Source organism: Tamandua tetradactyla, chromosome 3, assembly GCF_023851605.1.
Source record: "Tamandua tetradactyla isolate mTamTet1 chromosome 3, mTamTet1.pri, whole genome shotgun sequence".
Classification (NCBI taxonomy): Eukaryota; Metazoa; Chordata; class Mammalia; order Pilosa; family Myrmecophagidae; genus Tamandua; species Tamandua tetradactyla.
The window spans coordinates 77,105,426-77,177,514 of record NC_135329.1 but is presented as its reverse complement, the minus strand read 5'-3'; the positions used below and the strand labels follow the sequence as shown (position 1 = coordinate 77,177,514).

Sequence of the window (72,089 nt, the reverse complement as noted above, 5' to 3'; positions counted from 1 at the left end):
TTTTATGGACCTTAAACCTAAAGCAAGAGCACTGAAGAAAGAAATAAATAAATGGGAGCTCCTCAAAATTAAACACTTTTGTGCATCAAAGAACTTCATCAAGAAAGTAGAAAGACAGCCTACACAATGGGAGACAATATTTGGAAATGACATATCAGATAAAGGTCTAGTATCCAGAATTTATAAAGAGATTGTTCAACTCAACAACAAAAAGACAGCCAACCCAATTACAAAATGGGAAAAAGACTTGAACAGACACCTACCAGAAGAAGAAATACGGATGGCCAAGAGGCACATGAAGAGATGCTCAATGTCCCTGGGCATTAGAGAAATGCAAATCAAAACCACAATGAGATATCATCTCACACCCACCAGAATGGCCATTATCAACAAAACAGAAAATGACAAGTGCTGGAGAGGATGCGGAGAAAGAGGCACAGTTATCCACTGTTGGTGGGAATGTCAAAGGGTGCAACCACTGTGGAAGGCAGTTTGGCGGTTCCTCAAAAAGCTGAATATAGAATTGCCATACGACCCAGCAATACCATTGCTAGGTATCTACTCAAAGGACTTAAGGGCAAAGACACACACGGACATTTGCACACCAATGTTTATAGCAGCGTTATTTACAATTGCAAAGAGATGGAAACAGCCAAAATGTCCATCAACAGAAGAGTGGCTAAACAAACTGTGGTATATACATACGATGGAATATTATGCAGCTTTAAGACAAGATAAACTTATGAAGCATGTAATAACATGGATGGACCTAGAGAATATTATGCTGAGTGAGTCCAGCCAAAAACTAAAGGACAAATACTGCATGGTCCCACTGATGTGAACGGACATTCGAGAATAAACTTGAAATATGTCATTGGTAACAGAGTCCAGCAGGAGTTAGAAACAGGGTAAGATAATGGGTAATTGAAACTGAAGGGATACAGACTGTGCAACAGGACTAGATACAAAAACTCAAAAATGGACAGCACAATAATACCTAATTGTAAAGTAATCATGTTAAAACACTGAATGAAGCTGCATCTGAGCTATAGGGTTTTTTTTGTTTTTGTTTGCTTGTTTGTTTGTTTGTTGTTGTTGTTGTTTACTATTATTACTACTTTTATTTGTTTTCTTTATATTAACATTTTATATCTTTTTCTGTTGTGTTGCTAGTTCCTCTAAACCGATGCAAATGTACTAAGAAACGATGATCATGCATCTATGTGATGATGTTAAGAATTACTGAGTGCATATGTAGAACGGTATGATTTCTAAATGTTGTGTTAATTTCTTTTTTTTCTTTCCGTTAATAAAAAAATTAAAAAAATTAAAAAAAAAAGAAGCTAAGAAAAAGCATATATTTTTATATTTCTATGAATATAATAGAAAATTGTGGTGAGGACAAATTTTTACTTGTTTTATTTTTTTTAAGTTCAAATGGATTTTTATACAGCCTTATTGAACATAGAGCAGCGTTTTAGAACCCAGGCCTTAATTACAACTAGTAGTCAGTCAGTATCGATTTTAAAATTCATTTTGGATTCTTACTGGCATTCGGTAAGTTTTAAAATAGTTCATTATAATCGATATTAACCAGAAAAAAAAAAATCAACCTTCTAAGAAAGTCCAAGAGGGTATACAATAGGTGATCTTTGACTCTAGTTGGGAGTGAGTGAAGGGTGGGGAACAATATTTTTTTTTAACTTAGAACCTGCTGATTCAAGGACAGATCCAGCTCACTTGTGTATACTACAAATCATAACATCCCTGACACTGCACTCCCTAGGAATACCAGCTCACAGAACAGGTTTCTGCCTCAACTTCTCAAGTGTTTCTATTACCTGTTCAGACTATCGTCTTTATCTTAAAGTGACTCAGCTAGGATTCTGAGAACCTACTAAGTTCTCTCAATACTTTTGCAACAGATAGACTTGATCTCTTGATATCTTGTTATGAATAGACTGATAAACTAGACTTGTAATGATAGCTTTTATTTATTTAGAGGTTATATGTGCCAGAGACTATGTTAAATTCATTTTGTAAATTATCTTGTTTGAGTATCAGGGGAATCATAAGATAAAGGTATTATTATAAATGAACTGTTCAGGAAATAGAGGAATTTAAGGATTAACAACTGCCCCCAGGGCACACAGCTATAAATTACCAGAGTCTCTCTGGGATTAAGGTGCTGCTGCCTATCTAACTTTGAATCTCTCTACTTGAATGTTTACCCTAGCCTTTCCTAGTTCAACCCAACATCCTTGGACACTTTCTCCCAGAACATACCTGAGATTATACCATCCTTTATAAATGGTCATGGCCCCATCCAGGTAAATTCAAAAGGCCCAGCCTCGGCCACCAGATAAGGGTCCCTGTACCAGCCTCACCTTTTCTTCCCTTCAAACTGTATGCTGGGAATAATCTCTTAGGACTCCAGTGCCACATCTCCTAAGTAGTAAAAGCTTCAATTTTATCTGGATCTAGTTGGCATTTCTCTTCCAGAAATATTCTGGGCTTGGAGACCAGAGACCAGGTCCCTGCCACTAATTTACTGCCTGGCCTAGGGCAAATAATTTAAAACTTGTCAGGTCACAGTTTCCTCCTCTATAAATTTACGAAGTTAGACTGGTACCTTCCACCTATGAAATTCTGTGATTTTTAAGATCAAACATGAAATCCTGATAGGAGGATTATAGTAAAGCAGGGAAAAAAGAAAGAAATTGGTCTGTTCTGGAAGATCTTGCTTATTTTATTATAAGCGTTCGGAGCTATTTTAAACATGTTTATATACTCTTAGAGACATTTAAAATGAGGAAATTTTATAAGGTAAGAAACAAGAAAGCCCTCACACACACGATATTTAAAATGTGGCTCCACAGTTCACAGCACCCTCATCATGTATAAATAGAACATAGCATTTACAACCACTTAGTCTGTAATATATTTCTTTTGGCTGAGAGGTAATGTTCAACTACATGAGTTTCTAAGAACACTGATCTTTGTTCTGTATGTTGTTGAGTCAAGTAATGCTATTTTGTAAAGACATTGGGTCCTTAGGCACTCAATCTAACTATTACTGTGTTTTTTGGTAAATAATTATAACAGCTGCCATTCATCGAACACTACCAGGAGTCGGAGTCTGTGCTTAGCAATTTACATACATAATCTCCTATTTCCAACAAGCCTGCAAAGCATGTATTATTATCCCACTTCACTCATAAGAAAAATCAGGTCAAGAGAAAACAGTGCCTTGGCCAAACAACTGTCACGTGAGAAACCATGATGAGAACCCAAGTCTGTGCAACTCTGCTATGCCATTCTGCCTCGAGGCACCTTAAAATCAGTCTGCTAACCTTTGAAATAATAATAATAGTAAGATGTATTAAATGCCTTTTAGGTGCTAACACCTTTAAGCCTCCCAGGAACCTTATCAGATAAGCACTGTTGTTATCTACAGGTATGGAAACTGAGACATAGAAAAGTTCAGTAACTTGTCCAGGGTCAAACAGTTAAGAAAGATCAATGCTTTCAAACTGCTTCCTGCAAATCACCTAAAATCTGACCCAGGGTTTAGAGGAAAAATATTCACTTCTACTCAAGTTTCAAAAATTGATATCTGGGATGATTTGATTGACAAGGCAGTGATTATCGAATTTCAAATACATCATTAAATTCTTCTATCTCTACTGCTTTCTACCCATGTACACATGTATCAGGTATGTATGAAAAAATTCACTCCAGGCTTACACATATTCCAACATTCTTGTTATCACCCCAAATTGGTCTACTGTCCCACCCTTTGATTCTTTCATGAAAAACCAACAGCAATTTCTCTCCCCAAATCAGTGAGGCCAAGAATAATAATGAAAGACAGTCTTTAAAGTTATTGTCTCACTCTCCCGATTCTCATGATCCAACATGGCAGAGATGCTTTCACAATTAAAAGTCAAAAATAAAAATATGAGGGAAAATGTGATAGACTGACCACTTTGAGATGCTCACATTTACTGTGGATCTACAAAAAATTGAGGATAAGTCGTCTGTTACCAGTCCAAAGAGAGAAACACAACAAATATTTTGTCAAAGAAATGAAAAAAAAAAACAACCTTGAAAATGAGTAGTAGAAATAAAATATGGCCAGTTGTAAAATGTTTTAAATATCATAAAGTTTATGATAAACCTTAATTCCAAATAAACCCCTTGATGTTGTAAACATTAAAAAAAAAAAAAGTCTTCTGAGAAAGTATGTTATTCACAGTGGGAGATCCATCAGCATATGCTAGCAAATGCAGAAGAACTGGTAACGCCTGCTGCAAGAGCGCCTGTCTACTCCTTGTCACAGAGGCATCTCTGTTGGACAAATAGGATGTGCTGGTCATTCTCAGTTGGCCCCTCCTCTGGCCCTGGCCTTGGAGGCTGAGTATAATGCTTCTGTGGATTCCCTTGCCTGCCAGCTTCACACTGGATCTAGTTAATGGAGAAGACAGGCAGGAGATCAAAGGAAGGGAGGAGAGAGTTCGGGTTGTTGACTCTGCAGGCTTGGTCCTGTGCTGGCCGTCCTGACTGCAGGCCACAGCTCAGCTGTGGGGCCTGTCCTACAGCTCTCTCCTTCTGACTTCCAATTCCTCCAGCCTACAGGTAGTAACAGTGGAACTGCGCTGTCCCCCATGATGCCCAATTTGAGTGTGCCATATGCTGCCTGCTGGGAACCTCATCGGGGCCTGATATCATGAAGCATTCAAATCCCAACTTCTTGCTCCAATCTCATCTTCACAAGATATTATTCTGTTCATAAATTAGCTTTTCATAAATCCGTCTACAGGGAGAGAATGTACTGGTCATATTGGCACACACATTCTGTGCTGCCTGGCAATTATACTTTGCATCGTTAATTAAGCAATTGGCATTTTGATTTTATATTCTTTATTTAATTTGCTTTAACAGTGTAAATCAGCCTGCCTGGATGGATTAATGAATGAGGTACTGCCAAAACTGAGGGTATGGACTGAATTTACCCAGAGAGCATTTTCCTCATTTCCCCTTGGTGACCAGCAACCCCCTCCCCCCCCACGCAGGCCCCTTGGGGCTTCAGGATCCAGCAAAGTTCTTGGCTCCCCAAGTAGGTATGATTTCTCCACCATGTCATGCTTTCAATGCTCCAGGCTTTTCTCCAGTCTGTGCATCTGTCTGGAACCCGTCCTTCCATCTCTCCAGTCACCCCTGTTCATCCTTCGAAGCACTATTCAAGCATCACGGCCTCTGTGGAGTTTTCTTTATCTTTTCCATAAATAATCCTGCTTGTCAGCTATTTATTGGGCACCCTTTATTATAATTTTTTTTTTAACTAGGAACTCTGATGTGTCCTGGGGACTCAAACAGTTCCAACTTTTCTGTCTCATAAGCTGAAATGGTGCAAAAAAAAAAAAACAAACAAAAAAGACCTGTCTAAATGACATGGGAAGACGCCTAACAGCACATACATAGGGGAGAAGGCTGCCTGCAGGAGTTGGTTTCAGACTTGAGTTCTGAGCGAATGGAATAGACAAGGATAAAAGGTAAAAAGGGCCTGTGGGCTTTCATGGCAGGTAGTCTATCTGGGTGTGTGTCAAGCTCATACCCTCCCTCTGAGGGGCTGTTTACACCCATGTGGCTGCACCCAGCCCTTCCCTCGGGTCCCAGTTGTTTAGAGTAGGACTGGGCACCAGATCAGGGGGCAGACAATCTGCAGATTGCCCAGTGACCTGGGAGGGCAGCTGCCATGGCATGGGAATGCCTCCACCCATCAATGCCCCTCTTTGGGGGAGTTTTAACCTGAGGGGCACTGATAGGGAACAGTTGGCAGCAGGGAGCGGGAAGGCACACAGTAGAAAGGGGGCAGCAGAAGTCCAAAGCAGAGAGAAGGGGGCAGAAAACACATCATGGCAGCACAGACAAATCGAGCTGGAGTCACCAGAGTGGTGAAAGACTGGTATAGGCGCCTGGGTCATGAAAGGAGCAAAGTAGCAAAGGGAGAACCTGGTCAGAATTTCAGCACCTGAACCATGGCCCAGCCACCACAAGACCAGTTGATGTCCCCTTTCCTGCCCTGTCATCAGGCCCAGCAGCTTGCTGTAAATTCCATTCTGCTTTACAGTAGCCCCTTTCTCAAGGTATCTCTCATATATCTCTCCTTTTTGCATGTCAAGAAGGTCAGCTCCCACCTAGGTCAGAAGGAAGAACACAGGCAAGGGCTGGCATGGGGAACTGGGTGGTGTTTGGGGGAATCACAAGCAGTTTGGTATTTCTGGGTAAGAAAACGCAAGTTGGAGAGCTGGTGGAAACGAGGCTGGAAAAGTGGATGGGGCTGTCGCCAGCTCTGCTGGGATGCCAGGGCTTCTCCCTGCAGGAGCTGGTGGGGTTCTAAAGGAACATTGATGGGTCAGACTCATTAGTTCACTTCGGCCACAGTATAGGAGGAGCTCAAGATACGGCCAGAAGTGGCTGTAACAAACTGGATGGGAAGAAAGAGAATTTGTGGCAGGAATGGAGAGGAAGGGAAATATTCTGTAAACATATAAGAAACAAAAGTAATGATGAATGTTGATGTTTATTGCCTGTGTGGGGAGAGGGAGATAGATAAACCTACAATGAATGATTCCTATTTTTCAGGCTTTGGACCTGGGTGGACAGGAGTACCATTGACTGAGATGGAAGAGCAAATTGGGGTTGGGAAGGGGAGAGAAGCATTTGAGGAACACACAAGGACATTCAGGTGGAGAAAGCCAGCAGGAAGTTGGCTCCATGCATCTGAGCTTCAGGGGACGTCCTGCCTCACATCTCTGCAGCATCAATCATCTCTTAAACTCATCCTTATACTGTTTGAGTCCACTCCCTCATCTGGACTAATTTTCCAATTTCCTCTCCATCCTCAAGCCTCCCTCCATTTGCTCTGGAACACCAGAAAAGTTTCCTGTGTCATCCAAACCTTCTCTAAACACAACTTCTTCCTTCTGGACTTAAATGGGCTCTCCTTAAGGACTCCCTTTCCCTCGCAGCTCTCTAAAGTGGAACCTTGTTTTTATTTATTTTTCCCTAACACTGTGCAAATTCCTTGGGGCCAGGAAGTCGAGCTGGGGTTCTTCTTGATTCCCATTTCCACGTTCTAACCATTTCTTCTTGGAAGCCGTTGTTCCTTTGAGGATCACTCCACTTGCCTTCTTTTCCCTTTCCTCCTCCTCATTATTGAAATTCATCAATATCCTGATAGATTCTCTCATTCACCAAAAACGTTGGCTCCTGTTTCACAGTGCTCCTCTCCCCCTCAACTTCTGCTTCATTCTGGCTGATTTTAGCTTCCATGTGGAGGCTAACACTTCGGATCCCAGATCCTCATTTCCACTCTGGGTCCTTGTTTCCTTGACTTAACCATCTCCAAAGACTTCTCTATTCCAACTTAGACATCCATTCCTAGGGTTAGACCCTACCTCATGACTTCTGAAATGGCAACTTCAAACACTCTACTCTCAACCACCGCTTCTATCAACTACTCTAGCTGTAATTATCTTTGACCTTATTGAAATGAAAAGATCTTTTGGTTTCAACCTTTATCAACATCATGGGTATTGCATAGATCATGGACTCTAGAACTAGAATGCCAAGCTCATTTGTGAGGAAGGCTAGCAAGAAAAGGATACATAATTTAAAAACCATCTTGGTGGCTGAGAGGGAAGTGTGGCTCTGACGGGAAATGGACATCACTGCTGGGTGGTTTCCATCCTCACCATAGACAGAAGGCAGAAGAAATGCTGGAACCATCCTTTACGTAACTTCCTTACCACTTATTGTCTATCTGCAATGCTTTGAGTTTTTTTTTTTGGTTGGTTTGTTTGTTTTTTGGCTCAATCACTTGGTACTTAATTACACAGTCTTTAATTTTTCACATCTGTCTGTCTGGAGGCTGGAATGTGGTCATGGAAAGCCCCCTAGGCCTGTATTCACACCGGCAGATTCTAGACAATTTACTTACAGTAAGGTCTTGAGCATGACATTTACTCACACCTGAAAATATAACAATGACTCCCAACCTCCTTGAGTAGTTTTAAGAATTAATGAGATAATAGACATCAAACATTAAACATAAGACCATGAGGTTTATTGTTTCCCAGTTAGATTTAAGAATAGGAATTGTGTGTGCCTGGTGTGATTCATCAAGTATGGGGCTCAAATAATATTTATTGAATGAATAAATGATTGAATTAGTGAATGAGTGAGTGAATGGATTCATGAGTGAATCAATAAATGCCCAAATGTAAGCTGAGCCTGAAGAGCTTTGATCCCATTCTTACAAGGGGGAATTGGCTGTCAGATCACATTGACTCTTGTAATATATTCACTTATTCACTTGTTCCATAAACACATTCTCTGTCAACCAGATGCTATTTGTTCATAGTACAAAACTCAGTGTCATCCTACAGATGAGGATTCTGAAGCCCAGGGAAATTTACTTGCCCAGTGTCATACGTGTAGGAAGTTACAGAGCTTGCAGTACAGACAGGACTCTTAGATTATTCCCAGGAGCTGACATGAAGGAGTGTTTGCCCAGGTGTATGAAAGGAGCAAAAGATACTTTCCAATGTATAATTTAATTGTGAAATGCACACATGCTGGCCAAGAACAGACATAGAAAAAACAGCTTCTGGTCCATTGAGCTTGATATTGTAGTGGCAATTTTCTTAGGTGAAGTTTTCCAGGGAACAGACTCTGAGATGGGGATTTGTGCGATGGAGGATCCACACCTGTGAAGGCAAAGGTGGCCGGATGGAGAAGTTGGGCTACCAACTAGTCACAACAGCCTCGGCCAACCTCACAGGGAGCTCTGGAGTTGGCATGACCCTTCAATGTGGGTCAGGATGAGGATGCAAGGCTTTATACCTCCACATTGACCAGCCATGGAATGCTGGATGTTCCTGGGGAGGGGAGGTAACCTTGGGCAAAGCAGCTGCCCAGGAGGGACCTAGCTGTGAGTCCTCAGCAGGCAGCCCTTCAGCAGCTGGAGGATTGAGTGGTATCTTTGGGCAGCACCCACCAACATGTTATTAATACTTCTAAAGAAGTGTGTTAACCTGTCTGGGGTCAAGGGACTTGCATAGAGATGGAGGCATGGAGGAAGTAGGGCTCCCAAGACAAGGGCTGGCAGCATCCATGGAAGTTCTGGGCAGTTCATCACCAGGATCCTGCTCCAGGGACAGCTGCAGGAGCCACCACACCTGGGACTGGGCAGCATTGTCATTGTCCAGAGCTAGCTCCTTGCTTGACCCAGGTTCCCCAGGGGCATTTGGGTTTTTTGTGCAGCTTGGCTATGCCCAGAATGGCACAACCTCCTAGTCACAAGAAGTTGAGGCAGTGGACCTGATTAACTTAGAGGTCAGCCCTTCTGGGCTTTGTAGACATGAGTCCCATCACCTCTGGGACAGTGAGAGGACGAAACTCCTGAGCTGGCAACCTGAGGGCCTCACCAAGGAAATGGCCACTCTGTGGGGAATGGAGGGGCCCAAAGGCTTTTCCCAGTTCTATACCACAAACCTGATCATGCTTATTGAATATGGACCCCACAGAGCCCAGCAGAGCCAGCCAGGCAGGTAACAGGGATTATCTGGAATTCATGGGAAAGAAGAGTCTACTGAAATCTGCAGACCAGCAATGGCCATGGGCACCCACAGTGTCAGGATATCCCTGAGTGAGCAAATGGTCCAGGGGTCAAAGTCTGCATGGAAGCTACTGAGGGTGGCAGTGTGGCAGTGAACACTAAAATTAAAAAAGAAGGTGTTTGATCCTTTATTGGGGCAGGACTAGTTCAAGGAAGAGTAAGCACATTTATTTCAGAGGGTTGACTAAGCTCACTCAGGGTCTTAGGGATGGCTTGGTGCAAGAACCCAAGACCCAACAAGTAAAGGGATGTCAGTGTACGCGACTGGAGCATCTCACAAAGCCCAGCAGCATGACGTGCAGCCTGTAAGTACAAAGAACACAGGGATATGGAAGGCCCCTGAAATGGCTCTGGGGAAGGAAGCCGCCTCCATGAACACAAGTGAAGCTGTTGCTTTATAAGGGACTTGAGCACCTGCTCTTTACTAACACTTGTATTGAGCATGATGAAGTAAAAGCAGGACTAACTCGCTGACACACAATGACTCAACTGTACACACATTCATGAAAGAGTCATAAACTCTTTTTATTTTTTTTGCAGACCTCTAGAGAGAGCAGATTTGGATATCAAAATGTAATAGAAAGCAGACAAAAGTTTAAATGAAAAACTTTAGATGCATTAGTGCAGTGGCAACCATCCATATCACTCCAATTATGTCCCTAATCAGATCCATAAATAATTTATAACCCACCATTTGTGTCTGGAGCAAAGAATTTCTATGCAAATACTTAAGTAGCTGTTAGAGGCACCTAATGATTTCCAATTCCAAGTTCATTAGAACTCCCATAGCCTGTGATTTACAGGCCTTCTTGAAGTAGTTTGGAGGGGATTGATCACATTGAGAGAAGTCATCTCCAGTGTCCCTTTGGAACAGACTGTCAGAGAAGCCATGAACTTATCTCTCTTTGCTGTTACCTTTGCCACTGGCTCTCAAGTAAGGTCAAAAGTGAGAGCTCTGAAAATCAGAAATAAAAGTGTTTGAGGCAAAGCCTTCAGAGGTTTTGTGGTTAGCACTCAGCTTTCTCTCATTTCTTTATCAGAAGCCAAAGGTAATTTGCCTCTCTTTGTTAGGCTGTACTAATTGATTCCAGGCGTTGTCATGCTCCCTGCTGATATTTACACTTCTCTAGGTCCTTTTATTTTTCTTTTACTTTTTCAGTTGAACTATAATACCTTATGTATAGTACAGTGGATGAGGTGCACATGTCATAAGTAAAGAGCTGAATAAGCATCTCTGCAGATGGGTTCACTCGTGGAAGCACCACCCAGATGGAAACAGAACATACCAGCTCCCTGCTGGCTCCCAGGGTACTTTGCCCCTCTGTGGAGACAGCTGGAGAATGAAACTAAGATGGTGCAGCCTGGTAGAGGACTCACGTGTTGTCCCCTGCGAGGAGACCCTGTGCCCCTGAAAAGCCCCATCTTTGCAACCCTCTGCAGACCATTTAAAGATGTAAATGCCACGGGAGGGTGGTTGCTAGTGAGATGAATATGGGCCCAGCCACAGGGGACAAAAGCCAGGGAGACCTATAAAGCCCCATCCAGGAGGTCACCGCTTCTCTAATGAACCCACATGAATGTTATGCAATCCCGGGAAGAGCCTGCACGGCCACACAGGGCGGGTGGTGGCTTGTGTGCGTGGTTTGGCTGAGAAGTACCTCGAGGCCATCTTCCCTTGGCCAATTCTGGGAAGGACAAGGCTCAGGCCCCAGGTGGTGCCGCTTTGTCAACACCCATGCTCAGGATTTCCATCCGAGTTCCAAGTGTTTTCATCCAGGATGATGCCAGGCACAGGGGGAAGCCTCAGTTTACTATTTTGTAGCCTTCAACCCTCATGGGAGGCACAGCTAATAGCTCACACTTACTGTGCATTTATTAAGTGCCAGGCACTGTGGTGAAGCTTTGCATGGATGATCTCATCCATCTGCAACTGGCATTGACTGCTACCTCCTGTTAAGATATAATGAACCAGAGAGGATGATGGGGGCATCAAACTCCAGACGCTGCAGGTGGCTCTGGGATCTCAGAGCTTCCCAGACCAAGCTTCTAAGGAGCCCTGTCCTGCTGGGGACAGCAGGGGACTGCCACTCACGTAGGGAGAGAAGCACAGCTCACCAATGACATTCCTGAGTCACGGCTGCAAACCAACACCTCATCAATCAAATCCTTATTTCCCAGTGGCTCACAGTTACAAATAAGGGTCATATATTCCTTGGAATCCATTTTATTTCATAAAATATAGAAACCAATCATGAAAATAAAACAAAATACACAAAACACAAATATATGTATAACAGATTTATTAAGTAAAATAAACTATATAAATATATATAACGTAATAAGTGTGCATTTGGGGTCTGGACTGGCTAGGATATCTTAAAACATGAGTTACATGAAATTGAGATTGGAGACACCTGCCACCCTTTTGGGTAAAATTTTCCTGTTACCTCAATAGGCATTCTCCATTGTTCCAAGGACTTGTGAATCGAGTTCAAAATCGGGGGCACCTTAAACGTTTTTGCGGCAAGAAGGCACCTGACATTTCAAACACTGCCTTGCTGCCTTTTGGATTGTTTCCTCGGCTTTGTTAGGAGGTGCCAGGTGACTAAGTGTGATGTGGGTCCCTTTGGAGGGCCAGGGTGTGTGACAGGAAGGCACGTGATGGGGGGAGAGTTCCCGCGCCCCTCATCAGCTGTGTGGGCGTTTGCACCAAGCCCTGTACCCCGTCCCGGGTCGCCCGGGGGTCCCAGGACCTTGGGAGGTGGAGATCTGCGCAGGACCAGGCAGCCTGCTAAGGAGGATGGGAGGTTTGATTCCCCGCCAGTGGCTTTCTCGTTTTTCATGGTCTGCCCAAAGAAAGGACACCGAAAGGAACGCAGGCATCGCCAGGGCCTGACTCAAGCCCCTCCGGCGCTGACCACGCTGGGAATCGTGTGGATCTCCGTGGGGTGCGGATTCCGACTCCCCCGGTCCGAGGAGGGGCCCTGGGACTCTGCATTCTAGCAAGCTCCTGGGTGACGCTGTGGTCCAGGGCACCAGATGACTAATAGGGATTTAACAATTGTCCCAAAGCCGAGAGAGGAGAGCCGAGAGGGGGTAGAGAGGGGAGGGGGCGGAGTGGGGCAGGGGAAGGGAGGGGTTATCGGAGGGGCAGTGGGGGGGGCGGGGCAGGAGGGGGAGAGGAGGGGAGGGGGAGGTCTGTTGATTCCAACCCTGCCTTAATTTCCTGCAGCCTTTGCCCCAGATGCTGTTTCCTTGGATTCCCATGCAGAAACACTCAATCTCGGGTCATCAGTGCTTTTACTCTTGGTAATCTTATATTTCGTCATCTTAATTAGTAAATTCAGTACTTTAATCACACCTCCTATGAGTCAAAATAGAATAAGTTTTTTTTTTGTATGCTGTATGGCAAGGGTCACATTTCATTTGTTTTCCACATGCATATCCCCTTACTTCTTCACCATCTATTGAATTTGTTTGTTGGCTTTTTGTTTGGGAAACGCATGGGCCGGGATCCAACCTGAGTCTCCCAATTGCAGGTGAGAATTCTACCACTTGAACTACTCTTTGCACTAGAAGAAGGTTTTTTAAAGGGAACCTACTGAAAAATTCTCAGGCTGCTGCTGCAATAGGCCCCTTTTCCAGATTTTCCTCCCATTCCTTTATCCCCAGAAATCTCATTCTGAGCAATTTCATTCTTTGCTCTTTGGCTCTCAGGTTTCTCACGATTGACAACCCTTGCATCAACTTGCCTCTTCTCTCATTGTTAAAATGCGATCCTTTCTGGTGATTTTGCTGTCATTTTGAATGTACAGGAAATTTGAAATAAGTGAGGTCCACAGTGTACTTCAGGTGAAATTCTGGGATTGGAAAAACATGCTTATGAAAAACAAATGAGTAAATCTAATTCTGGTTGGGCAGGGGACTGGGTGATAAATGACAAACTGTGGCTAGCTGAAAAGGACCTCAGAGTTAATTGGCCAGGTCTGAAATGCCACCCCTTTGGGAGATGCCTCTTGTGTTTTCTTATCCCAGAAGCTGAGGGGACAGCCAAGTGCCCACTGCCCTGCCCCTTCCTCACCCCTGCCCCGCCTCTGACATTTGTGGGACTTGGAGAAAAATAATAAATTATGACCTTATTATTATTTATCTAAATATTTTAAGTTACAAATCAAGCTAACAAACTGTGAAAGTGTTCTATCCTCTGCCATGACACATATATCTCTAGAATCACACAGAAGGCTAGGTTCAAGGTCAGAATTCTCGTATTCCTTAGATTTCTGAGACAGGACATGATGACACTAAGGTAGTGGACCCCTACTCTCTCTCTCCCGGTTACATTCCACACCAAGAGGCACTTTGCCCCATGGGTCTGGACCCCCACCCCCACCCCACCCACACCCCAGCCTGCAATCCAGGCTCCTTTTACTCCTCTCTACACCTTGGCTCTTCCTTGAGCCTAGGGACATGCACCCATAGGATGTGGTCTGCCCCTTGAGAGGCTGACCCCAGGAAGGAAGTCTATGGGTCCCATGCAGCTCTCCAGATCAGCAGGTCATGCCAGAGGATGGGACAAGAAAGGAACTGTCTATGTCTTCAGGATAGATCATTATGAAGCAAGACATCTCCAGTGCATCTGGGCTGTGACATTGATTTTCCTGGGACACCCACAAGCTCTGCTCTGAGTGGTAGGGTCTGCTATGTGAGCCATGCCTTGTCTATTGGTCAAAATCCATGCATGAAAAGATAGGCTAAGCCTACTTACAATTAGGCCTAAGAGTCACCCCCAAGAGAACCTCTGCTGTTGCTCAGATGTGGCCTCTCTCTCTCCACTGACACAGCAAGCAAACTCACTGCCCTCCCCATCTGCATGGGACATGACTCCCAGGGGTGCTGAACTTCCTGGCAATGTGAGACAGAAATCCTGGAATGAACTGAGACTCAGCATCAAGGGATTGAGAAAACCTTCTCCACCAAAAGAGGGAAGAGAGAAATGAGACAAAATAAAGTGTCAATGGCTGAGAGATTCCAGAGTTGAGAGGTTACCCTGGAGGTTATTTTTACACATTAAATAGATATCACCCTGTTAGTCAAGATGTAGTGGAGAGGCTGGAGGGAACTGCCTGAAACTGTAGAGCTGTGTTCCAGTAGCCATGTTTCTTGAAGATGATTGTATAATGATACAGCTTTCACAATGTGACTGTATGATTGTGAAAAACTTGTGTGTGATGCTCCTTTTATCTATCTTATCAACAGACAAGTAAAGCATACAGAACAAACATAAATAATAGGGGGAACAAATGTTAAAATAAATTTAGTAGATTGAAATGCTTGTGATCAATGAAAGGAGGGGTAAGTGGTATGGTATGCATGAATTTTTTTCTGTTTTCTTTTTATTTCTTTTTCTGAATTGATGCAAATGTTCTAAGGAATGATCATGATGATGAATATGCAACTATGTGATGATATTGTGAATTACTGATTATATATGTAGAACCAAATGATCATGTTAAGAATGTTTATGTTTGCTGTTATATGTTTTTAAAAATTAAAAATTAATTAAAAAATTACAAATAAAGAAATCCACGGATGGGCTTTTCGAATTGACTCTGTAAAAATTGGCAGTTAGCTCTTCTAGAGAACTCACTGCCGTGCTTCTGTGGCATGAATAACAGCGTTAAGAGGGGCAGGAGCCTTCGCTGTAATTTAATTCATTTTTTGTTGCATGGAGGTGTGACCTGAGTGCAGGCTGATGGCTTAATTGCCAAGTGCATCTCATGGGGAGCACTTACTTGGCATCCCTATGCCCGGCTCCCTGGCGCTGGGAAGCAGCTGACACCTGGAAGGCTGGGATGGGAGGAAGCTGAAAGGGTTGGTGGCTGCCACCTAACAGTGAAGAAGGAGTTGGACTTATCACTCCCTTGCTCTCGTTTAAATCACCTCTTTATTTTTAAGGACCATGTAATTTGGTGACTTCTTAGCCACTAGGGACTGTGCTTTAATTGTCCAGGGATTGTATCCCCAGCACCCAGTCCAGTTCCTGGTACACAGGCAGGTCCTCAGCAGTGTCTCCTGAGCTGGCGCTCCTCAAATGGCTCCATGACATCCCTAGTCCACCCACTCAACACCTTCTTGTTTAAGCAGATTATTATTGGTCAGTGATGTTGTGTTTGGCCATGACTTTAACCAAAGACATGAGGCAAGCAGCCGTGATGCAAGCAAAGGCTTTAAATGTGCTTGAATGGTCTTGCTGGACCTCTTAGAGCTTTTCCTGTGTCGTGAAAAGAGTATGTCTTGGGTAGCTGCTAGACCCCAAATTAGGAAACTTGAGGTACAGACTTGAACCCAATCCATAGCCTTGAGCTAAGTTTGGTTGAATCCAGCTAAGCTCAATCAAATCCAAAAGAGTGGTAGCCAACCTTCAGTTCTGGGAGTGAGAATTAAATGTGTCTCATTACAAGCCACTCAGATTGAGTTTTTTGTTTTGCAGCATTATTAAAGCAATAGCTGATTAATAAACCCATCCATACTGGACACCAATATCTGATTTAGAGCTGCAGCAAAAATGGCTTTGATAATTAAAGAGACCAGAAAGAGAGAACTGAGCAAATCCCAATAGATCTCATACATTTTCCAATATCACCATACTCTGATAGTCTTACAACTACAGAATTGTAGGATTGTTGTGTTTTATATTAACATCCCAATGCTGAAAACACTTCTACTCCATCCCCACTATTTAACCCCAACTCCTTTAATTAGGGTTCTTAAAAATCTGTCCTTCAAATTCCATTGTAATGTCTATCTTCTCACTTATACCCTTCCTGTGACTCCACCTTCCTCTCCTCCAAAGTCCTATGACATGGTTTAAACCTCCAAAATGAATCGCAGGATTTATTATATATAGTACTGAGTATTATTTATTTATCCTGGGATTCCTCCTCTTTATACCTCTCTCCTTTCTTAGCTTCTGTATTTTCACTCTCTTCTGGCTTTCTTCCCAACACATTTCTCCCAATGAAACAAAAGAAGACTGGAGCTTCTGGGTAAACTTTTGCTGTTCTGATACATCACCTCTCTTCCTTCTTCCTTTCTTAAATGAGAAGTTGATGCTTGGAGTTGTGGCAGCCATTTTGTGACCATAAGGCAACAGCCTTTTGTGACCATAAGGCCAAAATCTCTGACTAGTCCTGGAGTTGAGTCGTCCTCTTCCCACGGCCTTCTCTCCCTTCATTAGCATCTGCTTACGGGTGCACAAAAGGCTTTGCAGTATTTAAAAGACTCCAGTTTTGAGGACAGGTGTGTTCTTTGCTCTAAAGCTGTGTCTGCCTCAAATTATTGGCGAAACCAGCTCCGTCTCAGCCATTGCTTTGGCTTCTCCGGCCACTCCATGCCACCAGCAGGACCACCAGCAATGACCCCCCAGCACTAAGGACTCTTGGTTTAGAAAATCAAAACAGCAAGATCCCTAAAACCCGGTGTGCTGGCTTGAAAGGAAGCATGTCCCCTAAGAAAAACCATGTTTTAATATAAGTCCCATTTCATAAAGGTAGAATCATCCCTATTCAATACTGTATATTTGAAACTGTAATGAGATCATCTCCCTGGTTGATGTGGTTTAGTCAAGAGTGGTTGTTAAACTGGATTAAGGGACGACATGTCTCCACCCATTTGGGTGGGTATTGATTGGTTTACTGGAGTCCTATAAAAGAGGAAACATTTTGGAGAAAGAGATTCAGAGAGATTCAGAGAGAGCAACACTACAAAGCAGAGAGCCCGGGTGCGGTCCCAATGCTTGGAGAGGGTGGAGCCGAGAGAAAGGTGGTCTCCCCAATATCCCCCAAGGTTGCATTCAGAGAGAGGCAGACATAGGCATTTGGAAAGGGTGGGACTGCCACTTTCTAAAGCCTTGAGGATAAATGAGTCTCAGACTTTGAAATCTAATGGACTTTGCCCTGCGGGTTTTCGAAACTGTATGGGTCCGGTGACCCCTGTGTTCCTTCCTCCCTATGGAAATGTGTCTATGTATCCTGTGAATGTTCCTCCTTTATATGTTGGCAGCAAATAACTTGCTATGAGTTTTCAAAGGTCCAGAGCAAATGGAGAAAAATTTGCCTTAGGACAGATCATGTCTGTAACTGACTTGATGAGATTTTATACTGTCTCTAATTTTGTACTTCATCGTATTGCTACTGATAGGTTTAAGGATTTCTGATGTTGTTATGAAATTAATGTATTTTGTATATGTTGAAAACATGTCTTTTTTAGGGGCCAGAGGGTGGAATGTGCTGGTTTGAAAGGAAGTATGCTCCCTAAGAAAAGTCATGCTTTAATATAAATCTCATTTCTTAAAGGTAGAATAATCCCTATTCAGTACTGTATATTTGAAACCGTAATGAGATCATCTCCCTGGTTGATGTGATTTAGTTAAGAATGGTTGTTAAACTGGATTAGGGGATGACATGTCTCCACCCATTTGAGTGGGTCTTGATTAGTTTCTGAAGTTCTATAAAAGAGGAAACATTTTGGAGATTCAGAGAGACTCAGAGAGAGCAGAGAATGCTGCAGCACCATGAAGCAGAGAGTCCACCAGCCAGTGACCTTTGGAGATGAAGAAGGAAGATGCCTCCCAGGGAGCTTCATGAAACAGGAAGCCAGGAGACCAAGCTAGCAGATGACACCGTATTCACCATGTGCCTGTCCAGCCGAGAGAGAAGCCCTGACTGTGTTCGCCATGTGCCTTCTCACTTGAGAGAGAAACCCTGAACTTCATCGGCCTTCTTGAACCAAGGTATCTTTCCCTGGATGCCTTTGATTAGACATTTCTATAGACTTGTTTTAATTGGAAAATTACATTTTCTCAGCCTTAGAACTGTAAACGAGCAACTTATTAAATTCCCCTTTTGAAAAGCCATTCCATTTCTGGTATATTGCATTCTGGCAGCTAACAAACTAGAACACCTGGACAGCTGCCTCCTCTGTTCTCATAGAATGCCCCACCCCAAGCTGCTACCCCAGGGGAAAACCGTGTTTGATGAAGGCCCTGCTTCATATCAAGCACATTGAACTCTGAACTTGCTCCTAAGTTTTCTTTCCAAATGTTTTGATCAGAATCACTATTCAGCACAACAGTGACAGTCAGGGCCATGTTCTGACTCCCATGGGTGTGCCATATTTTTGTCTTCTTGGGTCCCTTCCCCAATTAAAAATAAATATTAAAAAGTAGATTTTATGACAGCAATTGGTAAAGGCAAATATAACCCAGCCTGGGTTCATAATTACACATTCATTATTATTACACTCATTTTTCTTTTTTTAGATAAATAAATGAATTGTACATACTTCATGGTTTCTAAAAGTACCATGGGCCATTGGTGCTGTGCCTATTGTGCCTAATGGATAAGTCGACTCTCATAAAAATAAAATCTCTAAGTGCCAGAATGTGCTATCAAGGCAGATGCTGGACTTTCACAGGGAAATAGACAAAGCCAGTGTTGGACTAATATTAGAAAGCCCTGGGGAGCAGCAGATGTTAAAGAACAAATTCTGAGGCTCATCATGGGCCTAATGAATTAGAATGTTTGGAGGCTGTGGGAGATTGAATTATTGGGCTCAAGTCTTCCCTGCACTGTGGCAGGATTGTAACTTCCAAGCCTCGCTGGCCAGAAGTGGCTCAGCTATGAGCCATGTCTGCTAACATCCATGGCCCAGGCAGAGGCTTGCAATGAACTTACAGGGCTAGGCTTGCTCCTCAAAGCTTCTGCTGTTGCCATGAGAACAGCCTGTCCTGGATAGTGGCCGCTCCACCAGCCTGGGCCCCAGAAGAAACATGGCTCACAGCCTGCAGGCAAGTCCTGCTGAATCCAACTAGGGTCCATCAAGCCCCAACAGACCCACAAACTTGTGAAAGAATGAAATATTTGTTCTTGGAAGCCACCCAGATTTTTGGCATTGCTTGTTATGCACCATTACTGTAATAATACCTGACTGATACAGAAGTGAGTAAGAGGGTTTTTAAAGTTCCTCTGAGTATGTAGCCCAATTTGGGAACCAGGACACCAGGACCTGCAGTGCTTGCAAAGTAACATCAAAGAAATATTTTTTTAAACAGTGCTGATATTCTTTATATACCTTCTCAAGTAAGAAAATGGTGTTCAAAGCTAGGATTTTTGTTAATCATTAATGAATTAACATCTGTCAGATACTTTGGATAGCCTGGGGGTGCTTCTTTGGAGGTATTCTGAACTGAACTTTTATTTTATTTACATAAATCAGGACTATTCTAAAAATGATTCATTCCAAGCCTGTTTTATTCAGTGCTTAGATGATAGAGAAAATATCTAGAAAAATAGACTGATTTTTTTTTTTTTGACCCAGGACTTCTAGAAAAGTCAGTATGCATAGGAAGGTCTCCCCTATGTTCAGTAATGCCTAGTTATAGAGACTCCTGTACTTTCCTTGAAGCTCATTTTGGTTGATTCCACCCATCAGAAATTCATCATTCTTGGACTCCTCATTAGAATTTGGGAAATAAAATGAGCTTCTTTTAGCATACTTGTGACTTTTCCAACCAAAATATTTGTGTTTGGTGGATAAGGTGGGGCCTTTTAAAACTGCAAATAATAATCCCCTTGATGTGGCAATGTTTGAGTGTGATCATCTTTTCCTGGGGTTAAAGGGCTTATGCTGTTCTCTCTCTCTCTCTCTCTCTCTCTCTCTCTCTCTCTCTCTCTCTCTCTCTCTCTCTCTCTCTCTCTCTCACTCTCTCAAATGCTGGCATGTGTTAGGGCCAGTGGACTACTCTGGCAGCCAAGATTCTTGGGTTCTAGTCTTGGCTCAGCCCTAAACTGCTGGGGTGGGCAGTTGTTCTGTGGCCTGCACCCATCTTCACCCTTCTTTTGAAGCACTGGAGTCTGGAGGGACCAATAATCAAGGGGCTTCACTCTTCATCATCTGGGGGTGAAGTCTTGTCCTGAGCTAGAACCCCCCAGATGCTCCCTCCATGAAATTTTAATCCTTAGCAGAACAAAAATAATTTGGGTGCCTTCATTCACTCTAGATGCTCTGATAAGACCACTGAAAAGCTCTTTTATCTAGATTCCCAGAGCTTGTTCTGCCTCCTTATCAGTTCTGTACCATCCTAATAAATTCCTTGGGATTAAATTGGCCACATGCAGGTTGCTTACAACCCAAGGCCCACAGCTGGTTCATTAGCTACTTAGGAACCTGCTACTTAGGAATACAAGGTTTTTGGGCTCCCACAGAGCTACCAAGGAGAAACCCTGCAAAGCCAGGTTCCAGAGTCTGGCAAACCATCCACACTGTCCCCTCAGAGAGCCCTCCAGAATAATTACTGATGAGGAGAAAAATACAAAATCAAACCAAACCCTGTTGGATAAGTGAGAGGCAAGAACTTTGAAAAGAGAAAGTAACGAACACTGAATGTGATGATGAGGTTCCTGGGGTCAGACCATCTGGGGTGGAGGCTTGGGCCACCCAGAATGCCCAGCCTGGGTAAAATGCAAAGACCCTTGTCCAACCACAAACAAAGAGAAGGTAATTAGAAAGTATGACCTAATTGGGTCTCAAAAAGTCAGTTTTCCGAAGTGAATAAAGAGGATGAAGTGTTTAATTGCAAATAACTTTGCCACAGACTAGAGGACTTAAAGCCTGTGGTTAGCGGTATGGGTTCTCAAACAATAAGGAAATAAACAACAGCTACTGGTCCATTCATTCTCAAGCAGAAATTGTGTCTCTTGGATGGGGTAGCTCTCAGGAAGCCAGTGGGATCTTTTCAGGATGCCAACTTGATCTGGCTAAAAACCCTTTGATGATGTCCCAAATCCCTAACAACAGACGTAAAGAAATAGCCATAACTGTGAAAGAATTCAACAGCTGTCTGAAAAGAGTCCAATAATACACCCAAAGCAAGAATCACACTTCACAGTTTTGGTGGAAGTGATTGTTTCGGTCCAGCCTGTGTGTCTTCTCTCCTTTCTCCTCTAATCCTGGCCTTGAAGGGACAGATGGATATAGACAGACACATGACAGTTCCCATGCTCCCATGATTTAAATATATTGTTCTCTGTAGGGTAGCTCTATTCCATGGCCTTCATGTGGTCCATGTCAATGAAAAGGAAAATTGGCTGCCTAAAAATTGCAAGAAAGCTCACCTCATTGGCTTCCATTACCAACCCCATTTTGTTGATTTTTGCTGATTTTCCTTTGGAACATTTTAAAATATGATGGTGAAATTACTTGCTACAATGGGAGATACTATTTTTTAAATTTAACAATTTCTAAAGCAGCTTTCCACTTTGATTTTCCATTTCTCATGATGATTCAAATACGAAACCACTTCCAGAGGCTTGTAAATTCATTATTTAAAAATAGAAAATCACCACACCAAAATATATGCCTTCCACAATTAAAGATGCATTCACTTTTGGAAAGTTTTAGTTATCTTTTCTTAATTTACCTGTCCTCATGAAATTTTGTTCTACCTAAAATGCAGTGATGACAAATACAATTTCATGGTCTCTAAGTTTCTTTCCTTCATGGCAAAATAACTTTAAAGGGACATGCCTTTAAAAAATACCTGTTTATCTGCCATATGTGCTGAAGTGGAAAACGTTATCAGAGCAATGCTGTGTACATTTCCACGTTGAGGCAGCTGGCCCTGTGCTGCCAAGGAGGGAGGGCAGTGTGTGAGGATGGCGGGCTGTGGGGAGCATGGTGACTGACTCTGGAGCACTTGGAGACAGGAAACTGAACATTTATCAGTACCAAGGACTCCATTCAGTCCACCCAAGTAGGAAGAAGAAACTCATCTCTCCAAATTTGGCCTATCTTCCATGGGTTCCCACCAAATCCCTCCAAGCCACCCTTTAAATCCCTCTAAGTCTTCGATTCATTGGTCATGGGTTCCTCAAACTAGAAGGATCTGATATAACACTACTCTCACTAGATTGAGAGCACTGAAGGAACAAGTTTTATACCATCCCTCTTTGAGCCCTGGCATCTATATGGTGCATTCTTGACTCAGCTAAAAGTTGAGCAATTAATAGTCAATGGTAGCACCCAATAGTCAGTGAGCATTATTAATATAACCTGCCTCTGAAATCCTTAAACAGTTTGGCATTATAGGGCACAGGAGTTTGAGGAAAAGAGAGGGAGGAATGGGGAAGAGCGTGGAGGTGGGAGAAAACACTGGAGGGGAAGTCAGAAGTAAAGAGAGCTGGGAATCAAGAAATTGTAGCACGGAAACTGAAGGAGGGGAGGGAGCAGGAGGAGAAGGAAATGAAGAATGGGCAACGAGAGAGACATCTTGAGTAAGAGGGAGGAAGGGAAGCATGAAGAAGAGGAGGTCCATATCTGTTAGACAGCAGGACAAGCCCTGCAAGGAAGCCCCAGTAATGCTGGAGAAGAGTAGGGTAGATTTGGAATAGTCTCACGGTCATTGAATAACTTCGAATAAATCTGAACTTACCAATGAATTGGCTTTATCACATGATTCTGCAATAGGATGAGTGTAGCTGGTGGCATCCATTGCTTTTGCCTTCCCCTCACCTATCTCTTCTCCTCTGGTAATGGCACCTTGACTTTCCGTGGGGGGAGCTCCCCTGGAGTGCACCTGGAGCTCAGCACACCTCCCAGGTCAGGGGGGCTGCATGACCCGTTCAATCAGAGCGTCCCAGCTTCCTGGCCATTGGGAGGGGTTAGGGCAGGGCAGTTTCTTCATTTTGTCCTCCCCCTCTTTCTTCCTTTCTTCTTTCCCTTCCCTTCCTCCTTTCCTTCCTTCCTTCCTTCTCAGCATCCTACTGTGTATCTTTGCCAGAATCTCTGTCCTTTGGTTCTTTATTAGCAAATATAAAACATCAATCTTGTAAGACTTTGTCAGGAGAGCCTGGGTGTTGCCTCTGTCAACTGAGCAGCTAAGGGATTGGCCAAGTGAGGAATTCAGATATTGGAGATAATTCCATGTCCTCCACCCTGGGTGCAAGGAGGGCCTGTGACCCTACTTGTCCACTGCTCTTTTCTTTGCCTCCTGGAGGGCACAGCTTTTCCATGGCCCCTGCTGGGCTCTCCTCACTTTCTGACTGCTCCTGGGACTAACAGGCCAGACTCCGTGTCCTCCTTCATTTCAGTTTTCCTTCAGCCAGGCTGATCCAGAAGGGAAGGTCAAATATTTTCAGCTTTCATTAAAGCAGCATGTTTGGGGGAGACGAGTCCTTTATCTGCATCTGATGCTCCTGCAAGGGTCTAACGATGGACAGTTGTGCTCGATGTGGGTATTGATGAAGAGGAGGGGAGGATGATGGCACAGGATGCAGCTCCTCAATGCAGTGAATATGGGTCCTGAGATCACTTAAGAAGCCACTGCAAACTTGAGGACTATAGCATGTCCTAATGTTATATGTGAGATGGTGCAGAGAACAGGAGACATAGAGCTGCAGAGGCCTTGAGAGACCCACAGCTAGCTCTTTCCCTTGGCCTCTGTGAATAATGAGGCTGAGGGAACTAAGGAGTTTCCAGGATCACATAGAGCTTGTTTGTGGTGGAGTTAGACTCCCAGTCTGAGCACAGTCTCTCTCTAGACCCAGTTCTTCTTTCTGCCCTGGAAATAATTCATATGCCAGTTGATCTCCTTCTATTCCCTATGGTCTTAACTGCTTTGCTATTCATCAGAGACTTTGCAGCCCAAGAAATATTCATTGGCATTTCTCCCAACATAGAGAGGACCCATGGAGGCTCGTATTGTGTCAACTTGGCTAAGCTGGAGCTAAGTGCCCTAGAATTTCCTTCTCTGCATGAGAAGTGAGCATGGGCCATAGGGGGCACCTTGTATGAGATTGAAAATGGAGGTGAAGCCACAGCTATATCCCTGTACTTGGAAGGTCAGTGCAAGGCGGACACTGGTGCTGCCCATCCACATCGTCACTCACCTGCTAGCTCACTATGGACAGGCAGCAGCCAGCACAGCTCCTGCTGGATCCTCCTTCAGCTGTGATTACACTGAGCCAACTGCGTGTGTAGTTCTAGGACAACAAGCACCATCTTCTCGCCCATCATTGAAGGTGGAGGCTTGGGGCAGTGAGAGAACAGTGCAGGTGTCAGTTCACCTGGGAAGGTTCCGGTTTGTCTCTGCTTCCCCCATTTCACGTCCATCTTTCCTTCCTGACTGCCTGCCCTGGGGACTTCAGACCCCAACAACAGACAGAGCAGCAAAGTGATGGTTTCACCAGCTCCCACAATGCCTACGGGCCCTATAACAAATCCTTTGTGACATATGTGTGTGTGAATTGTGTCCCTAGAAGTTCTGCCTCTCTGATTGAACCCTGGCTGATGCAGAATTCACAGTGGATTCCTTAAAAGTTGTTTCTGTTTCCCTTGCCCTGGACAGTGCTTATTTACAAACTGCTCCTGTGTAAAAAAAAAAAAAAAATCTGCAAGCAGAACCAAAGGCAGAATGTTTCATTCGCAACAGAATGGGACTTTCTAACTTGGAAACATAAATAGCCTTTTCCTATCCCTCCGGATAACTGTGTTCTCTGCCTGGGCACGTCCTTCACCCCCATTTTGAATCTGTTTTATCCTAGAACCTGGCCTTGGCCTTGGAAGCTTAGTGACAGGAGAGTGGGAACTGTTGCGCGGCCACTCCAGCTGAGGATGGTGCTGTGCATTCAGCCCACCCCTGGCGCTCCCTCGCACCCACCGGAAGCTGTTTTGACCAGTTCTTTCAAGAATTTCATAAGGCTTACGAGGGTCATCACAATTTCTCCCTGAAGCTGCATCCAGTAGGAGACCCAAAAGGCAGCTCTGGCCTCAGCAGCTAACGTTAGGCCGGCTTCCCATGTGTGGAAGCCCGTACCTTCTAAGTGCTCCAGGGAGGAGCAGCTGGAGGCAGGGGAGCACCACCCTAAGCTCACGGCCCCACCCCCACCTCGTGCTCCTGGCTGTGAGAGTATCTTTCCAAGATGTGAGTGTCTAACACTGAGCCTTGTTCTCCTAATTGCCAAATGAAGATTTGGGGGGATAAAGTAGAATTTGACACATGTGGAATGCTCAGTAGAGCGCCTGGCATCAGGAAGCCCTCAGTGAATGGCAGTTAGTACTTCCATCAGCCATCACTGAGATATCTTTGGGTCCGGTGAGCCTGAGACCCCCTCCTTGGCTGCTTCACTGGTGTCACCTTCAACTTCTCCCTTTCTTTGCCCCTGTGTTAGAGTGATCCCCCGGCCCCATAAGCCTTCCTGTGTAACTGTCCCATCTCCGTATCTCCCTTCCACTTTCTGAATCTCACACCAGGCTTGGAGCCCTAACATCCTGGGTGGTCTCCCAGAGTCACAGCCCCCAGGCCACCAGGAGGCAGTTCCCTACCCCGCCTGTCCATACCTGTCCGCAGAGCAGTGAAGCCCCTGGAGAGACTGTGGTTCAGGGGACCCTTGGCCCTCCCCCCTGCCCAGTCCTGCCCCCTACCACTACTTTCAGGGACCCTGAGGTCCTGCCAGCCTGGCCTCCTCCCCACCTCCCCCACCCCTGCAGGCTCTCCATGCCCTCTGCCCACCAGCTGCCTTAGTCCATGAACAGACATTTGCACATGCAAGTTCATAGCAGTTTTATTCACAATTGCCAACAGATGGAAACCATCCAAGAGTCCATCAACAGATGAGTGGATAAATAAAATGTGGCATGGAATATTATGGAGCAGTAAAAAGGAATGAGGTCCTGAAGCATGTGACAAGATGGGTGATCCCTGAGGACATAATGCTGAGAGAAATAAGCCAGACACAAAAGGATAGATATTGTATGATTCCACTAATATGAACTAACCAGACATGAGTCTTAAAATGTAGAATACAGGGTACCCAGAGATGGACAGAAGCTAGAGAAGGGGGAGCAGTTACCTAATACGTGCAAAGAGCTTGAACTTAAAATCTGGGAATAGATAGAGGTGATGGTAGCTCATTATTGGGATTATAAGTAATAGTGATGTGAAAGTGGTTGTTTAAAGCCATGTATGTCACTGATTACAATATAATTAAGTTTTGCATAAACTATGACAAATGTAAAAAAATAAATTAAAAAATAATAGATCAGTATATGGGAAAAAACACAGCTATTGCAGACCATGGACAGCAATATTTTAATATTTAACAGCAATATTTTAATATTCTTTCATTGACAGTAACAAGTTTACTACACCAATAGTATGGGTCAACAATAGGGTGAGATAAGCAGTATGGGGAGACTTGAATTTTGCTTTTTATTTTTATTTCTGTTCTGAGTAATGAAAATGTCTACATGAGTATGTATGCACAACTATGTGATGATACTGAGAGCCCGGTATTGTATGCTTTGATGATTTGGGTGATGTGTGAATATATTGTAATAAAATTGGAAAAAAAAATCAGTGGCTTAAAAAACAACACAAATTAATTTTCTAACCATTCTGGAAATAAAAAATCCTAAAATCAAGGTGCCAGTGGGGCTGGGCTCTTTCTAAGGGAGAATCTGCTTCCTGGCCTTTTCCAGCCTCTAGGACTGCCCACATTCCTTGGCTTGCGGCTCTATCTTCACAGCATATGCCCCCCCAATTCTGCGAGCCCCTCTCCTTCCTCGATTCTGGGTCTTCTGTTCCCTTATAAAGGCCCAGCTGATGACCCAGGACCATCCCTCCACCGCAACGTTCTTAACTTCTTCACAGCCACCAGTCCTTCTCGCGTCTGTGGGATTATGTGTTCACAGGTTCCAGGGACTGATGTAGACATCTTCTGGTGGGCTGTTTTTCTGTCCATCAGAGTGGTTTAAACTCTGGTCCTTGGGGCTCCAGAGGCAGTGCTCATCCCGGGACCCACCCCTGCACCCACAGCTCACTGCAGAGCCCAGGGTACAGAAAGCATTTTCTCCAGGTGTGCCCGGCCCTGCCCAGCAGCTGTGACAAGGCCACCTAAGCAGTGGCCCTTGGCCGCTGAGTGCCGCCTGGAGGTGGGTCTGATTCAGCTGGGCCCAACACGAGACAGAGGGCCCACTCACAGGGATAATTGCAGTCACTTTACAGATGCTAAGAAAGGAAATTCTTTCACAGTACATGAATGATTTTGCCATGAACAATACTGTATAAGTCATAATAATGTAATGATGACTAGTGACTTAAAACATTAGTATAACCACCTTGCGAGGCAGGGGTTGGGGATTTATAAAGCTAACTCTTCCTCTACTGTAACAGGAAGCTGATAATGTTTAAAACCAATAACTCATAAAAATATGGTCTAAGTATATTATTTAGAAAATGCAGAAAACAGTGAGATGAAAAGAGAAGCAGATGTTTTGGAGGCCAGAAGTTGGAGGCCAGAGACAGGGGTTCTGTGAGTGTGTATTTTAATAAGACTTTTGGGATATTTTAATTTAAAGCCAAACCTTAAGAACAAACAAACAAAAAACCATCTGGATCTATTCTTAGTATAGAAATGTGAGGTGGAAATGTGGAAATGTGATGACTGGAAACCGGACAGATCATTTAAGAGTTTAATTCCGCTTGTACAATTTCAAGTTGTTGGCAAAAAGAGGGGAAGGAAAAAAACCACACAAAAGCCTATTTACTGTAATAAGTAGAGACTAAAATCGTACGTAGATGAATTTCTGAGCCTTTTTTTTTCCCACTGCAATACAAACTCAGCACAAATAAGCAATTAAGGCCAGCTTCAAAGGCAGCATGCAGTGGGAGGGGAGAAAAACCATAAAGCTGTATTATGCTCCCACCAGCATTTGAATCCGTCTTCATGTAGATTGAATTAGAAAAAAATCAAGTACATCTCTCTGTCACAGATATGTATTCCCAAAGAGGCTGCAAATACAGGTAGATTCACCCTGGCCTCCTGACAGAGTGAACCAATCTATAACTCATCCTGTTCAATGCCCGGGGTCCATCTCCTGTCAGGGAGGGGACAGGATCCTGCTTTAGGTTTGACCAGCAGCATCTCCCTATTCTCTGCTACCTCTTAGTCAACCCAGCCTGCCCTGAGTTCCCAACCAAACACGGCATTCAGATTTGTCTTAAGCTCTTTTAATCAAAAGCTGTTTGAGGACATATACCCAATTGGGTATCTGTACCCCAAATGTTTGGGGGCTTTAGAATATCAAAATCCATTTTAGTTCAATTTAATTTAGTGATTGTCTCACTTTTTAAGAACAACAACCAAAGAGCCTGTTTCCAACATATTCAGAGAGAAGGCTTTATACTGCTTTCTAGGATTCCTAATGAATTCTCAGAATACTTATGACTGTCTTGATTCTTTTTGCTCATTGCAAAAGAGAGAAAAAGAGTCGCATCATGGTGGGACCCCTCTGATAGAAGCAGAATCCCTTTATTTATTAATAGAAAGGTGTTCCCTTCCCCTTGCATCTCTGGGATCAGTGCAAGTTAATGAGGCAGCTCTTCATTTATGTATTTATGGATTTACAGTTTGACCTTTGACACAACCTGGCCTCTTTTAAAGAGATCTGGGGTAAATCATTCTAACCCTATTCTCGAATCTACTTTAAATGTCTTTCATTTACCAAAGAGGAAAGAAATAACCCCCAAATGTTTATGGAACAAAACAACAGAGCTGTTAGAAAAAAAGCTTTTGTGAAAATGAACAATGATATGAGAAAGCGATTTAAAGGAGATAAACTCTGCACAGCAGCTGCTGCTCCACCGAAGGGTTCTGCTGACGAGAAAGCTCTCCTGGAAGGACCTCACTGGAGCAAAACCATCTTAGGAAGTCCTGACTCCTCGCACAGCTAAGGCACACACCAATAAGCGGCACCTTGGGGCATTCTCCTGAGTATTTCTCTGCTGACTCTGTTACTGAATATATAACACAAATTTCACAGTCTCTTTCCTAGCTTCCACAAAGAAAGTTGGTCTAAACATATAGATTCAATTCCATTCCAATTAAAATCCTAATAGCTTACTTTGAAGACATATAAAACATAATCTAATTTATTTGAAAGGGCAGGGTGCTTCAAATAGTTAAAAAATACCTTGATAAAGAGAAATGGAGTGGGAGTTGTCACACTACCTGACTTTAAAGCATAGTGCAAAGTTAGAACTGGCATAGTACTGGCATTTTTGTACACTCATTTCAAATCCATAGGTCAGTACAGCTATCTTTATGGCAGTTCTAGCTTAGCTATACTGACCTATGGATTTGAAATGAGTATATGAAAATAGATCCTCTCATCGATGGACATAGAAAATGCCATCAGGAATATCTACTATTGTAATATCTTTTACACAACAAAAATCTAAAGCAGCCAATGATAAGTAACTTTGGCATTTGTAGATGTCTTCAATTAAATGCTTCATTTTTAGTACTCTTTTTTTGTTTGTTTGTTTGCTTGCAGTCTCAAAAATATTATTTTCAAAACTCCTAATGAACAGCCAGGTATATGTGAATACATATATATGTGTTGGCCAATCAATGGCCACTTTCCCCTCTTGAATGGCATAGATTTCAGCATTTTGAGCATCTTCACAGAAAGTCAAATTATTTGAGTACCAAACAAATAAAAATATTTCTTCAGTTTTGACTATTATGTTTCCCATAATAATAAATGGAATTATTACTGAATCTAGGAAAGGGAGGCAGCATGATTTAAGCATTAAATATAGTTAATAGCAATTCTAAATAAGCAACAGGAAATATTCTGAACACCATGAAGAGTTTAATTTAGTAAGGATTGACTATGTATAACTATAGGATCACAATTTTGAACTGGAAATGAGTCTTTGAAATGATCTAAGACAGAGGTTATCAAACTTCAGGTCACAGCCCTCTAGACAAGTGAGTAGGTATCAAAGAGAGAACTTGAATTCATAAATGCACAGGAGAATGTCTCAATTAACTACTATTAAATATATGACTATTGTTAAATAGGTTTCATTTTTATATTAAAGAATGTAAATAGAAATAAATCTACATTGACTCAACATTTTAGGAATTGGGAGTTGAGAACATGAAGGGATGTAGTCAAAATCACACAGCTAGTGGAATGTCAGAGTATAAGAAATATACTTAGGGAGGCAGGGCCAAGATGGCGGCTTAGTAAGGTATGCACATCTTAGTTCCTCCTCCAGAGCAACTACTAGGTGACCAGAAACAGTGCAGAACAGCTCCCGGGGCCACGGCAGGGACCAGACACACAGCATACCCCAGTCTGGACTGGCTGGACCGGCTGCAAGACTCCACTGCAGTGAGCTCCCCAAGCGGCACGTGCTTCCCCTGGCCACAGCGGCTGGCGGCCGGCGCCCCTCCCACCCTCCTTCCCGGACTGGCTGAGAGTATCAGAGAGGCAAGTTTCCCAAGTCGCGGCACCCAGCAGCTGGCGCCCCTCCCCGACAGGCGGCTGCCTGGAGGGAGAGGAGGGAGTTTCGACAGTGGCAGGGACTGGGTCCAACCAAACACCAATAGTGGCATTAATAAAGGAGCCACAACATCTTTTGCTGGTGGGACCCGCAGACAGACAATCGCCACATACTGGGCAGGATAAAAAAAAAAACAGAGCCCAGAGACTTCACAGGAAAATCTTTCAACCTGCTGGGTCTCATACTCAGGGAAATCTGATTAAATGTCCAGATGCCAGCAAAAAATGACAAATCACACCAGGAAAATTGAAGATGTGGCCCAGTCAAGGGAACAAACCAATAGTTCAAATGAGATACACGAGCTGAGACAACTAATTCTGAATATATGAACAGAAATGGAAAACCTCTTCAAAAACCAAATCAATAAATTGAGGGACGACATGAAGAAGGCAAGGGATGAACAAAAAGAAGAAATGGAAAGTCTGAAAAAACAAATCACAGAACTTATGGGAATGAAGATACAGTAGAAGAGATGAAAAAAAACAATGGAAACCTACAATGGTAGATTTCAAGAGACAGAGGTTAGAATTAGTGAACTGGAGGATGGAACATCTGAAATGCAAAAAGAAACAGAAACTATAGGGAAAAGAATGGAAAAATTTGAGCAGGGGCTCAGGGAATTGAATGATAATATGAAGCGCACAAATGTACGTGTTGTGGGTGTCCCAGAAGGAGAAGAGAAGGGAAAAGGAGGAGAAAAACTAATGGAAGAAATTATCACTGAAAATTTCCCAACTCTTATGAAAGACCTAAAATTACAGATCCAAGAAGTGCAACGCACCCCAAAGAGAATAGACCCAAATAGGCATTCTCCAAGACACTTACTACTTAGAATGTCAGAGGTCAAAGAGAAAGAGAGGATCTTGCAAGCAGCAAGAGAAAAACAATCCATCACATACAAGGGAAACCCAATAAGACAATGTGTAGATTTCTCAGCAGAAACCATGGAAGCTAGAAGACAGTGGGATGATATATTTAAATTTCTAAAAGAGAAAAACTGCCAACCAAGACTTGTATATCCAGCAAAATTGTCCTTCAAAAATGAGGGAGAAATTAAAACATTTTCAGACAAAAAGTCACTGAGAGAATTTGTGACCAAGAGACCAGCTCTGCAAGAAATACTAAAGGGAGCACTAGAGTCAGATATGAAAAGACAGAAGAGAGAGGTGTGGAGAAGAGTGTAGAAAGAAGGAAAATTATATATGATATATATAATAAAAAAGGCAAAATGGTAGAGGAAAATATTACCCAAACAGTAATAACACTAAATGTTAATGGACTGAATTCCCCAATCAAAAGACATAGACTGGCAAAATGGATTAAAAAACAGGATCCTTCTATATGCTCTCTACAGGAAACACATCTTAGACCCAAAGATAAACATAGGTTGAAAGTGAAAGGTTGGGGAAAGATATTTCATGCAAATAACAACCAGAAAAGAGCAGGAGTAGCTATACTAATATCCAACAAATTAGACTTCAAATGTAAAACAGTTAAAAGAGACAAAGAAGGATACTATCTACTAATAAAAGGAACAGTTAGACAAGAAAACATAACAATCATAAATATTTACGCACCGAATCAGAATGCCCCAAAATACGTGAGGAATACACTACAAATACTGAAAAGGGAAATAGACTCATATACCATAATAGTTGGAGACTTCAATTCCCCACTCTCATCAATGGACAGAACATCTAGACAGAGGATCAATAAAGAAACAGAGAATTTGAATATTACAATAAAGGAGCTAGACTTAACAGACATTTATAGGACATTACACCCCACAACAGCAGGATACACCTTTTTCTCAAGTGCTCATGGGTCATTCTCAAAGATAGACCATATGCTGGGTCACAAAGCAAGTCTCAACAAATTTAAAAAGATTGAAATCATACACAACACCTTCTCAGATCATAAAGCAATGAAGTTGGAAATCAATAATAGGCAGAGTGCCAGAAAATTCACAAATACGTGGAGGCTCAACAACACACTCTTAAACAACCAGTGGGTCAAGGAAGAAATTACAAGAGAAATTAGTAAATATCTCGAGGCGAATGAAAATGAAAACACAACATATCAAAACCTATGGGGCGCAGCAAAGGCAGTGCTAAGAGGGAAATTTATTGCCCTAAATGCCTATATCAAAAAAGAAGAAAGGGCAAAAATTTGAGAATTAACTGTCCACTTGGAAGAACTGGAGAAAGAACATCAAAATAACCCCAAAGCAAGCAAAAGGAAAGAAATAACAAAGATTTGAGCAGAAATAAATGAAACTGAGAACATGAAAACAGTAGAGAAAATCAATAAGACCAGAAGTTGATTCTATGAGAAAATCAACAAGATTGATGGGCCCTTAGCAAGATTGACAAAAAGAAGAAGAGAGAGGACGCAAAGAAATATACTTAGTATGATGTACGTTCATATATCATGAGGCTCAGGGTGGAGCTATGGGGATGGAGATGGCATGATGGATAAGATGATGTTGGATGAGGCAATAATAGTAATGATAATGGCCATTCATTGAGCTCCATCAATGTGTTCAGCACTTTCTATAGTTTATCTCATTTAATACTCATACCCACCCTATAAAGTTGGTATTATTCTGCATATTTTTAGAACATAAGAATGCAAAATTCAACATAACTTACTCCAAGATCTTTGACCTGCAAATATTGAAACTGATAGTCAAATTTTGGTTGTGAAGCCAAAGCCCATGTCTTTACAAAGAAACAAGCAACTAGGAGGCACAGAAATCGGAAACGGATTTCTATCTTACTAGGAGAAAGTGATTGCCTCAGTTTCCTAGGGCTGCTTAAAGCAAATGCCATAAAATAGATTGGCTTAGACAATGGGAATTCATTTGCTTACAGTTCAAGGTGGAGAAAATGCCCAAATCAAGATATTATCAAGGCAATGCTTTCTTCTCAAAGACTGGCAGTCTAAGATCCTTGGCTCCTCAGCTACATGACAAGGCATATGGTGGCATACACTGGTTTCACCTTCTCTTCCTGGTTTTGTTGCTTTCAGCTTCTTACTTCCATGGCCTTTTCCTCTCTCTGTATTCATTCCTTTTATAAAGGTTTCCAGTAATAAGATTAAGACCCATCCTGAATGAAGCGTCACAAGTGATGTAGCCTTATCAAGAGGTCCTATTTACAGTGGGTTCACACCACAGGAGTAGATTAGATTTAAGAACATGTTTTTGTGGGGTGCATACAGCTTCAAACCACCACAGCAATCTATAGAGGAGAACGTGGAATAATACTTTAAAAGGGTCTTTGATGCCTTACAAATACTATATCAAAACAATTATAGAATTTTCTTTTCATAAATACTTTATTTGTAGTATATAATCAAATTGTCAACATTTTGCATTTAACCCTTCTCTATGAGAACCTAACCTGCTTACACTGAATGAGCCATGTCTGAGGGTAAATATAATGTGTGTTATAAGGGACGAACAGTTCTCATGTGCAAAGAAATCTCTGCCCTTTGAGGGCATGAAACTGAATCCTTTTTCCCAGTGGTGAAACTGTGATGACATTTAACAGAGGACCTGCTTTTGAGAGAGGGTTGGTTAGACTGGGAGTAGAAAATGTTTGCCCTGAAGCCAAAATTCCGTGTAGCCATTAAATGGACTAATCAAGTAACTGTGCACTCCTAAGTGTGTTATTTTTGTGGTAACTAATATTTTCATTATTGTCCCATTTTCCTTTTGAACATACAGTGACTTGGATTAAGTTAAAGAGAAATGCTTGTGAATGTTGTGAATGAAGTTGCTTTGAATATAAAACATGTTGGATGCCAGATTTATTTACCATCCAAATAGATCTCTGCTCTCTTTCTTCCAAAGAAAGGAATGATTGGAGTAAATCTATCAAGATGAAATGTTATAAGAATACACACTTGTAAATTTAATTGCCATTGTATTTTATTACTGTCTATTAATTTTATTAATATCAATTTTTATTAGTTTTATTACTGCTTATTTTTATTACAGCTTATTTATTACTTCTTATTACTGGGTATAAAGGAAAACATTTTTTTATGATTTAATCTGGTCAACCTACTAATGTTTCTCTTAGTTCTAAATTTTGGAGTTAATTCTTAGTGTTTTAAAAATATATGACCATATAATCCTCAAATACCAATATTTTATTTCTTCCTTTTGTTATATCTGTAAGTTTCATTTATGTTACATGTCTTCTTTTACATTTTCTGAAACTTCCAGTTCAATGATAAAGTATAGTGATAGTACATTGAGAATATGGTTGTCTTGCTAAAAAGTAGATTTCCAAAATGAAATTTTCTTTGACCTTAGTAAGTGCCCTATCTCTGTAAAGGGTCATACATGACATTAGAAAAATAACACATAGTTAAAGACATATTTTAGAGCTGTAATAGTCAAGGAAGTATGATCCACCGACAGTGCCATTCTATGAATTCAGCACCCATCCACAAACACTTAAAGACAGAAATTGAGTTTGAGTGCTTAGAAATTTTACAGCAATTTGAAGTCTTATGCATCTAATAATAAAACTCGTGGTCTTGTGCTTTTTGTCTTTTGTTTTTCATTTTATTTTTTCTAGTAATTCATTTTTTAACTATTTTACAAGATTGTCATTTTGCAATAATGGGAAAAAATAAACTGACCTAAATGGTTTGAGAAGCTTTGTTATATGAGTGAAAGGAATACTGGAACGGTTGTTAAGCTGATGAATTCTGTTTCTTTAAGCTTCCAGATCAGGTGTAGCTGTTTGGACTGTAACTGCCGGGAGTGGGGCGGATGTTGGACGAGGGCAGTTATAGCAGGAATGCAGTTGCAGGAGGAGGGGGGAGGAGGGGATGCAGAGACACTCATTCGACTGCCACCTGGGCTGGGGCAGGTTTAGTTTTGCAAGGGCCCTCCTGGAAGTTGCCAGTGGGGGAAGTTTCTTGGAATATTTGCTAGGGGTCGGTCACATCATGGGGGAACCAGCCTCTGCAGGTTTTCCAGGTGGGAGTGGAGGAGCGGGCGGGCAGCAGCTGTGCTCCCAGCAGCCCCACGATGCCGCCCACCGTGCAGTCGTGCTCGTGCAGCTGCCCGGGCTGGCCCAGCCTCATCAGGAAGTGGCAAATCACAATTTCATGGTGGCCGCTGTCCCGCCTCCTTGGACACTGTCGGCAGCCTGGATGGGGTGGTCGAGGCTGGACCAGCCCAGGTGGACATCCAGGCTGGGTGAGAAGGTAGACAGCAGATGCAGCAGGGCTTTGGGGGTCACACAATTGTCATCATCCCCGTGGCAGAACCACTAGCGCCCGAATCGATGACCTGGTCCTGTTCCACCGACCTGTCACAGCAGAGCGCCTGGCAGGTGCGCGGCGGGGCAGATGGTGCTGGCATGGCTGCTTCCTCGCGGCTGGGGCCCAGGGTCTTCCCCGTCAGTGAGGATGAAAGGCTGGGGAGGAAGGGCCCTGCGCGGCACCGAGGGGGTGTCCCGGGCGCTCCCCAGGGGTCCGGGGCCTGGAGAGGGCCACTGGTCTGTCCCCAGCCCGGCTTCAGAGCTCGGGCCTCAGGAGGGAGACGGCCCCGCTGTGGCCCCTCGCGGTGAGGTGCGGGGAGATGAGGGACGGGCCCCCGGCAGGGTGCGGGGAAACCTCCGCAGCCCTGGCGCTCGCCACCACCATCCCTAGGGCTTGGCCTGCTCGCCAAGTTTCTGGCCGAGTCTCTGGGTTCTCGGCCCCGGGTCGGGGTGAGGCCCTGGCAGTGTGCCGCCCCACCAGGAGATCAGATGGGGCGCCCGGGGTGGGGGTGGGGGGGGCGCGGGGTCCCGGGGGCTCCAGCATGGGGCTTGCGGTTCTGGCCTGGGGAGGGGCCGCCACTCCGGCAGGCGCACCGCAGCGGTGGGGGGCGGGGGATGGCGAGGCGGGTTCCCGGGGTCCCGGGTCGCCAGCTGCGAGGCCGACCTGCCGTCGAGACCGGGAGATCCAGGTGCGCAGCAGCACCCCGCCGCGGCCCGTGGTTCTTCTGGGTGTTCTGGATCGTCGCACCTCTGGAGCCGGTGGGGCGGCGGGGGCGGCGGGGACGGAGCGGGGGAGCCGGACTGGGGCCACGGTGGCAGCAGCAGCAGCACGGTCAGGGCCTCGGTCAGCGCGAGGCAGGCGGTTCATAGGGCCAGAGCCCTGTTTTTTTTGTTTTTTTGTTTTACTTATTGTAAGCAAAGATTTCAGTGATCAGAGCTGGAGTAAAAGCACTTTCGGTACTCGGCACTGCTTTCAAAAATAAATATAGTTTTAAAGAAGTCCTATGACTGAAACTTTTCTTGTTGGTTTCTTTTTTGGGTTTGTTGGTTTGTTTTTGCATTTGTGGTCTAGAGGCTTCCTCAATCCTGGCTTTATTTCAGGGTCAAATCATTTACACTCAGTATCTTTGAGGTGATAAGCAATGTAGAAACTCTTTGCCAAGTGGGATATTCCTTTAGATAAGTAACTAGTCACAGGAAACAGTGGAGCAGATTCTGAAGGACCCACCCTGTAGGCTGAGCACGTGGTCTCTGTCCCCGCACACCTTTCCCTGCCTGGGTATGATTTCTAAGGCTGGTATTCGAAAGACTCTGGAGTCTCTGTTCCCTGGCCAAATTGCAAGCTTGATTTTTCAAGCAGCCTGCCTCACTTTACTTGACTGAGCCTTTCTGGAAGAAAATGGCATCCACTTGGAGAGAAATGTCAGCAGAATGGACAATTAAATGTCAGCGAAACAGACAATTAATGTGAGTATTCAGCATATCTTGGGATCAGAAGGTTAGAGTTCTCCCAGCATTGTCAGAATTCTATCTCTAATACTACCTGCTGTGGAAACAAAGGAGCTTCGCAAAAGGGACAATAATAGGGTGAATTCAGAAATAAACACATGCAAATACCTATAATGATCATTCCCCTTTAATTACAATGCCCCAAGCAAGAGATAGAAATAGAGTCATGGCAAGATTTCAGATCCTCAAGAAGTTCACCACCTAATAAATGGAGTATGACAGACATGTAGATGGGTCTAAAGGAGATAGAGCACTAAGATATGTGCCCCAAAGTTCCATCTCAGAAAAATTTTCATATTGTCCCAAAGGTTTCAAAATTTAAGCTGATTCTGGATTTTAATAGGTGATGTTGGCAGAAGGAAAAATGGTGGAAGGTGAGGAGTCTGGGGGGAGTAAGCAAAATAATAAAGCGTAAGAAACAGCTTGTCAATTGGTCAAAAATCAATTAAATGGTTTTTACCAAATTAGAAGATGTATGAAGCTAATTATTGAGTCTCTGGCAACTCATGATGGATGGATACTGACAGGACAGAGGTCGTGGTTATTAGAATCCCTGTGGTGACTAACTTTTGAGCTCTCCTGCTCTTGTCTCAACCCTTTTCAACTTCAGACTGGCCCTCCTTTTTTTATTCCTTTGCCCCTCAGTTCTTCTGCTCTGCTCACCTTCACTTCCATCTCTACTTTTAGTCTCTTCCTCTCTGATGCTCAGTCCCTCTCTCCACCCCTGTGTCTCCAGCAAGCAAAGGAAGCTGCAGCAGGGAGAGGAGGATCAGCTCACGGTTCCCAGTTGAATCTTTAGCCACTGCTCCCTGAAGAGGGTGGAGAACACTGAGCGGAGGAAAATGGGGCACTGAAGGCACCGAGTGGGGGGTGGGGAGTAGTAAAGAAGTGTTTCAGCAACAGTCTTAAGAGAAAAAAATGGCACTCTCGAATGAGGACAATTCAAGTAGGCCTTTAAAAAAGGGGAAGAATGTAAGATGAGGGAGAGGTTTCAGGTACCTGGAGAGAGCTGTGTGGAGAGCCAGTTGCTACCACATAGGAATAAATATCCCAACATCTCACTTCTTTTGTTTGCTTTGTTGGTAGTACTTCCCGCTGGATTCTCTCTCCTGAAATGGAATGACTGACCCCAGTTGATGATGTCCACACAGGTCAGCCTCAGGTTAGAGATCAGCTGGAGAAGGGGAGACTTGATCTGGGAGAGGCAGGTGGGAGATGGTGAAGGTGGGGAAGCAAGGACAGAGTGAGAGGAGAGATGAAGGGGCTAGAAAAAAAAAAACAGAAAGGGCAGCTAACACGGGTTTTAACAGGGATTCTATTCTTTTCAACCTTCCTGGAACCTGCCAAATCATGAAATAGAAATTTCCCTAAGCGTCATAAGCAGAAGAAAAGAATAAGTCTTCATGGAATTGATATACTTGGTGAATCTGGCAAATTGGAAGTTTGGTAAGTTGGTCATTGACAAATTGATCTTGTGGCAGATGGAATAGGCTTTTAATGAACTGATTTTCCTCAAATTGGACTGCTTATAATTAGAGAAGTTGAGGGGTCAGTAAGTTTGGCTGGATATTTAGTGTCTGAAAGGAAGTGTCAGTGCATTATAAGGAGAGGTTGGGGCCCATGTCAGACAGGAGGCCACCATGTACTGAGTATCTAACCCACCCATAGCCTCCCCACCTTGATCACAAAGGTGACCAAAAATGAGTATAGAGCCTCAACAGAATGATTTTATTAATAACGGTAATAGTTAATATGTATTGAGTGTGTCCCATGTGCCAGGCTAATGCTAAGTGCTTTACATAGATTTCTTTTTCATTTGACCCTCATCATAAACTGTGCCAGCCATTGTCAGCTGGGCTACTCCCACCCTCATCCCAGGTTCATGCTCCATCCTGCTCTGTGCCTAGAGCATTGACTTCTATAGATTTCATCACTTGTCCTGACTTCTGGTTGGGTTTGCCAGGTGAGAAGCAGTGCTAGGAGATGGGAGCATGAGAAAAGAGTTCAGCAACCTCACTATCATCCTGGAAGTGGACGAGCACCATCAGTTCTTGTGAGATGGCTGTTTCCCAACCTCCAAATGCTCAACCCAGTTCTGGCAACAACATATCCTTTAAATCCAGAACGGGAATGGGAAAAGGCTTTTTCTCTTTCTGGTCCCTAAGTCTAATCAGCATTCTTTGTTGATTCCCTTAACCTTGCCATCCTTCTGAAAATAGTCCCTTTATTAACATTTCTTGAGTATGTCATTTCCTTCCAGTCAAGGCCATGACAGATACATAAGCCAGTAGCAGTCCTTACTTTACACATGAGGAAATTGATAGTTAGAAATGTAAAAATTTTCTCCCAAGGCTATATAGCTAACAAAAGATAGTGCTAAAATTTGATGATAAGTAATTATATTGGGCTCAGGTACCTTTGATAATAACCATTCTCCGATATTTCTTCTCAACAGAGAGTAAAGTTATTCATCACTTTTTCTGTCTGGAACTCAACTATGATATTAAGCTGTACTGTCCAATATGGTGGAAGTCAGCCACATGTGGTTACTAAGTACTTGATACATAACTTGTGCCACATTTAGAAATGATAATATTTTTGATCTAACTTACATATAATATTATATCTTTTTATTTTCCTTATTTTAAAAGATGATTACTAAAAAGTTTTAAATTGCCTATGTGCAATATTTTTACTGGACAATGTTGAAAAGCTGTTCACCACTTGGGTGGTTTGGTTTGGTGAGCTCTTTCCAGTATGAATAGTTCCTCAGTCAGTCCTGTCTCAGAGAGTTTTGCATGGATATATATTGCAGAGAATAACAGCATTAGGTAGTAGAGACAAAAATAAAATGAAACAGAGAAAAATGCAGTAAACTGAAGCTGTGAGAGTAGCAGTTGTGATAAAACAGGTGCACAAACAAGCAGCATCTGTGCAATAGGGTCGAGAGAATTTAGTTGGTGGAGTAGGATTACTAGAGGTAGATATGCATTGAGTTAATCACCGTAATGAAGAAGAAGATTTTTAATAGTACAGCGGAGGGCTTCCAAGTTGCTGCCCAGTTGTAGAAAAAGATTATGTCATGCATAACATCGACTGCATTGTTTCCTGAAACATTTGTTGGTTTTCTATGAAGGCTGGTCTTTCAGGAAGGCAACGGAGTTTATTGTTTTGTTTTGTTTTTGTCTTCTTTTACTTCCATGTGTTCTAACCATAAAGCCCCATTGATTAAGCAGTCCTCTTTACCTGTCCTTCTTACGAGGAGAGCCTCAATAACATAGAGCTATATGATGAAGTGCGCTGGATGCAGTGACCAGTGATGAGGGGCCTTGGGTGCAGTGCCATTGCTGCACTTACTGGGAGAGGCAGTGGGAGAGCCAGGCAATAAATGTCTTTTTCCTCCATGCCAATGTTGATTTGAGAAGAGAGGAATGCATTTAATCTGTGATGCTTTCTTGTATGTATTTTTTCCCCTCTATTTTATCCCAATTTTTATTGCCTCTCTTCTTTTCATTTCCTTTTATGTCCCATCCTCTCAGTAACTGCCAGCATTTAGTGGTGACCCAATAATTTGCAGAAGAAAGCTCAATCTTCTTACTTGCAGAATCTTAGAAAATGCCTTTAGATTGTGCTTTGTACCAGTATCATAAGGAGGGGGAAACAGACTTTCAAATACAACTCAAAGATGTATACTTTCCAATTTATATTGGTGGATCTCTTCCAACATTAGTGATTTCTCTGCTCTCGAGCTTCATGATGTCTGAAGAGACAGATCAGTCTCTTAATTTTCAAAGTGCTTTTATCACATTTTATATGGAATCTGGATAGAAAATGGCCAGTCAGCATAAGATAATCTTTTTAACCAGGATCCTATTAATTTGAGTGCACCAATGATTTTGCTTTGAGTCAGAAGTGGTTGCCATCCCAACTTCAAAGGCAATAGAGGAGAAGAACCAAGGGAGCTTCCTATACCATATAGAGCAAACAAGGGGAAAAAATCAGCTATGCACTATCACCAATAGAGCCTATGAAATATTCTAACACAAAAGATAATATAGACCAGCACTAAGAATGTTAGATAATGAAAAAGGGAAATAAATACCAACAAAGGAATCCATAAGAATGAAAGCCCAATATCAGGCAGACTGAGATAAATTCTTCACCCCTAAGCCTTATTCCATGAGAGAATCGCCCTTTTGATGCCTGCTCACCTCTTTATTCTACCTGCCTATTAAAGCCTCATACAATGTGGTGATTATTGATGCTGCTCATTAACCATTTCTACCTTCTCGCTTTCTAGTCACTGGATAGAGTTACATTTATTGGCCTGCCAAATTTGGGTGAGGCAAGTGACAGTTCTGTCTAATAAGTGATGAGCAAAAGTAATATGCATTCCCCAATCTTGGGGTTTGTTCATATGAAACTTAACCCCACAAAGGATAGGTCAAACCTACTTAAAATTAGGCCTAAGAGTCACCCTCAAGAGAACCTCTTCTGTTGCTCAGATGTGGCCTCTCTCTCCAGTCAATACAACAGGCAAACTCACCACCCTCCTCCTGTCTATGTGGGGCATGACTCCCAGGGTTGTGGACCTTCCTGGCAACATGGGACAGAAATCCTGGAATGAGACTCAGCATCGAGGGATTGAGAAAACCTTCTCGACCAAAAGGGGGAAGAGTGAAATGAGACAAAATAAAATGTCGATTTCTGTGAGATTCCAAACAGAGTCGAGAGGTTATCCTGGAGGTTATTCTTATGCATTAAGTAGATATCACCTTGTTAGTCAAGATGTAATGGAGAGACTGGAGGGAACTGCCTGAAAATGTAGAGCTATATTCCAGTAGCCACGTTTCTTGAAGATGATTGTATAATGATATAGCTTTCACAATGTGACTGTGTGATTGTGAAAATTTTGTGTCTGATGCTCCTTTTATCTACCTTATCAACAGATGAGTAAAACGTATGGAATAAAAATAAATGGTAGGGGGAACAAATGTTAAAATAAATTTAGATTGAAATGCTAGTGATCAATGAAAGGGTGGGGTAAGGTGTATGATATGTATGAATTTTTTTCTGTTGTCTTTTTATTTCTTTTTCTGAACAGATGCAAATGTTCCAAGAAATGATCATACTGATGCATATGCAACTATGTGATGATATTGTGAATTACTGATTATATATGTAGAATGGAATGATCAAAAGTTAAAAAAAGTAAATTGCATTATTTTCAGAAGGAGACTTTGTTTTTAGACCTTTTTTATTGTATAGTATAACATATATACAACACAAAGAAATAAAAGAAAAACAATAGCTTTCAAAGCACTCTTTAACAAGTGGTTACAGGATAGATCCCAGAGTTTGTCATGGGCTACCATACGATCCTCTCATATTTTGCCTTCTAGCTGCTCCAGAATATAGGAGGCCAGAGAGCTAAATACTTTTTTATCATCACAATCGATTTTTCCTTCTTTTTTTGTGAACAATAACATATATACAAAAAAGCTGTAAATTTCAAAGCACAGCACCACAATTAGTTGTAGAACATATTTCAGACTTTGACATGGGTTACAATTTCACAATTTTAAGTTTTTACTTCTAACTGTTCTAAAATACTGGAGACTAAAAGAGATATCAATTTAATGATTCAGCATTCATATTCATTTGTTAAGTCCTATCCTCTATGTATAATTCCACCATCACCTTCGATCTTTTCCTACCTCTCTTTGGGGTTGTTTGGGCTATGGCAATTCAAAATTTTTGATATTGGAAGGGTCTGTGACTAATATGGGATAGGGAAATGGAACAATTTGATGTTCTGAAGAGACTGGGCTAGGATTCAGGACTTATCTGGACCAGGGACCCATCTGGAGGTTGCAGGTTTCTGGAAAGTTACTCTAGTGCCTGGAACCCTTGTAGAATCTTATATATCACCCTTGGTGTTCATTAGGATTGGCTAGAATGGTCCTGATTGGGAGTTGGCAGGTTATAATAGGTAGCAAGATCTACCTGAAGCTTGCATAAGAGCAACCTCCAAGTAGCCTCTTGACTCTATTTGAACTGTCTCTCTGCCACTGATACTTTATTAATTATACTTCTTTCCCCCCTTTTGGTCAGGATGGAATTGTTGATCCTGCGGTGCAAGGTCTGAATTCATCCCTGGGTGTCCTCTCCCATGTTACCAGGGAGACTTTCACTCCTGGACGTCATGTCCCACTTGGGGGAAGGGCAATGATTTCACTTGCAGAGTTTGGCTTAAAGACAATGAGGCCACATATGAGCAATGACAGAGGTCCTCCAGAAATAACTCTTAGGCATGCCTATAGGTAGTATAAGCTTCTCCACTACCTACATAGGTGTCACAAGAGTAAGCCTCATGATCAAGGGCATGGCCTATTGATTTGGGTATCCCTAAAGTTTGACACAGTATCAGGGGATTCCCTGATGGTAAGGTTTAATAGTTCTGTAGTCTTTCTCCCCTCCCTCAGGGGACTTTGCCAATACTTTCTGATTATTTGCTTAATAAACTCTAGGAAGTTTCCAGGCATTACAATAATCTATACAGGATTAAAGGGCCTCTTTCTTATTCTGTGCTTCCTGTGTTTCAGTTGTTCAAATGAACTATACAGATAGGTTGAATTAGATTATGCACTACAGAAAATTTCAGTTCCAGATCAAATAAACCTTTCTTCCATTGGTCTCAAAGAGAATGTGTGGCTCTAAAATAGAGACACTGTCTTCCTTACCCCTGTGTTCTGAATTACTTTAACCCCAACCTGTTTGGCTTTGTTCTTATCTCTAAATATCAGGTCATATATAAAACAGTCTCTCAAAATCCAGAAGTAATAATCACCACTCCAGACTTAATGTGTCCGCTCTAAAAACTTACAATCTAGGCCCCTGTTTTCTTATAAGCATTTTCTAAGGGTGACCATACCATTATTGATTTTTTATTTCTGGCTTATTTTGTCTTACCAAATGCTCCATATGTTCATTCACTTCGTTTCATGTCTCCCAACATTATTCCTTTTTGTAGCAGCACAACCTTTGTTCATAAGTATACACCATTGTTTGCCAAGCTACTTCTCCATCAATGCATCCTTCAGCTACCTGCATTCATCAGGCATCATGCAGAGGGCCCAAAGTCCACAGTCCATCACCATTCTCAATTTTAGATAATTTCATTGTTCCCAAGAGACAGAAAACCAATAAAAACACCCTCACCAAATAGGAAATCTGAACCCTCTCTTAACTCTTCTCCCTCACCCCATTATTTACCTCTGCAGTTGCTATGGTAGTGCTGATAGTTTCCTTTTGAACACAGCTCATAGTATGCAATAGCAGTTTTCCCCCTATATCCTGAACTTAAACACTCTTTATACAAGAATCATATCTTTGAAGTAATTCTTAAGAGAATTCATTCATATTTCTAGTGTAAGTCAGTGGGACACATAGGTCTATACAACCCCTTTCAATCTTGTTCACCTTCAATATGGCAATATTACTTATATACCCACTAGAGAATCACCTTCACTCCTATCTATTCCCTTGCATTGGAGTTCAATCTCATTAGCTAATGGTTCACCCATCTCTACCTTCTATGTATCTCTAAGTCACCTATATTCTGTATTATAAGCCTCTGATTATGGCTTCATGCTGGTCATAAAAATGGAATCATACAGTATCTGTCCTTTTGCATCTGGCTTATTTCATTCAGCATTGTGTCCTCAAGGCTCATTCATCCTGTCATGTGCTTCAGACGTCATTTTATCTTTCTGCTGCATAATATTCCATCGTATGTATATACCGTATTTTGTTGATCCACTCATCTGTTAATGGGCATTTGGTTTGTTTCCATCTTTTGGTGATTGTGAATAATGCTACTAAGAACATCAGTTTGTAAATGTCTGTTTGTGTCATTGCTTCCAGCTCTTCTGAGTATATACCAAGTAGCGCTATTGCTGGGTCATAGGGCAACTCGATATTTAGTTTCCTAGGGAACCGCCGAACAGTCTTCCATAGTGGCTGCACCATTGTACATTCCCCCCAGTGGTGCATAAGTGTCCCAGTTTCTCCATGTCCTCTCCAACATTCATAGTTTCCTGTTTGTTTAGTAGCAGCCATTCTTATAGGTGTAAGGTGGTTTCTCATTGTGGTCTTGATCTGCATTTCCCTTATAGCCAGTGAAAATGAGCATCTCTTCATGTGCTTTTGAGCCATCTGTATTTGCTCTTCAGAAAAATGCCTATTCATACCTTTTGCCCATTTTATAATTGGATTGCTTGTTCTTTTGTTCTTGAGTTGCATGCTTTCTTTATATACACAGGAAATCAAACCTTTGTCTGGTATGTGATTTCCAAATATTTTCTCCCATTGAGTTGGCTGCCTCTTCACATTTTTGACAGTCTTTTGAGGTGCAGAAGCATTTGATTTTGAGAAGTTCCCATTTATGTATTTTTTTCTTTTGTTGCTCGTGCTTTGGGTGTAAAGTTTAGGAAGCTACCTCTTATTACTAGGTCCCAGGATGAGACTTTTAAGACCCTACAGAACTTTCTCTGTTTTTCTTCAGTGACAGCTGTTTCTCTCCAGATAATGACTGCTCCATCAACATATATTGCAATGACACTTAATAGCATGAGAAGCCACCCATCCCGAGGTGTGAGTTTGTTGTTTTAGGCCAGTGATATTTGGTATTGTCACTGCAGCATAATCCAGCCCATCATCATTGATACACATGATTGTGAGAAATGGTTAAGCAATGTAAACTCAGCAACTTTTTAATTAAAATGTACTCCTTTTGCAAAGATTTGACCTAGAAGAATGGTAATCTGCAGCTGGACTCGATCTGTATTTAGGTCTCTGGAAATGGTATCCAAACCATGTGGACAGCACTGTGTAGTGGAGAAATATGCATCCTGCCTCATTCTGATGGACCCCAAGTGTACTCTGGCTTTAAAATTTGATCAGTCTATACATTGCTAAAGGCTGTTGAAAGATGTGGAGATATCAACGATTTATCTATCTACCACATTTCAAGCACCCAGAAGAGAGGGTTACTTAAGGTGAATGAAAGTGTTATCTATGTTTATCTCAGAAGAGGTGTGGAAAGGTTCCCGGTGCTGCCCGTCTTCCATTAACACTCCTCTTCACTCTCACATCCCAGCCGTGGACCTTATCTTACATGAATTTCCCTGTAATCATTTTTAAAAGTATATTTTATGAGGTCCCTGGCCTCATCAAGTTTCCGGACTTATAAAGAAGTGGCAACATGAAGCAATTGAAGAATCAATAAACAGATGTTACCAAGGATAGCATATTAGTCTGGTATTTGGCTTACTTTTTATACCTTTAAGGACCTAAGTAGGAAGAAAATTTATTGTCAAGGAGACATTCTTTTCCTCCTTCGTTGGCTAGTCTAGTGATAGGAGGGTTCTTCCCTAAAAGCTGAGTTTACACCTGGAGAGGCAGGGCTAGGTAGGAGAAGGATGATGCTATGACGAAGTTAATTCCAAAAATGTTTAGGACACCATCCCAAGCTTGCCCAGGAAGGAGTATGTATGTGCAGATAGATCTTAGGGCTTTAACATGAATTGATCAACCAGGAAGAAATTATTAAGCTCCTGCACTATTTGACCTCAGATAATGGGAATACCCTTTAAACCACCATGGTCATCTGATGAAATAGTTAAATAGATATATATTTTTTGCTGACAAATTTAGAAGGCACTTGTTACCACAGTTATTCCATTTATAGATGCCAGGGGAGAAATCTGTATATCCGTTATTGCCGAAACAGGTCTCTTTTAAAGTTCCCAGGGTTTCAATATTGTGTCCCAAATCAGGCACATAAATGAGTAATAATGACAAACTATAGATACAGCAGGTGAATGTTGGGGCATGCTACATGATTGATGACAGGATTCCTGGGATTGGTGTAAATGTCATCAATAAGGGCCTTTCAAATGGCCCAGAATTCAGAACAGAGGTATATTATTTCCTTTGGCAACATCATCTAAGAGCTCATCTTGCAGAGTTGAAGCAATTGCCAGAACTAAATAAGGAAAAACACATAATCACTTACTGTGATTTTCTAATATTGATGCATCCATCCATTGCATTCTTTCAATAAATATTTATTGAATACCTACTATGTGTGAGGCCCTGGAAACACCTTATGGACAACAGATAATAGTCTTTGGCATCATTAAGTTTCCAGACTAATAAAGAGGTGACAAGATGAAACAATTGAGGAATCAACAACAAATGAACAGTCTCATCTGTGATAAACATTACCAAAGACAGCATATTAGAGGAGGAACTGATCATATTAGAGGAGGAACTGACCCTCTCTGTAAAACAGAGATGATATCAACACTTATCTGCCAGGATTAATGAAAATATTGAAAGAGAGAATATATATTAACAGCTGACATAACGGGCTGCACATATTTTCCTTTCTCTCTGTTTCCTCTATTGAAATGCAACTAAATTCAATAAATTAACTGCCAGATGAATTTTTCTACTTACTGCTGAATTTTAAAGCATTATGAATGTCTCTATTAGGAAGCCATTCTAATGGTCATAATTGATGTACTTACTTGCACTCTTCACTGTTCTTCATACTGACAGTTATATTCTTCCCTCTTGTTCTATCCCCCAAAGGCCATATATATGTGTATATTAAATATATATAAATATATTATATTAAAATATATTACATTTTAATCCAGAAGGCTGCCCTTTGTCAAAGTTGTTTTTCCATTCCTCCTATAAAGCAAAATTTAGATCTTGCCAGAAAACACATGTAAGTTTGAATAAATCTTGAATGAATATTGTCACAAATAGATTTTGCAAATGCAGTATCCAAGACAATAGAGAAACTTTATAATAAAACCCAATGTAAAAAGAGGAAATTGCAGCTGTGTGGGAAATATAAGAAATGAAATTGTGGGAGACAAATAGAAACTCAGTGTTAGATACAGAATTTTTATTTAGACCTCATCTAGTCGTCTTGAGATGAATGACTAATGAAACATGAACAAAGAGGAATTTTTATAACTTACTTTTCAAGAGTTCATAGATGTTTCTTTCGAAGTCTTCACAAATAAAAATCTTGCTTTTTTAAAGAGATGTCCTTTACGTTTTGAATTTTAGAGTAGCATAGGACATACATCATATTAGTCCAACAGTCATGATATGAAGATGCAACTAAAACGTGAATTTGGGATCAGAGTGGGTATGTTAGCTCTTAAAGGAATTTAATTGTTGGCATATAGGAAAAGCTTGGGGGAAAGTAGAATGAGAAGGTTATGTCTTACTTATCCCACCAATTCATTACTCTCATTACTCACTACCTTTCATGCAGCAAAGATACCCTAGGATGCTAAGGAAAATGAGATGGAGGTAAATCCATAGGAAGGTGCCTTCCCAACAACCTCCCTCCCCAGACCAGCCCAAGTCCCTGGATGTAGCAAAACAGTAAGTTCATTTAAAGGACTGGAAAACAGACAAACTTGTACCTTGCGGTGGTAACAAGGCAGCAAGGCAGGGGAGGGCCCAGGATCTGCCCTGAGGGCAGGTGATCAAGGGGTGTGTTATCTGTTGAGATTTTAAACAACAACAAAGCCAGCAAAGTATATGCTGTTTATTATGACCATGTGCGAGCGATTCTAAAACAATTCCAGGGATAAAATGCATATCCCTGATTAAAAACAAAATCTTCCTAGTCCAAGTTCTAAATAATTACTGCAGTTACTGTTGAGGTTTTTTTAACTTTTTTTATTGTGAAATATGCCGTATATACAAAAAAGCAATAAATTTCCAAGTACATTTTAACAAGTAGTTATAGATTTTAAAGTTTGGTATGGGTTATAGTTTCACAATTTTTTGTTTTTTATTTTAATTGCTCCAAGACACTGGAGACCAACAGAAATATCAATATAATGATTCAGAAGTCATACCATTTATTAAATCCTATCTTCTGTTATACTCCTCCTTCTCTTTAAGTAACATATATACATAAAAGCAATAAATTTCAAAGTACATCGCAACAATTGGTTGTCGAAGAGATTTCAGAGTTTGGTATGGGTTACAATTCCATTTTAGGTTTTTATTTCTAGCTGCTTTCAAGTACTGGAGGCTAAAAGAAATATCAGTATAATGATTGCGCACTCATACTCATTTGTTAAACCTGACTTTCTCTGTATAACTTCGCCATCAACTTTGATCTTTCTCTCACCCTTGAGGGGTATTTGGACTATACCCATTCTAACTTCTTCATGTTGGAAGGAGCTGTTGATAAGATGGGATAAAGGGATGAAACTAGTTGATGTTCTGGAGAGGCTTATCTGGTCCAGGGACCTATCTGGAGGTTGTAGGTTTTGGAGAGTTACCCTAGTGCATGGGACCTTTGTAGAATCTTATATGATGCCCTAGGTATTCTTCATACTGTTGAGTTTTAATAATATAGTTGAAAACTCCCAATTAGCACATGGTTTTTAGAAACGTATCCTTCAGTAAATATTGTACTCTGCCTGGAAGTTATTCAGGGAATTCCCAGTTATTCTAATGGCACCGATAATCCCCAGTCAGCTAGGGCCACATCCTAATCTCCAAAACCTGTGAATTTTAACTTATTTGGAAAGAAGGGGTCATTGCAGATGTAATAAATTAAGGCTCTTGAGATGAGATACTCGTAGATGTGATGGTTGAATTAGGTACCCCATCAAAAGACTTTTAATCTTAATCCAGGTTTCTGTGGCTGTGAATATTTTTGTAAATAGGATCTTTAGAAGATGTTATTTTTAGTTAAAATGAAGCTAACTGAATCAGTGTGGTTCTTAATCCATATTATTGGAGGTTTTATAAAGAGAAGAAACTGGAAGCCAGGAGGCAGCAGAAGCTGGAAGTTAGCTGGAGCCAGAAGAGCCAACCCTAGGAGCGAGGGACCAGCTATGTGTTGGGAGGCAAGCCAGCACCAGAAAGCCACAGACATTGGGAGGAAAACATTTCCTTGCCCACGCCATCTCTTTGTAGACTAGCTGCCTTTGAAACCGTGAGTCAATAAGTTCCTATTGTTAAACCAATCCATTATTTGTGCCAAAGAAAAACTGCACTGGGCAGTGTGAAGCAGGCGAAGCCAATGTTATTCATAGCTCTTGTGGTAAGGGAGAGAGTAGAACTCAGCTCCGAAGAAGGCTGGGAGATGTTTGAATTTTACAGTCAGGGTGAGGGCATCTGATGAAAGAGGGGGCTGGGAGGTCAGGGAGGAGGTTGATAACTTGGAACAGCTAGTACCTGGAGTTTTCTTTCCCCATTTTGTTTGTTTGTTGTTGTTCTGCTTTCTCAGTTGTTTTCTCTGCAGCCCCATAGTCCCAAGATCAGTTTCAAGGAAGCCAGGGCAGGGGAGGAAGTGGGAAAGGGCAGCACGAGGCATGAACCTTGCTAAATTAACACCCACAGGTGTTGGGGATTAGGCGGTGGCCCTAGCTCTTGGGGGTCTCACAGCTGGCAACTTGGTCAAGGCAAAGAAAAGTGATTTTGGCCAGTCCCTCCTGCTGTTATCAAGAACAAAAACAAAAACAAAAACAAAAATCCATGCTTTCATTGAAGAACTATGTCAATTGGCTTTACTTTTTTCCTTATTGGTGGAGGATAAGTTGAATCATTTGCTGAGAGGTGATGGCAAACGATCAATTGTTTTAAGGTTCAGGGATCTTAAAATGGTATATCTAAAGGAAGAGGAAACATATCTAAGGAAGGCTGTATTAAAGTCTAAGAGGATAGTGGATGAAAATCTTTTGACTTTGTGGCATTGCTCCTTGAGTTTCTTGAAGCTAAGATGTAGGTGTGCTTCACAGCCATAGTTATTTCTCATATAAAGGCATGTATGGCTTAGGCATTTTCCTAGACCACACTGACCCAGGACTGGCTTGTCCAGGGCTAAATCTAGCTCCTGTGTGGTCTGCTGAAGTCATGAGTCCTTTGTAGGTATGTATCAAATCATCAAGCTTTAGCTCACCATAGTCCTTCAGAACCTAGGGAAAAGGCCAGATGCAAAACAATCTAGACTCAATGAGGATTTGGGCAGGCAGGTGTTAGTCTTTAGTGGTCTCAAGTCAGGAAAGTGGAAGGAAAATTAAAAATCTTAGTTTAGCAAATTTTAGCCAGATATTGAAGGAAACTCTAAGACTTGAAAAATCCATAAGAATCGACAATATATGTACGATGACAGGATCAAGTCCAATTTATAGGTAGATCTCAAAGCTATCCAGTTACCTATAATTTCCAAAGAGATATAAAATAGCTCAAAGATAATGAACAGGAATACAATCTGATAACTTGTAGGAGTGCACTGTGGTTTTCAATTAAAATATCAAATTTTGCTCTATAGTCACCCTCCATTTAATCAAAGATAATCCTAAAGAAAGATTATTCTGGATTATAAAATAAGGTTGGCATAATTAAACTTGGTCTGATTATTTACATAGGTGCAACAAGAATAGTAATTTTAGCATATAGACCATTGTTTGTTTGTTTGCTTTGTTGGAAGCTTTTATAAGGAAATTCAGATTGAATGTTTAAAAGCCTCTCCAGGCCAGGAAGCTAAGCCAAGGACTCACAACCAGGTTTCACCATGTGCAGAACCTGAGGATGGGTGAATTCCTCTCCTCGAGTTTCCCCCACCCCACTCCCACCCCCACCCCCACCCCAATCATATGGAAGTGACGTTCTTTACTCACTTGTAAAGCTGGACTGCCAAGTTGAAGCTGTTGTGCACCCCTGAAAACCACGTTCTTTAGTCCTGACTCAATATTGTTGGTTGGGGTGTTTTTGATTAAGTTGTTTCCTTGGAGCTGTGACCAGCTGCAACTGGGTGGGACCTCTTGATCAAGTGGTTTCCATGGAGATGGGTCTCTACTTATTCAAGATGAGTCACTTACTGGGAGTGCTTTAAGAGGGAACCATTTTGAAGAAAGCTTCAGCGCTGACACAGTCAGAAACCTTTGGAGATGCAGAAGCAAAATGCCTGCAAGGAAGCTGTTTGAATCCGGAAGCCATAGGACCAGCAGACACCAAGCATGTGCCTTCCCAGCTGACAGGTATTCTTGGCCCATTGGCCTTCCTTAAGCTAAGAAATCCCTCTCTGGATGCCTTAGTTTGGACATTTTTATGGTCTTAGAATGGTAAACTTATAACTTAATAAACTCTCTTTATAAAAGCCAACCCATTTCTGGTATACTTCATTTCCAGCAGCATTAACAAACTAAAGCAGCTGGGAACACTGTAAGCTAAGGACCAGGGCAGTTTTCTCAAGAGGATTTTGTTAACAGCAATTCTATAAAGTCAATCTTAGTTCAAGAGTCTTATTTACTTAAAAACCTTGGTTTTTAATCTACAATTATATATAGTTACCAAGAAGGACAGATTCTGATTGAACCTATACAAATAACAATATTGAAATATTTCCAAATTCTGGAGACATAAAGCAGGGAGAAAAAGATAAATATTTCATTTTTCCTTATACAAGTTTAGTCTACTATACTGTTCTGAGTTATAAATAGCTTAAAGTAAAAGAGAAAGGGATGTTTTATACCCAGAAAATAGAACATTAAAATATTAGTAATACTTATTTTTTAAAAGTAAAATAGGGATGTTTTATTTAATATGAGAGAACATTCAAGCATGTGAGACTTTTCATATTGTGTATGTGCTGCTAGATGGAAATTCTTATGCAATCATGCACAGTAGATTTCAGTCCTGCTACTTCTACTTCAGACTGGATTTTGGTGTGGCTTGGGTCCAGTTGTTGATGTGTGGTTTAAAATGAGGGCCAAGGAGATGAACAGATGAAATCAAGCCATCTGTCCAATTAGTCTGATTCAGGTAGGTACTCATTGAGGGCAGCAAATGTCTTCTCTCACCAGAACACAATTGCAATGGACTTTTCAAAAACTTTTGAAATACTTTTAAACTTACAGAACAGTTATAAAAATAATGCAAACCTCATAGAGAGAACTCCAACATATCCCTACCTCCCACCTCTGAATACTCAGATCCAATTTTAACATTTTTCCTGATTTGTTGTATCATATCTATCAGTCCATCTAGCCATAATTCTGTTTCTCTGTCTATATGTTTATCAATCCAACACTTGGGTATATGTTGTATTTGTCATGTTACTTGAATGCTTAATACAGTCATATACATTTCCTCAGATCAAAGTTATTCACTTGTATAACTACCATAAGTGCAATAATCAAATCCAAGAAATTTAACATAGATATAAAGCTTACAGTCTATAATCCAATTTTTCATATGTCCCAATAATGTCCCTATGAGCCTTCTCTCCTCCCTAGTTAGATCTTGTCCAGGATCATGTAGTGCATTTAATTGCCATTGTCTATTTAGTTGCCCTTCTTCTTTTTAATTGTAGGAATGCACACACACACACACACAATGCAAAATTTCCCATATGAACTACTCACCATGTTATAATATCCTTAGCGCCTTCCATTGCTAAAACTTTCCCATCTTCTTGAAGAATTCTATTCTATTTTCACTCTGAGACCATTGTTTCTGACCGTTTTCTGACATTATTTCCTTTGTGACCATTATTATACCTGTGCATTTTCGTGATTGTTACTGAAAATTTTGATGTATAGAGGATAAATATATTTAAAAATGAGCCCTCTGGGAGACAGATATGCTAGGTGAGAGCCCAATCATAGGTTAGGACCTTCTGGGATTCTGTGTGAGACCCAAGGAAAGATGTTTATTTGGTACAATGTTTATATTTTCAGTAGCACCCTAATTTAACTTGTATGGTCAGCTCATTCAAACACCATAATTACAGGGAACCTTGAGTAGAGAGTGAGATCTTGTTGGCTTATATAGGTTGGTGTGATGCCCTGATACATCCCAGAGTAATCTGGGAAGAAGATTAAAAAGTATTTGCAGAGTTCTCTTGAGGGACTTGGAAAAAATGTGGAAATATTAAATTTCCCCACCTGGGGAAGACTTGATATTCTCACAAGCATTGGGGACTACCAATTTGATGGGTCAGACCCTTGATCTTGGGACATGACCTTATGAAACTTATTCCTGCAGAGGATAAATTGAATGTATGTATGATTATGCCTAAGAGTCACCCCAGAGAACAACTTTCGTTGCTCAGATGTGACCTCCTTCTCCAAGCTAACTCTGCAGGTGAGCTCACTGCCCTCTCTTTACATGGGACATGAATCCCAGGGGTGTAAATCTCCCTGGCAACATGGGACATTACTCCAGGTGATGAGCCTGGCCCCTGGCATCATGGGAGTGAGAACGTTTTCTTGACCAAAAGGGGGAAGAAAAATGAAACAAAGTTTCAGTATCATTCTGGATGTTATTCTTAGGCAGTATATAGATATCCCCTTTCAGCTTTTGGTGTATTAGGGTAGCTAGAGGGAAATAACTGAAACTTTTGAACTGTAATCTAATAGTCTTGATCCCTGAAGATGAATAGCTATAGAACCATATGATTGTGAAAAACTTGTGACTGACACTCCCTTTAGCCAATGTATGGACAGATGAGTAAGGAAAAAAAACAAAAACAAAGACTAAACAAACAATAGGAGGCTTGAGGGGTATGGGATGTTTTGGGTGTTCTTTTTTTACCTTTATTCTTATTTTTTAACTTTTTTTGGCATAATAAAAATGTTCAAAAATAGATTGTGATGATGAATGCACTGTGAACCACTGATTGTATACTTTGAATGATTATATGATATATGAATATATAATGTATCTTAGTAAAAAGAAAAAAAAAACATGCATTTGAATTATCATCAGAATTAAAATAAGTGCCATGTTTCAACCCAAGGGGAGAAATGATGTATTAGTTAGGGTTTTCTAGAGAAACAGAGTCAACAGGGAACACTCACAAATATAAAATATATAAAAGTGTCTCATGTGACTGCGGGAACACAGAGTCCAAAATCCACAGGGCAGGCTGTGAAGCCTATGATTCCGATGGAGGGTCTGGATGAACGCCACAGGAGAGGCTCGCCAGCCAAAGCAGGAATAGAATCTCTCTCTTCTGAATCCTCCTTAAAAGGCTTCCAGTGATTAGATTAAGCATCACTCATTGCAGAAGATGCTCTCCTTTGGCTGATTACAAATGGAATCAGCTGAGGATGCAGCTGACGTGATCATGATCTAACTCTATGAAATGTCCTCATTGCAACAGACAGGAAAACACTTGCCCAACCAGACAAACAGTTACCACCACTTGGCCAAGTTGACATATGAACCTGACCATGACAAATGGCAACCGCTTTGTCTGGGCAGATGAGGTCTTAACCTCTCAGAGGATCTTTCCCCAGCATGTTTTAGAGTTAGTACCCCATAGTGGTATGAAGGCAGCTAGGGGAATTACCAGCAGATGGACTGCACACTCTGGTTCGAATTTGTTATGTAGCCCAGGAAAGCCTATGTCCCTTTTAACATAGGAGTGGGCAGAACTATTGTTGGGTGGGACCTTTTAATTAGCTTGTTTCCATGGAGATTTTACTTCACCCATGCAAGGTGGGGCTTACTCTGCTTACTGGAGTCCTTTAAGAGAGAAACATTTTGGAGAGAGCTCAGAGCTGAGAGAAGCTAAGAGCAAGAAAACACCCCAGGAGAAATCAGTTGCTTTAGCAAACCGAAATACTGCTTTAGGGTGACTTTCATGCACCAGTCTAAAGATAACAGAAAACAGTGGTTGACCTAGTGGGAGCTGAGAGAGCTCATGTTGAAACCAACCCACTAGGCAAAGGCCAGCAGAGGCAGCCATGTGTTGGAGGAATTTCCAGACACCATTGACCCTTCTTCAGGGTCAAGTTATCTTGCTCTGGATGCCTTAAGTTGAACATTTTTGTGGCCTTAGACTGTAAATTTGTAACCCAATAAGTCCCCTTTGTAAAAGCTAATCCATTTCTGGTATATTGCATTCTGGCAGCATTAGTAAACCGAAACACTCCTTTATAGTAACTTTCATGCATCAGTCTAAATAGAACAGAAAACAGTGATTGCCTTGGTGGGTGCTGGTCCTGATGACTACATTTAGAACCACTCATCTGTACTCACCAGGATCCCTTTGTATACCTTCTCATGTTCCATAAAGGTGGGAGTTGGGACATCCGATGGCTGATAAAGTATTTCAGAATGAAAGCTAAAAACAGAAAGTCAGCTGAATTGAAGGAAGATAAAGTTACTTTTTTTTTTCATTTCTAAACTAGACTAAAATGCATATCAGCAATATACTTTTCTCTGAAAAGTCATCAGAAAGTTAGGTTGTGTGACTTTTCTAAGGGCCACACATAAAAGAGAGGCAAGATTCTAACCCTAGTCCACCTCGCTGCAAGAATTTTCCTGGCACTTCTACCATGTTAGGCAATCACACCAGGAACTATGGAGCTTCTGTTCCATAGGAAAACAATAAGCTGGTACGATTCCAGCAGTGGGATGGAGTCTTGCTCCTTGAAATTTTAGAAGTATTATGCATTTCTGTTAACATACTTAATTGACTTACCTTTGAGAAGCTGAATGTCCCAGTAGCAAGATGGACTCGATACACAGATGGTTTCAAATCACAACTCTACCTCTAATAAGCCATGTAAATTTGATGAAGTTTCTTTACCTCTCTGTGTGTTTTTCTTCTTGACTGTTATATGAAGACAGGAATAGCTCACAGTGAAATACAGACATTAGATATTATAAATACAAAATACCTGGAACACAGTAGAACATTATAAATGGGAGCTATTTTACATTATCTTTATAAAGATGTAATATTCCAGAGTTGTTGCAAATGCTGCTACCATTTCCACAACCTATAATAATTAGTATTTGAACAGATACGACTGTTGATTAATGTTTTATTTATTGACTGATTTATTGCTCACTTTCGCTGACTGTGTTGAATACAAAGGCCTGCCTGGTGGATGCAGAGAAAGGTTCAAACTAGATAGGACATTAATTTCCTTAAATTCTGTTTCTCTCACAACTTGCTGATCCTTTCAGGGTGAAATTGATTAAGAAATTCACGTCACTGAATTCTTTTCCTAATCACCTACTGTGAAACTTGCAAGAAAGGACTTTTTTAAAATAAAAAAGTGGGTAACGAGCCAAGTGAGGCATGTAGGGGGAACAGAGTTGGCTATTTGAATGAAAGTTTCTCTCTTCCTATCAAATGCCTACATAAGCAGTATTTCCTGCTGAGCTTCACAGATCAGAATTCTAGAAGTCTAAGCAGTTGGGAAAGAATGAGTGTTATAGGCTTAATTGTGTCCCACCAAAAGTTATATTCACATCTTAAACCCTCATCCCTTGGGTGCAACCTTATTTGGAAATAGGGTCTTTGAAGATGTGGTTAGTTAAGATGAAGCCAAATTGGATTAGGGTGGACCCTGGTCCAAAATGACTGGTGTTCCCATAAGAAGAGGAAATTTGGATGCAGAGATAGGGGAGATTGCCAAGTGGCTGCTGAAGCAGAGATTGAAGTGCTGCAGCTAAAAGCCAAAGACTGGCAAGGATTGCTGGCAAACTGCCAGAAGCTAGAAGGAGGCAATAAAGAATTCTATCCTACTAGTTTCAGAGGGAGCATGGCCCTTCTGACACCTTGATATCAGACTTCTAGTCTCTAGAACCATGAGACCATGAATGTCTCTGTTTTAAGCCACCAAAGTTGTGATACTTTGTAACAGTAGCCCTCAGAAACTGGGACATGGTACTAAGTGAATAAGAAGAGGACACCTTAACAGGATGTGGTGAAAGGGGAAAAGAGCAGAACTACAATAAATGACCCTGTTTCTGAAAGGACCAGAGAAACGAGGAGTAAGGAGTGAATGTAAGAGAAGGCATTTTTATTAAAAAGAGATCCTTAAAAATATGGTTGAAGGAAAATAAAGGAGAAAAGATGAAAGTGAATATCTATGATAGAAGTTCCATACCTCAACAGATAGTTTCTGAAAAGTAGAAAGAACATGAGATTTTTGTAGAAAGGCAGACTTAGCTTTGAATCTTTTCTTTTCCACTTACTAATGGGTAAGTCACTTAACTTCTCTGAATCAACGCCTCTTCATTTATCATTAGCTGTTATTTCTTACTTCTTGGTAACTTAGAAACTAGCTCCCTTCAGTCACTATTTTATGCCTTTGATAATCATATTAAACTTAAATGTAATTTCATTTCCCACTTTCTGTCTATTCTGGTTTCCTAAGCTCATTGAGGGACATGTTGGCATTTTAAATCTGTATTCCTGATGCTTAATATAGGGCATGGCACCTGGAAGATGTTCAGTTAAAATTTTTATCATTCCATCTTTGCTAGAAGCTTAAGTCAGAGCTTTCACAGAGGGTAGTCAGTGGATTTTCATTCATTTTATGGAGCAGGGTAGAAGCTGAATACCTCCTTTAGACCTTAGCATGATGGGAACCAGTCTTGTATCCTGCTCTTTAAAAGGTCTGTTGTGACTCTTTTCTAGCCACATTCTTTCCTGGTAGGCAAGACTTCAGTGGGGTCCTAGAAATGTGCCCACACACTTAGCTGGTGCTCATTTGTAGATCATATTGTAGATGCCTAGGACACAAGAATGTCCTGCCCCAACTGACCCTAACCAGCTTGCAAAGCTGGATTTGCCCCCGAGAGCAGACCTCACTGATGGCGTACCAACCTCCAAGCCTCAGGGAAGATTGTGTGGAAGTGTATGGACAGGCTTTGGACTGTTGGCTGAGGTGTCCTCCAAATGCATAGGAAGCCTCTGTCATGGAGCAAAGTGTGGAAAAGGTAGGATGCTGTACCCAGGCTGAGCTTCCTCATGCAGCCAAGAGCTGGCACAGAACTTTGAGGGCTCTGAGAAGTCATTCTCAATTCACACCTGACTTTCTAGACAAGGTTAAGGGTAAAGGGACAGAGCAATTAGTTCAATTTTATTTCTGTTAACTGTTTAGGCACATAGCAAATGACTTTCCATTTGTACTGTTGCTACTCTTAGGGCTGTTCCTAGAGAAACCCATCTCTTCCATCTTCCTTTTAATAGTAAAAAGAGGTGACTGCAGTGTTGAGCGTGGATGTTAATATCCAAAGCACTCTGATATGATTTCTGGAGGGCATCTTCTCATTCCAAGGAGATTCTTCCCTGTTTTTGAATCCCATATATTTACTTTGGGACTTTCTCACTATATTGGTTATATTTCTGACATAAATGCTTGGCAACACTTAAAAACATATTTAGTGAAACACCATGGTCTATTACTGTCAAAACTTTGTACCTGCAGAATGGCACCGAAATAAAGAAGTATCAAGGAGTGAAAGAAGCTGCCCACATCCAGAGTTTCCATATCTCCTGGAGATATGGAATTATTGGCCTAACAATTACCCCTTCTATGAATGCTCAAGAGAAAAAGGAATTAGGCTTCAGTCTTCCTGGGCTTTTAATAAAAGTCAGCAAGGTAGAGAAAAGAATCATCCATTCATGATGCAAAATGATTGGTACAGTTGGAAACTGGTGTTCAAGTGGAAGCAAAGATAGTTTCTCTTCATGCCCTTTAAATTATATCAGGCATGGCTCATTAGAAGCAGAGCAAGCACCCTTTTGGGATTTCAAGTTTGTGCCAATCAGGGACCTATGCCAAAGACTTGCATTGGGAATAGAACTTTGTCTAAATCCAATTTGATGAAGAGGCCTTCCGCTGGAAGACCGAGAGAATGAGAGAATGTTTATGTATTTTAGTCCTTTCAAATGTCCCTGTTATTTGGAGTTAGAAGACCTGTAACTCCAATAACAGGGGCAAATCTTTGTACATTTCCTAGCTTCAGTTCTCTACCTCAGAAAGCTGCCATGAGGATTGCTGTCTGGTGGTGCATGGAAATGGTATTTATAACCTATAAATGTTTATTAGTTGGTAGTGATGTGAATAATAGAATTGGTTATTAGTTAAAAGTAGATTATTAGGAATGATCAGCTTAAGAGTTTGGGTTTCCAGATTGGTGATCGTGTTTACACTAGTTGATATTGTCATAGGGTTAAATTGTCACATGGCATATTGCTCACGTGGTTTTCTTACAAAATACATTCTAAGAAAACTCTCTATCTTTGAAGTTATTTAACATAATCGATTTCCTAATCCTTTTCTTAAATCTATACTTGGGTTTCTAAAACATTTTAAACAAATCTAGAAAAGTCTGATATAATCATATCAAATATATAATCATATCATATATACTAACACCTTCCAAATTATACTTCTGGGTGGAGGGAAGGGTTTTTATTTTTACTGACTAAACAAAAGAGAGATCATGGTTGCCAGTTCAGGAAGTAACTGGGATAGGGTGGAAAAAGGCAGACTTTAAAGACATGAGTTCAGTAAACAATTATATTTCTGACATTTGTGTTCATAAAAAAGCATTAACATTTTGGACCCTGTGCTTTCTTCAAAAGCAGGGATAATAATCCCTATCATATTAATCTCCAGAGTAGTTCTGAGAAGTGCATCAGATAATCATTACTGTGCTCTAAAAAGAACAAAATTCAATCAAAGGAAAAGAAAATAACCCAGTTGGGAACATGTGATGCTTAGTAAATATTTACAAGTTTGCTTGAAGCGTTAAAAAGAAATTTCTGTGGAATATGATGAAAAGAACAGTGTAAGCATACTCATGGATATAAGGAATTAGGGGAGACTTAGAGAATAAGAAAAAGAGAGTGAAAATTGATTTACTTCCTTTCCATACTATATGTCCTACTGGAATAATTTTCCTTAAATATAACAGTGATAACATTGTTACCATATTATGCAAAATCTTTGAAAGTTTTGCGCTGATAACCTGGTAAGTCAGTCAAAACCTAAGACCTTTTGCAAAATAGTTTAAACTTTCTTTTTGAAATGAAAACAAATGACTGCTAATGGTATGATAAAAATGTTCTAAAATTTATTTTGGTGATGGTGAAACACCCCTGTGAGTATATTAAAAAACATTGCATTGAAAAAAAACATTGCATTGTACACTTTAAATGGGTAAATTATATCATATATGAATTATATCTCCATAATGTTATTTTAAAAATCTTCATTTTCAGGCATTTCTCCTTAAAATCTGTTTCCCAGTCTTCATTGCAGCATACATATTTAATGCCATAATGACAAGCAACTACTTATTTTTCCCTGAAAATCCATTTTCCTCATCTCCTTATTTGTGGAGTTTTCTCTCCGCCAATTGTAGTACCTTTGCCCCTTGAATCTACAGTCATCTTTCAAGGCCAGATTAAATGCTGCCTCTTCCAAGGAATTCTCCTTCACTACCACTTACTACAACATTATTTATCTTCTTCCTTGGTGTAATGCTAACACATTTTCCCCCAAAGTTATTATTTTTAATCAAATTTTATTGTTTGATAAAGATTGTCTGATTTCAATGCTGCTTTACTTGAAATAAGGTCAAAGTCAACCTCATAAGACAATTTATTTACATATATTTGTGTCCAAGTCCCTTGCAAGACAAGAAGGCATGGCATTTATTTACTTAGGTACCCTCTCAATATTCATCTAGCTTTGTGCTTTTCAGATAATATTCACTCAATAAATGCTTATTATATTTAATTGTTGTAATAGATGAAAGTTACCTAAGGGAAAATTGTCACCCTCTCTACTATATTGGTCTAGAAAATATGGGTCAATTGTCAAATATGTTGAATCCTATTCTTATACAGTGTCATTTACAGTCATTAATGCCAACGTTTGACAACCTTATTAAATATTTAAGAATGTATTCTTAAAAAAAAACACATGCTAACACTTGGTTTCATTACTTTTTATTGCCAAATCCCAAATTCCTTGACTTTCCTGCTGTTTCCAATTAGAGCATTTCTGTCATCCTCTAGGTTTTTTGATGAATTATCTGGGACAGATTTTGAATGCCATTCTATATCCATTTAAAAGTGAATTCACCCTGGAAGAAGAAATAAAATATTGGGCACATCTTACACTTATTCTTTTTGCAGATTTATTATTCTTACATATTTTTATAAATGAGCTTCAGTGTATTATTGATTTTGTCCATATTGTATTTCCTAAAATACAGATTATCATTTTAAAATTTTATACCTTATCACCTTATATTATCAATTTTTCATAAATTAAAAGGCCATTTGACCTTGCATTTCTATGTAGTGTTCTCTTCCCACTTTGGCATTGCTCTTGGTGTGAAGATGGAATCTTTAACCTTTTGACTGTCAATGTATTTTGATACATTTTATGGTTTTTCTCTTGGATTACAGGAGGTTGGCTTTCCACAAAGAGTCAGGAAAGTTCCAGGAAATACCCCATATTTAGTTACTCTTTTTTTTTTTTAACATGGTCAGGCGCTGGATGAACCCAGGTCTCCGGCATGGCAAGCGAGATCTCCGCCTGCTGAGTCACCATGGCCCACCCAGTTACTCATTTTTATGAGTGTAAAAATTGACCTAATCATCATGTTATTCCTCTTTCATGTGAGACAAATGCTATCATCATCAAATTAAAGGAAAAAACAAGCTTTTAGAAATTAGGTGACTTTCTTAGAGTAACACAGCTAGAAACTGGCAGAATTAGCATTAAAAATCCCAGCTATATCTGTTTCTAAAATTGTGCCTAACTTACACAGCCTGGATTCAGGTCTTAGCATTATATATCTCTCTCAATCTCTAAACCTAAGTTAGGTGTATGCTCTTTCTAGTTATTTGTCACTTTTACCACCATTAACAAATCTAGATTTTTCTTTCCAGGTACCTGATATACACATATTATTGTATTTCGATAATTGCCACAGTATAATTTTGTAACCTTAATACTTGAGCTAATGTTTGCAAATGCTCAGGAAAGTTAGTGAAAAGCAAGAAAAGGATGCTGTGTGAAATTCCAGGCTGACTGAAGTCTATTGACTTATTCATATGCTATAACTTCAGTCAGAAGGGATGTTATTTGCTGAAGTAGTCATGTTTCTGGAAGGTCACCTCATGGAGAATGGCTGTATAACTTATATTTAGCATCAGTTATATAGTATTGCCAAATGATGAAATTAGAGAGCAGACATTTTTTTTAAATCAAAGTAAAAAATTGAATTTTGAAATTTGACCATGCATTCTTACATATGAACACAGTTGATTAGTATTTCTTACTTGATACAAAAAGTCACTTGTTTTGCAAGCACACCCATGCCCATACATGCTCTCCTATCTCCTGTTAAGAACAGATGGATTGGAGTTCTGGCCATTGAAACAGCCTCTTAATTCTTTCCCAGGACTAAATATTTGTTCCCATAATCCATTCTCCACATTCTTTCCTGACTGTTCTTTGAAATCACTGATTCTCCTCTGTTAAAGCTTTTCACTGGCCCTCCATTGCTTGCAGAGTACAGACACTTTAACTTGGCTGACAACAGTCCTCGTCATCTAAATCATTCCTGCCTCTGCAGCTTTCTCCCCTCATCACACTCTCTCCACGACCATATTTGCTAAACTACTAGCAGTTACTAGAATATATTAGAGTCTCTCTTGTCTCTGGGCCCTTTTACCCTCCTCTCTGTATAAGAGGATGCTAGTTGTCCAACAAACTCTGTTCCACTCTTCTTACTGTGCACGTGGCTGCCAGTTAGGTTGTCCTATCCTCTGCCTTTGCAGTTCAATCAAATTACGTGGCATAGTTCTTGCCAATGGAAAGTGAACAGAAATGAGGTGTGTTGCTTCCAGGGTATGGGTATGACTCCTTCAGGTTCTGTTCACCTTTCCCACTGTTCAGAACCCAGACATGTTACCAGCCTTGAACTTGCCAATGATGACCATCCTAATGAAGTAAAGAAATAAAGACATGACCGGTCTCAAGAACATAATTGGCACTGAGAAGGAGAACTCTGCTGTTGATTTGGGCATTCTCACTAGAAATGTCCATAAGAAGGAAAGAAATCTCTTTGTTTTTAAAGTTATTTTATTGGTATAGGAATTCAGTCTTTGTTGAGGAAGATACAATCTTCCCTTTTCTTGCTCTATGTTTTATTTGAAAATCTTCTTTCTCCTTTATGCCTAAGTTTAGCTGTTGCTATGGTTAATTTCCTGTATCAGCTTGACCAGATTATGGTGTCTAGTTGTTTGGTCAAGCAAGCACTGGCCTGATTGTTACTGTGAGGATATTTTGTGGATTTAAATCATCAGTAAGTTGATCACATCTATGGCTGATTATATCGATAATCAACTGAGGAGATTGCTTTCAGCACTGGGGGAAGTCTCATCCGATCAGTCAGAGGCCTTACAGGTAGAACTGATGATTTCAGCAGTTAGAAGGAAGAATCTCCATTTCTTCTTCAACCTGCCCATTTCTCCTGGGGAAATTCATTGAAAACCTTCCCTGAGTTCCCATCTCACTGGCTCACAGACAGAATTTGTACTTGACAGCACCACAGTCACGTGAGCCGATTCCTATAATAAATCTCATTATATATTATTATATATTATTGTTGGTTATATTTCCCTGGGGAACCCCAACTAATTCAGCTATCTTGCTTGACTCTCAACCCCAAGATTAGGGACCCCACCTGTGTTCTCCCAATAGTATATGGTTGTTAAAAATATTATCTAATATTTATTGAGCATATATTATATGTCAGACAATTTAATGTAGATGGTATCATCTTATAATAATCTCATTGGATAGGTACTAATGTCATGCTCATTTTATAGATGATGAATCTGAGTTACAGAAAGATTATGTATGGCAGATTGTATTTTCCAAAGGTAGCCACAACAAACTTTTCCATCTTGTTGGCTTTTCTATAATGTGCCCTTAACACTTCTCTCTGACTGGGAGATTGATGCTGTTTGTCTCTCTGAATCTGAGTGGTCTTGTGAGTACAGAAGAAGTGATACTCTGTGGCTTCTGAGGCTGGTTTCCTTGGACTACTTGATGTTGAAGCTCTGAGCAGTCAGCTAAATCTGAGGCCACCCTGCTGTGAGAATGCCCAAGTCACAGGGAAGCCCATAGATTGTGCTCTGGCTAACAGCCAACAGCCACAACTGGAGGCTCAGTGGCATTTACTATTAGACACATGAGTGAAGATGCCTTCTGATGAGTCCTACTTCTAGACATCCAGTCATCTCCAGCTTTTGAGTCTTCCTAGATGAAGCTCCAGACATATGAAATAGAAACAAGTTATCATTGTGTCCTTTTCAAATCCCTAAACCACAAAATCTGTGAATGTAACAAAATGTTTTTTTAAGTTGCTAAATTTTGGTGTAATTTGCTGCACAGCAATAATAACTGGAACATTGAATGACTTGCATAAGGTGAAAAATCTAAGGAGAAGATCTGAGATCCAAACCTAGAAAGTCTGACAAGAATCCTTAGACATACATTCTTTGTGCTTAGTTTCCTACATGGAAACTATTTGTAACCTCAGTCAATTTATAACCTACATTACAGCAGTGCTTTTCCTATTCATTCCAAGAAAGCAAGCCTTTTGGTCTGTTTTGTTCATTTCTGTACCCCACAATCCAGCATAGTTGCTGATACATAGAAAAGGGCACTCAATAAATATGTGTTTGATAAGTGAATAACAAATAGGTTTAGGCATGTTGTAGAATTCCACAAGTACCTAATATGAACTAAGCATCTACCAGTTATTTGATACCATGCTTTTTACATATGTTCCTATTGAATCCTTACATATTCTTAATGAATATATTTTTAAGAGACCCATTTTACTGATGATGAAATGAAGACTTCAAGTTCATAACTTGCTAAGGACACATAGCTATTAAGGGGTGAGATTTAGGTATGAATACTGTCTGACTCCAGCTGTACTGGGTAATCTCCATTTGCCTTTTTTTGGGGTCTTTCTACCCTTCTCCAACCTGTTCTATACCTGGCTGATCTCTATGGATTGAATCAATCAGACTCTTTTACCATTTGGCTTCCAATTTATTTTAGCCAATAGGAAGCCCTATCAGGAGATCAGAGGAAGAAGAGGCTTGGGGTATCCATTTGTCCATTTATCTCCATGCCAGGCTATGGATTGGCAGTAGCTGCATTCCACAGCTTCTGTGGATTAACATTCTTTTTTAACTGATTTTTCTCCTGGTTCCAGTAACAACTGCTACCCACTTGCTCCTGGGCCTAAAGATTGCAGTGGCTTATTGCTGCTGGTAGGCTTCAAGTGCTTTGCCATCCCATGTTGATTTCTCTTAACCCTCCTCATACCTTTGTATATATTCCTTCATCTTGCTCCACTCCTCTATTTTGAGTGTACCCTCTAAAGATCTTTACTAAGATATATAGAACATGTTAGGATAAAGTTGAAACCCACATATCAGATATCTAAATGTTGAAGAAATTGAAATTAATCTAACAAGCTGTTTAAAGAATGTTGTGTTCTCCTACATTAACAAATGTACCATTCCAACAACAGGGCACCAGATTTAAACATCGGCTTATTGGGCCCATTGGAAATCCTGCTAGAATTGGCTTGGCCCCTTTTTCTCTTCCATACCCCCATCATTCACCTTGAGGGGCCCTGTGCACTTGTTTGTAGACTCCCCAACCTACACCTTCAAGCTCCATTTGTAAATCCGCCAATTGCCATCTCTTGACCATCCATTGACACTCTGAGTTTTCATACTGGTGCTATGTTATGCTTTTGACAGGTTGAACCTTCAGCAAAGGCCTACCTAGACCATCCAAATGGGCTTTGAGACATGTAGGCAGGAAATTACAGGGGTACATCTTACTAGAAGCATGGTTTAGAAAGAAATATATGGGATTCTGGAGGACATAACCCCTTGGACAATAGAATCTTTGCCCCATGGGGTGGGATATAGACAGAAGAAGGCAAGAGCCAGGCTGTCTAAGGCATGGGACCCCTCTTTGGCAGCCAAAAGCAGAATAAACTATCTCTTCTATTTTCAGGGCCTTGGCTAAATCACTTCTCAGTTAGTATATTTCATAAACTCAGGATTGCAATGAATATGTATTAGTGAAGTCAATGGCTGATATAATGCCCAGATGAAACTTCTTCTGGGTAGAATTCTTGGTTTACTTTAAGATTTAAAAATTTGGTACAGACACGGAATTTCTCTTTTTGTCTACTCTGGGTCTGGAAGTTTAGCTAATAGCTATCACCATATATGTCTTGGATAATGCACCACTTGCTGCAAAAGTAATTTTGTGCTAGGCAGATAATTCTGATGTGTTTCCAAATGAGTAAGCCTCCCTGAGGGAAAAAAATCTCTGTCAGGAAGTTTAGAATGATTCAGTTGACAAAAGAGAGAACACTTACTCAGCTGACTGATAGATTCTTTCTGGTTTTAGAGAAGCCCTAATAGAAGAAAACTGAGGTAAAAAAAATTATATGATGTATATATATATATGACTATTCCTAATATATAGAGTCCTAAGAGTTGAAATATTATGTTTTATAATCATTATTGGTAATTTGGAGATTTGGCTGATAAAGGCTTCCCTTTCTGAAGAGGTTGGTCTGTGCATCCAGCTAGATTTTCCATCTCTTCCTGATTGAAACTGGACAAGAGCTACTCTTAGCTTAGGAAATGGTACCTTTGACAGTTGAAAGATGGGGTTATTGATCACCACTGTTTCCAGGTAGGAAGTGCCCATCTGCTTAAGCTGTAACTCATTGTAGCTGAGATTTGCTGAGCCAGACAAATATTAACAGGCTAAGGTGGTCAGAGTGGGAGCTAGACACTCTGACCTTACTTTATGTTTGGGTGCTTCCCCTAAAAAGAACATTGAGGGGGTGGACTAGGATAAGCAGCCAGTATTTATCTTTGATTGAACACTGTCCAGGGCTCAGGGTGCAGGGTCCTGGACAACTGACTTAATTTAATGGCAATGATTTATTATATCTGCATGTGTTGTGTGTTTGAAATCATTTGTATAAGCCCCTTGTTCTGCAAGGAGATCAGTGTAGTTCCAAAAGTTCAGAAAGACAGAATCACTCAGCTAGGGAAGATGTGGGGATCAGTGCTACTCAAAGTAACACCAGGTGGCCAGCTGTTGATTACTAAGCAATGATGATAGAAGTATAGAAAGGAAGAGCGTTTGGAGGCTTTTAGAGCAATTTGATATTTTTGTGATGTAGATTTTACAAAAGTATTGATTCACAAGAGATAGACTAAAAATCCATGGAGAGTTTGAGAAGCACTGTTCCAGCTTCTGCACATCTCAATCACTTTGTCATTCATTCCTCAGTCAAAAAACAATTTTGGACATTCACAGTGTGTCAAGCATTGCACTAGAGTCTGGAGATAGAACTTTGGACAAAAACAGCTGTGATTACTTGCCACAATGAAGCTCAGTGTCTAATTGAAGAGATAAATATTTATCACATTTTTATACAAATAAAAATTATAATTCTGGAAAGGAGACATTACAGAGTGATACAAAGCTTGCATAAAAAGAGTGATATGAAGGCTTGCATAAAAGGAATCAGGGGATACACAGGTAGTTCAGTGGTAGAGTTCTCACCTGCCATGTGGGACACCCAGGTTCGATTCTGGTCTGTGCCCTCAAAAATGGAATAAGAAGGACACATAAGAGGAAACCACATGAAAAGAGACAGGAAAGAACATTCTAGGAAGAAGAAGCAGCATGTGCCAGAGTGCTGGGGAAAGAGGGAGCATGGCAAGCAAAAAGAGAAAACGTCCTTTTTTGTTTGCACATGGAATGTGAGGAGAAGCAGGTTGTGGTGCAGATGGTATATTGGGCCAGAGCAAGAGGGCTCTGCAGTTCAGTGTTAAAGATCTTGGCTTTATCTTAAGACAAGTGGAATAAGATGGAAGGATTTTTTTTTTTAATTTTTAAATTTTTTTATTGGAAACATTTTTGTTTGCATAAAAATCATGCAGGAAAAGAATTCTCATATATCCCCCCTCAGACAATTTTCCCTACTAACACGTCACATTAGTGTGGTAACTTTGTTGCAGTTGATAACATAATATTAATATGATTGTATTTGTAACTGTAGTGCTTAGTTTACTTGAAGGTTCATTCCTTGTGTTGTACAGTCTTATGGTTTAATTTTTTCTGGTGAAAAATATATATATATAGTAATATAATATAATACATATATTTCCCCTGAAATTTCTCCCTTTAACCACATTCAAATATATAACTCATTAATGTAATTTTCATATATTTTCTTTGTGGTCACCATGAATCTTAAAGGTGACAACCTAATTCTGTAATGATGATGTTTAATTTGGTACCAACTTAACTTCAATAGCATATGCATACACTGATCCTATACCCCTCCACCCCCCACATTTTTATTGTACTTGTTATAAATTATATCTATATACAAAATATAGGCCCCAAATAATATGTTTATCATTAATTTTTATGCATTTGCACTTAGGAATATGTAAGAATTAAAAAGTGTAGTTATATAGCAAAAAATAGAATAGTTCTGTTCTATGCAGTTGTCCATATATTTATCTGTACCAGAGGTCTTTATTTCATTATGCTGGTTCAGTTCACTCTCTGGTATCCCCTCCCTCAGTCTGAAGATCTCCCTTTAGCATTGCTTGTAGGGCAGGTCTAGTGGTGATAAACTCCTTCAGCTTTTTTGGGGGGAAATATCATCTCAGTCTCTTCCTCATATCTGAATGATAGTTTTACCAGATATAAAATTCTTGATTGCAGTTGTTTTCCTTCAGCACTTTATCATCCCACTGCTTTCTGCCTGATTTCTGATAAGAAGTCTGCCCTTAATCTTACTGGGATTCCTTGTCTATAGCACACTGCTTTTCCCTCAGTTTTCAGGACTCTCTCCTTGTCCTTGGCATTGAACAGTTTGCTACTGTGTGTATGTCTAGGTATGGTTCTCCTTGAATTGATCCTGTTTGGGGTTCATTGGATTTCTTGAGTGTGCATAGTCATGGCTTTCATTTTAATTTGGGAAGTTTCCTGCCATTATTTCTTTGAATATTTTATGTTTTCTCCTCCTGAGACTTCCATAATGCTTATATTGTTGCTCTTGATATTTTCTAGCAGGTCTTTCAGTCTCTGCTCATTTTTTCATTCTCTTTTTTTCCTCTCTTCATTCTGATTCATTTCAATTGTCTGATCTTTGAACTCATTGATTCTTTCTTCTGTTAACCCCAATCTGCTGTTGGAATACTCTAAGGACTTTTTTATTTGTTATTTTGGTTCCTATAGAGAGCCTCAAAGAGATTCTCATATTACTCTTTTTTATTTTCCTGATATCCTTTAGTTTTTTCTCTATGTTTCCCTTTATCTTCTTGAGCATATTTGGGACTTTTTTTTTCAAGTTTCTGTCTGGTATGTCCAAAGTCTGTTCCTCTTCATTGATGTTTTCTGTATTTTTACCTTGTTCCTTTGAAAGGGTCATCATTTCCTGGTTTTTATTTCTCTTCTAATCTTTTACTGTACTCTGCTTATTTTAATATTTTAAAGTGTTAACACCAGGGTTTAGCCCCAAGCTGTCTTTTTCTTATGTTTGTATCCAGCTAGTTGTATGCCAGAGACTTCCTTGAGTGCCAGGAACTAAAAACAAACAAACAAACAAAAACCAAAAGAAAACAAAGCAAACACAGCAAAAAAAAATCTGTCGTAGTTTTTACAAATTGGCTATGCATTGACTGGTGTTCTCCTTTAGAGTTTAGTCCTCCTGTGAAGAAGATCAGCCTTATGCAAATGTGAAATGCAGCATCCTATCCATATTTTCTGAGCCTGCATTTTTGCCCTGGGCTTGTGCTTAGCCTTAGAAATGGCCTTAGGAATCCTCCAATTTACAGGAAATTGAATACCCACTCTACTCTCCATGAAATAAACTTCCCCTTACTGGGTGCTCTCTTCTGTGACTTTAAGCAGGCATTCCTTTCCCCCAGGTCACTTTGACTTCATTTCTTAACCTGCTTTAGCTGCCAGCAAGCTGCAGTGTATGTTTTGGAGGGCAAGACAGAAAAGAGTATTCTGGTTTAGTAGTTCAGGCTGCCACACAAAAGGTTGGCATGGACAAACAGGCACTGTAAAATGCAAATGGGGATAACTGCTCCTCTGGAGCAGACTCAGGAACATTAGGAGCAAAGATGGCTCTGCATTTTGCTGGGAAGGGCATGGGGGAGGTACCAGCAAGGGCGCCACAACCTTCTACTTTTTTATTTTGTATGTGT

General features: G+C 40.9%; 1 pseudogene; it reads right to left on the bottom strand.

Moving 5' to 3' along the window:
• Positions 1-36,063: 36,063 nt before the first annotated feature.
• On the bottom strand, positions 36,064-37,237 carry LOC143675658 (beta-1,3-N-acetylglucosaminyltransferase radical fringe-like; annotated as a pseudogene).
• Between the last annotated feature and the right edge of the window lie 34,852 nt (positions 37,238-72,089).